The 72,089-nt window shown below is 40.1% G+C and overlaps 3 protein-coding genes and 1 long non-coding RNA gene across 4 annotated transcripts; 2 read left to right on the plus strand and 2 right to left on the minus strand.

Annotated features, from left to right (window-relative positions):
- The first annotated feature begins 9,474 nt into the window (after positions 1-9,474).
- LOC121640191 (type-2 ice-structuring protein-like) lies at positions 9,475-11,866 on the plus strand. The gene is made up of 7 exons (XM_041985908.1): positions 9,475-9,548; positions 9,640-9,726; positions 10,038-10,079; positions 10,416-10,525; positions 10,959-11,093; positions 11,278-11,386; positions 11,538-11,866. The coding sequence occupies exons 2-7, from the start codon at positions 9,666-9,668 to the stop codon at positions 11,606-11,608; spliced, it is 528 nt and encodes a 175-aa protein (XP_041841842.1). The 5' UTR covers positions 9,475-9,548; positions 9,640-9,665; the 3' UTR covers positions 11,609-11,866.
- Positions 11,867-15,729: 3,863 nt separating this feature from the next.
- LOC121640180 (ladderlectin-like) lies at positions 15,730-18,834 on the minus strand. The gene is made up of 5 exons (XM_041985887.1): positions 18,481-18,834; positions 16,767-16,873; positions 16,484-16,618; positions 16,280-16,391; positions 15,730-15,977 (listed from the first exon to the last, which is right to left on the minus strand). The coding sequence occupies exons 1-5, from the start codon at positions 18,761-18,763 to the stop codon at positions 15,910-15,912; spliced, it is 705 nt and encodes a 234-aa protein (XP_041841821.1). The 5' UTR covers positions 18,764-18,834; the 3' UTR covers positions 15,730-15,909.
- Positions 18,835-30,913: 12,079 nt separating this feature from the next.
- LOC121640224 lies at positions 30,914-31,770 on the minus strand. The gene is made up of 3 exons (XR_006010409.1): positions 31,709-31,770; positions 31,274-31,382; positions 30,914-31,113 (listed from the first exon to the last, which is right to left on the minus strand). It is a non-coding gene; the product is annotated as an uncharacterized LOC121640224 (long non-coding RNA).
- A 26,912-nt stretch (positions 31,771-58,682) lies between these two features.
- Positions 58,683-61,841, plus strand: LOC121640196 (type-2 ice-structuring protein-like). The gene is made up of 7 exons (XM_041985915.1): positions 58,683-58,797; positions 58,891-58,954; positions 59,781-59,807; positions 59,918-60,027; positions 60,841-60,975; positions 61,302-61,410; positions 61,589-61,841. The coding sequence occupies exons 2-7, from the start codon at positions 58,903-58,905 to the stop codon at positions 61,666-61,668; spliced, it is 513 nt and encodes a 170-aa protein (XP_041841849.1). The 5' UTR covers positions 58,683-58,797; positions 58,891-58,902; the 3' UTR covers positions 61,669-61,841.
- The last annotated feature ends 10,248 nt before the right edge of the window (positions 61,842-72,089 follow it).

Below are 72,089 nucleotides of genomic sequence, written 5' to 3' on the forward strand. Positions count from 1 at the left end.
AAAAAACCAAAAAAAACCAGTACAAGTTCAAATTTGGAAACGTTTAAATGTCTCCTTTTCTAAAACTAAAGGAGTAAAAATAGCATGAATATGTGTTGCAGGTTCAGCGTAGTTAGTTTTGATCAGGGGGGCCCAAGTTCACAATAATTTCATATATTAAGGCAACACAATCTAAACCAGGGGTGCCCAAGTCCGGTCGTCGAGATCTACCATCCTGCAACTTTTAGATGCAACCCTTTTCCAACATATGGGAATCAAGTGTCATCTGCATGTCATTGAGCTCTGCAGAAGCCTGGTAACGAGCCAGTCATTTGATTCAGCTGGGTTGGAGAAGGGTTCCATAAAAGCAACATGGTAGCTCAGTTTGGGTTTGCAAAGATGCATCTGAACAAACAACAAGACTTCTGGAACATTGACCTTTGCACAGATCAGACCAAAGTGGAGATGTTTGGTCACAACGCACAACAGCATGTTTGCAGAAGGCCAACCGCAGCATCATATAAGCACAAACACTTTATATATAAACTGCAAAGTATGGTGGTGGAGGGCTGATGATTTGGGCTTGTTTTGCAGCCAACCAGGACATCTTACAGTCATTGGGTAGATCATTCAAAAGAAGAATAATCCTAAACCCCGAAGCAAATCTGCAACAGAATTGTTGAGAAAAGAAAAAAGAATCAAGGTGTTAAAATATTTTAGTCTGGAGAACTTTAGTAAAGTCATATCATATAAAGAATTACTTTAAAGGTTTACAGCTTTTAAATAATAAAATTGAATATTTTCATTAGGATTTAGTGAAAAAAAGTGTTTTTGCTCCCTTTACATGCATAAATTGCCACATAGGTTTCAAACATTGTCAAATGTTTGTGTTTGCCTTGTTGTTAGGCAATGAATCCTCTAGATGGCAGTAAAGAGTTCAAAGTTCACCTCCAAATTAAACATTGGGGTGGGGGTGTTAGGGTTTACAGACTAGTAAACAAACTAATCCCATTAACTGCTTACCTGTACACCATTCAGAGGAAATATGTTTGGCATGATGTAGAGTTTCATTTTCTTTAGAACAGGTCCTGCCTCATTCACTGCTTTAAAGAATAAGTCAGCTTCCTTTTTCCCTGGAACAGCAGCTTTTCAAACTTTTGAGTTGTGCTTCTTTATCTAATATTCAGATCATTTTCCACCCCTACCATTAAAGTGTAGGGTAAGCTTACACTCACACTGCAGCATTTAACACATTATTTATTTATTGCATTGTTGTTCACAATGTAATTTAAACATGACTTTCATCAAACTCCAGTGTGAATGGTCTACAGCCCTGAAGTGATCCACATGTGCAGAAGAAGACATGATGTCAAACGCAGCTGTCACGGTGGTGGGAAAGACGTGGACCCAGAAGCAGACTGAAGAGGCAGAAGGCAGGTGAGTACAGTAAGCCAGGGTTTAACGGAGGACTAACTAAGGAGTTTATGTACTGAAGATAACAAACAGGGAACAGGTGAAGTGAATGAGAAAATAAACCAGGTGAGCTAAAGCAGGAAGCAACAAGCTCTGAACATACAAGGGGTGGTTCTATCTAATTAAAAAAAGAAAGCCTGCATTTGGGTCCACACCTACAACGTCATGCAGCCCTGACAAAGGGCTTTGTGAAAAGTGGGATAAAATGTGACATGATTACACAGACTGAGGTTACTGAACACATCATGTGATTTAAGATGAGACAGAAAATGGACTGGGCTGGGTTGGGTTAGGAATAATCAGATTTGTATGGTTCAGACAAAAAAAAAAAAAAAAGTGATCATGCAAAGCTAAGCAGTATGATTATCAAACTTTAATCAGATCCTATTTACAAACAGCCTCACATGCATCTCTTAGAAACCAACCCAACCCACAGGTTCAGGTCATTTGGGGAGCTCTTTTTAGACACTGGGATAATGGTGAACCAGAGTCCAGAAGCTGTTGGAATAGCTTGGTGAGGCTGACTGCTCTGCACAGCTATGTGGGGGAGTCCTTGACCCCCTAGACGTGGGTCTGTCAGGAGGTGTCCAGATCGCCAATCTCGACCCCCAGAACAGCGACTGCTCCAGAGAATCATCTGTCAGTGTGGCACACCACTCCAGCCAGCTCACCAGCTCCGCCGAAATGGTGTAAGGGTGGCCTGCTGGGTCCGTATGTGGCCAGTTCCATTGCTCTGCTGGGTCCATGTCTGGTCAGATTCTTCTGTTCTGTGCAGTGGAGGTAAGGACCCAAATGCAGGCAGGTGCAGCAGGAGGCAGAACGGTGCAGGTAAAAGGTTTATTGCCGGAAACTCAGGAACAGGAAAAAACACACACTACAGGGATAAACCCATGGGCTTTTTTAGCCCATTTAAGTGGGTGCAGAAGACCCCTAAATTGAGCACCCATAAAATTATATATTTTTTTTTATACTTTATTAATCCCAGCTGGGAAATTCTTTCTCTGCATTTAACCCATCCTAGTTGCTAGGAGCAGTGGGCTGTCAGATTCCAGCACCCAGGGAGCAGTCGGGGGTTGAGGGCCTTGCTCAGGGGCCCACAGTGGCTGACCTCAGTTGCCAGCCTGGGGACGCCAACCCAGATTCTCTAGACCCAAGCCCACCTCTGTAACCACTAGGCTACCATTTGCAAGTCATGCATGTCCTTTATGTATTTATTTATTCATTGTTTTTCACAAACTAGAAAAGTTTGCAAACCACACTGTGCTTGATTGAAATATAATATTTTAACAAGAAAATGGTTTGATCCCACCCACCTCTCCTCACCTCGGCCTCCGAGCTCTGCACAGAGCGATACTGCCTTCCTGAGTGGCTGATATGCTGTAGTGTTGTAAGAACCTGGCTTAAACCAGGACATGTGGCACAATTCTTAACTTCCACCACTCAATACCAACACATTAATATCATCAGCAATCCTCATGTTTGCTGCATTTAAGCTTACGTTACTCTTTATGTAGGTGGGAGTTAGCCAACGTTTTTCCAGCTAAGAAATGTTACAAGTGGTCAGGACCACTGTCCTCTCTGGATTGAGAGAAGCTAGCTGTTATGTCATGTGCATGTGTTAATATTAAAGCCAAGGTGCTGCTTACTAGCTAACTGACTGGATGCCCATACAACTCTTCTTTTGTGTGCATATGTGTACAGACAGACAGACAGACAGTTATAAAATAGTTTATTTTGAGAAAAAAAAAAAAAAGAATCAGGTTCAGGTAAGACTGCAAGATCAAATGGTCTATCAAGAATAAGCATTAAGTTGTAAGTTGGATCAATGTATCAATGCCCATATCTCTTACTAGATATAAAACACATTGTTATGTTATTTGCCTTTTGGTTGACAGTACAAAGAAAGAGACAAGCAGAGTGGACTTTATTTATCCATCCATTTTCTTCCATTCAGGACTTTATTTATTAGTATTCTTGATAACATTTTATTTTTAATTTATGTAATTTTTTTATCTAGTTAAATAAAATCAATTTGTGTATGATTATCAGTCCAAAGAGGGAGAGATTAAAAGGTAAAGGAGAGGAGAGAGTGCAAGGTCAGGAAGAAGCAGGTAAGATTATTAACATTATTAACATTATTATTATTATTATTATTATTATTAAAGTTTTATTGTTATTATTATTTTGTAGATTTCAAGTACTTTTCTTTTTTAAGTGTATTTTTATTTATGTATCATATAATACATAGATTGAAAAAGTCCATTTCTGTTAATGTGTTTTACATGTTGTGCATTGTATTTAAAAGTCCAAAAAAATAAACCCAAGTTCCATTTTTGGTATTTTTGGTACTCATTTAAGGGTCTGGTTTACTCCAGAAACGTGCATACTGTTTATGTCTATGTTGTGGAGCTGCTGTATTACAATGAGTCGTCTTCCTCCAGAAATTAGAGTTACAATATGTTTCTTATATGATTCCATCCATATAAGATCAGCATTTAAAGGAACTTTATCAGAATCGTTGGTTTAGTCACAGACTTTACCAAAAAGTGTTTTTCTTTTCTTTCACAAATGTGGGAATGAAATTGTGTTAAAATATATAAAACAGTGAAATTTCTCTTTCCTGGCCAGGCAGCTGTCTGGATGCTCAGCACCCCTAAACCTCTGATCCTAGAATCGCCCCTGCTTAACACGTTACTAAAAGATTGCAGTTCAGTGTGCAGGAAAAGAAGTGGCGAAAGTGTTAATTTCATGACACATTCAGTCTTCTCTTGTTTAAGGCAGAAGGCCTAAGAGACGATCCAGCTCCTGTTTTTCTCTCGTTTCATTCCTTATTACAGCGTTAAAGACAAATATGGAAAGACAGAATAGATTGATTTCTTTATGTTTTGTGTCATAAACGTCCTGTTGACAACCAGCTTCTGCATTTGGTGCTCTCTTGATAATGTTTTTCTCCTGCAAGAAATACAGGGAGGAGTGTTTAACCTCAGTTTAACCTCAACACGAAGATAGGGAAACTCTTTATCCAACGTTTACACCAACTTTCTCTCTTTATGGATTTTCTGGCTTCTTCTGAAACACGTGCTCAGTTAGAAATTCCCATTGTTTATTCAGTTACTGCATTTATGAGTGGAGTGTGTTTGAGGATGGAAAAAAGAGAGATTGGCTGAGAAAAAAATCATTTGAATTAAATGCACTATTATTCAGTGTCTTTGGAGTATAGGGCTTATTTTTCAGGAAAAAGAACTCTGTTCCACAGAGTTCTGACATTAAGCTTAAATGGTAAATGGGCTGTATTTATAAAGCGCTTTACTGTACCAGGAATGATACCCAAAGCGATTTACACACACACACACTTACCTGCAGCTCTGCTCAGAGCTTCATGGCACATAGAAGTAAAAAGAGAGACAGTCATGTTATTAAAACCTGCTGCAGAATCATAAAACCAGAACAATGAATAAACAACAGAAGTTGGTAGAAAACCTTCAGCAGAATGAACTTCTCTTCTTCAGGTGGATGTTTCCTGTGTGGAGGTGCTGGACACGTCAAGGACCAGCTCTTATATACAGTTTCATCCCGGAACCAGGATCATCTGTTAAAACACAAGCAGTAAAACTAACATAATAAAGGACATGTTAAGCATGCAAAGTGTTGAACTGTGGTTTATTAAATTAGGTGTTGAACACACTCATGTTTGAAATGACCCAGCATGTTGTTTTTAGTTCACAGAGATGTGTTTCATCAGGATGCTGATTCAACATTTGTCTTCCTCTTCTGCTATCAAAGTTTCTAAGTTTACTGTAATGTGTTCAATGTGAATCATCAACATTATAAATCTCCAGTTTTGGACCATCTTAAATTATGTGATGTACAAAATTAAGAGTTTTACTTTTAATTCTCCTTTTCTGAAACCGACTGAATGCAGTTTTTCCACACCAGTACTCATCACTGTATAAACGTGTTCTTGTTCTTGTAAACGTGTACTTAAAAAACAAGCTGTAAATAATATAGGCATAAAAAAATAACCGGGTGGAAAGTTGCTTTATTCACTGTAATGAATCGGCTCTGATGACTAAACACACAAGTTCATGTTCAACAACACGACTCAGCATGTAGTCGTTGAGGCTTTTTTGTGATGAGTAGCATCTGTTTGGCCACTTTACCACTAATGACTGAATATTGACTGATAGCTGAGTCAGTGTTATTCTTCTTTCTTTTTTTTTTTTTTTAAGGAATTCTGGATCTCATTCAAGGTAATCTATATGTGTTATTCCATTACCCCAAGAACTGTTCAAAACCTGGTGATGCAAACACCACAATAATAATAATTACCTGGGCACACCTCAGATTCCCACTTTCAGTCAGATCACGTGTTTAAATAAAAGTTATCAGGTAATGGAATAAAAATGTTTTTCTACTTAGGCCCCGCATGTTCTCGATCTTAATGCAGCATTTATACAGTTTAATTTGGTCAACTGTCTACATGGGATGTATCAAAGCACGTTTTTCTTGTTATTGGTAAAGCACAATTGTTTATGCAGTATATGTAGTTTAGTGATTTTTTACATGATTTATATATATATATATATATATATATATATATAAGGAATATGTTGTAGGAAAATAAAATAGGACACACATATGGAAAAGTGCACCCGCTCTATGTTTAGACTCATTTATAACCTTGAAAACAAAACCTGCTGTACTGCTCCAAACTGATGATAAATATTAGGGGGGTATCTTTGGGCAGATGTCCTGATGTCTTTAATAGCAGAGAAAGAAGAAACAGGCTTGACATGATGTTGTTGGGTGGAAACAAATCTCTTCAGTCAAGCATTAACGTTAATGCTGTGTAGACAGGCTGGTACAGTTTACATGTCAAAGAAGACAATGAACAATTAAGATGGCTGCTTGTGAAGAAAATGCAGAATGTTTTAGTTCTGGTGCTGGAACATATAGACATATAGGAAAGGTAATGAGCTCTTTAGAACAGTACTGTTGTACAACTCCTGTTGACTCTGGCTTGCTTGTGATGTTCACCTTGTCAGGGACTTCCCTGAACTCAGCAAGTCTTCATCTCTTTCTCTTTCTAAAGGCATTGCTTCAATCAAACAGAAATTAGAATTTTGACTTGTGTTCTTGATAATTGCTGGACAATAAAGTAAAGCTTGTTTTCATTCTGCACATACTGTGAAGTATTTTTTTAAACTTTATATGGCAGGTTTTGTCTTCAAGATTATAAACATAAATATTTTTTTATTGGAAATATTTTTTCCATTACAACCTGTCATTTTAATCTAAAGAAAAACACAAAGTCCCAATTAATGAAAATAAAAAAAAAAAAAGCAAAGAGGATAACTTTGTTCTTTTGCTAATGCTTTTGCAAGCTACTTTAGGAAACCATTAATATATTTTGCATATCTTTGTTGTTCAGCAGGTTGCTCAGCTGTGGCTGGTGTTAAAGCATTTCATAATTAAAGTGATGATGATAATGATGAATACCAAATCTTCCACTTCTACATTTTAATCTGACATCTGTTCAGATTAAATTTGTAGATTTAAGACTTTTGACTATTTGACTAAGATTGAAACACAAGTCAAGAGAATTGAAATGAAATAGTAAAACACTGATCCTCGTAAAGTTGTGTACAATACAAAACACATGTCTTTTACCACCTATAAGGAGGGAAAAAGAACTGGGCTGAAAATGAGTTAAAATTTAGCTAATGTCTGAAGAAAAACCCTGGAGGTCCTTCAGAGAGAATTATTGATCTTTTGAAGCAAAAAAGAAGGAATATATTAAAGGTATTTTGGACTAAATAACTATTTAACATAATCCTTTTTGAAGTTTGAAAGTTTTGATTTTGTGTGTTAAAAATGTACTTTTTTATTTTTTGTTTTACTTAAAAATATTCAGATATATTTATATATAGGAAATACTGTTTCACAATATTGCAATTCAGTTTACCAAATGGATTAAATGTAAACAAAACAGTAGCTCACAGTTTCCAGGTTTGTTCCTACTATGTAAATAAAGATGTTAGTCACGTGATGAATGTAAACAACGAGACATGGAAGTAAATATTGACTGGGCAATGAGCCAAAGTTTAATAAATTGTGATGTTTTTTTAGGGATGAGGTGCATGTTGGAGTCAGAATACTTTTCTAGTTCAGTTCAGCTTTATTTATATTGTGTTATTTTATAATAAAAGTCATCTTAAGGTACAAAGTCTGTTTTCACTGATGTAATTAGCCCTCAGCTGTTAAAGTGACTTTGTTAAACATTATAGTTTTTTTGCTTCCTTAGAAAAAAGTTTATTAATCAAAAGTGCCGTTCACACTGCAGCTCATTTCAGATTTTTTTCCCCATATGTGACTCATATCACATTTTTTTAATGATAGTTTTCTCGTACAATTTGACCCAGGCTACTTTATATGTGGTCCTAGATCAGACACACATCCAATCTGTGTGGCCGTGACCTCAGACTGAACAGTCATGCCACCTTTCATCCGACTTTGATGTAACAGAAGTTAGACAAAAGGCACAATTCTACAACAATATCGAATCATTTCATTCATCAATTAATTTAGTTGTTTCTGACTGTGCAAGTACTGCTAAATTGATCCACACACACGTGAAGAATCCATATTTCCATAAACATTACACACAACTTGACGTATTTTCCTCTGAGCATGTGTGTGACTTCAGGGCTGCGTATCGTTCACAATTAAATGTGATGAAGCTTGCATTGAAATGATCATGTGAACAGCCACACACAGAAAAAAAAACTGATTTAACAAGAAAAAAAAAATGAGTATTAAAACTTGCAGTGTGAACATAAACGTCATAATACCATGGAGAAAGTGCTTGAACCTATTTTCTTTCGTGGATTTCATGACAAAATATGACGAATCCAACAATCTCTGTCCCAACGGAAGTTATGAACCCAAACGGAGAGTCTGTTGGAATAAAAGCGAACAGATTTAGTAGAGTTTCAGGAAATGGCGAAGGAGCCAGAGAATGGGCAGGTATACATCGATTCATCTTTATCTATACCGCTTTGTTCATTAAGGGTCGCAGGGAAGCCTAACATAAGATTTAGCAGGTGAGAAGCAGGGTATTGGGACAAAAACAGATTTTTGACCCGATTTTGCTTCTTCCTGACCAAGGACAGCAAACACCAGATTATCAGAAGTATTGAACATGTTAAAAAATCTCATAAGATTAAAAAAAAAAAAAATGATGTGTGTACCTAGCCTTAGTGGAAAGGAGGCTCTATCAACCCTATAGACCTACCAGCCAAGCTATGTCATGTTAGAGGAAGGGACTTGGACTGGTTGTCATCTGGCAATAATTACATTGAATAAGATCCAGAATTTCTTGAGGTCTGTCATCACTTAATATTCAGTGATTAGTGGTAAAGTCGCCAAACAGATGCTACTCATCACAAAATATCCAATGACAGCTCAACGACTACATGCTGAGTCGTGTTGTTGAACATGAACTTGTGTGTTTAGTCATCAGAGCCGATTCATTACAGTGAAATAAAGCAACTTTCCACCCGGTTATTTTTTTATGCCTATATTATTTACAGCTTGTTTTTTAAGTGCACGTTTACAAGAGCAAGAACACGTTTATACAGTGATGAGTACTGGTGTAGGAAAAACTGCATTTAGTCGGTTTCAGGAAAGGAGAATTAAAAGTAAAACTCCTAATTTTGTACATCACATAATTTAAAACTGGAGATTTATAATGCTGATGATTCACATTGAACACATTACAGTAAACTTAGAAACTTTGATAGTAGAAGAGGAAGACAAATGTTGAATCAGCATCCTGATGAAACACATCTCTGTGAACTAAAAACAACATGCTGGGTCATTTCAAACATGAGTGTGTTCAACACCTATTTTAATGAACCACAGTTCAACACTTTGCATGTTTAACATGTCCTTTATTATGTTAGTTTTACTGCTTGTGTTTTAACAGATGATCCTGGTTCCGGGATGAAACTGTATATAAGAGCTGGTCCTTGACGTGTCCAGCACCTCCACACAGGAAACATCCACCTGAAGAAGAGAAGTTCATTCTGCTGAAGGTTTTCTACCAACTTCTGTTGTTTATTCATTGTTCTGGTTTTATGATTCTGCAGCAGGTTTTACTAACATGACTGTCTCTCTTTTCTGAAGGTGATCGTCTTTAATCTACATCCACCATGAAGCTGCTGACTCTCCCTTTACTTCTCTGTGCCATGATAGCGCTGAGCACAGCTGCAGGTACGTGTGTGTGTGTGTGTGTGTGCATATATCATCCATTCTTATCATGATTGATGTATGATGTATGATCGGAATATGTAAAGTTGAACTTTTTAAACTTAAAAAAACTTAACAAACTGCCAACGCTAAACCTAAGAAAGAAACCATGAGGTGAGTCCTGGTTTCTACAGCATGTGGATATATTTATACACAGATTATATTTCAGACATGAGTATAACCATGAAGGTCAGAGAGAAAAGCTTATGCATATATTGATGATACACACAAGGTGGATAAACAAATGCAATGATAAAAACTGGTATTTTCTGTAGATGCTGATGAAGGGCATGACGTCAACAAACGAGAGGCAGAAGGTGAGTTCCAGTTTCCTCATTTTTGTTTCTAGTTTGAAACACTACAACCACAAATACAGACTACACAAAGTTAAGCTTAATGAAAAGTAAGCAAAAAACTACACAGACACTGAAGGCCTTGCATTTTTATTAAATCATTTATCTCAGCCAAGCTCCCTTTTTTCCATCCTCAAAAACACTCCACTCATAAATGCAGTGACTGAATGACAGTGTTCTTAGTTAGAAAACCCGTCGTTCGAACTGTGCAGATGCTTCAGAAGAAATAAAGTTTGTGTCAATTCCTGTAAACAAACAGATCAAGAGTTTTCCACTCTTTCCTCCCTGTATTTCTTTCAGAAGAGAAACAGCTCAACAAGAGATCACCTTATTGCCCCGGAGGCTGGGCGAGACACGGACGTCGCTGTTTCTTCTATTTTTCACATGCTTTAACATGGGCGCAAGCTGAGGTAAGAAGAGGGATTTCACACGCAGCCAGGAGTGTTTCTACAATACATCACAGGCATTATGTATATCATATATATATATGTAAAGTTCACATTGAAAGTTACAGAATCTAATACAGCTGCCAAACACTGAGTTGGGGACAGTGGGTTTAAAAGATGGTGCTCAGATTTTGCAAATTTCCAAATTTAGTTGCCACATGGTGAAAATAAAAATGATCACTGAACAATGGACCCAAGTTAAAATAAAAGACAGCCATTTATCCTTTATGGACTATAGCTGGATGGACATTGTTTCATTTTTTTCAGTCTATATTGACTTCATATGACTTGAGATAATTAAACTACATTGAATTTAAAACTTGGTGACATTGCCACTGTCATTTCTTTATTTTTCTGTGCATTTCAACTCATCATTGTCTGTTTATGTCCACTGTAGAGAACCTGCCAGGTCTACGGAGGAAACCTCGCTTCTGTGCACAACGTCAAACATTTTAAATGGCTTCATAGATACGTTCATAGCAAGACTCATAGCAGAACAGTGGTATGGATTGGAGGCTATAACATTCCACAGGTATTTAAATTTAGAAATGCATCACAGTTTCAATGGTTAATTTTTGGCTTTAGAAAGATCAGTTATAAAACATTTGTACCATATTTTGTATTATAAAACTGCTAAAGCTTGGAAAAGTTTTTAATGTATTTAAATAAATGTTATATCTGTTTCATCTGTGTTAATGATTTGTTGTGTCCTGTAGTATGGCTACTGGTTCTGGAGTGATGGTAAACCTTTCCGTTATGCATCGTGGTGCGCAGGACATCCCGTAAACAACGGCATCCAGAACTGCATTCGGCTCAGTGATACTGGTAATCTAATGAAGTCATTTAGAAATGCGGCAGGATCTGCAGTCATGTGCAGTACATCTGTTTATCTAAAAATATAAAATGTTTAGAAAGTTATCTCCATTTGATGTGCTGAAAATAATGCTGCTTTCTTCTCTTGCTGATTAACTTTCAGGGTGTAGCAGATGCATGGATACTGCTAACTGCTTCTATCAGCACCCCTTTGTCTGCGTCAGGAGAAAGTAAAGAATACTGGAGCTCCAAAAGCAAAATATAAAGAAATCAATCTATTCTATCTTTCCATATTTGTCTTTTAATGCTGTAACGCTACATAAGGAATGAAACGACAAGAGAAAAGCGGGAGCTGGATCGTCTCTCAGGGCTTCTGCCTTAAACAAGAGAAGACTGAATGTGTCATGAAATGAACGCTTTCGCCACTTCTTTTTCTGCACACTGAACTGTAATCTTTTTTCCTCTTGCAAATTAAAACTATGAAGCATTGAAGTTGGTGGTTTGTTTATGTTATATCTTGAGGTTCTATTAGATTCCTGATTCCCTGCAGATTTTATACCAAGTCATATTCCTGAAAATATTGTACAAAAACAGATGGACAAAACACAAAAACACACCAAATTTAATGTAGACATATTCATTTTGTAAACATTATTTCATTCTGATGAAAAGCTAACATTAAAGACCCACTCCACTCCAAAATCATGTTTTTTGTTAACATGTCCACATGGGTCAGCATAGCTCCTATGATACACACCATTTTTTTACACCACTAATGATCAGTCGGTGAGCTAGCATGCAGAGCCAGCCCATAGTGACAGGAGGAAGGGGAGGATTGGGTGCCAACAAGCAGCGCTGACTCCGCCCAAAACGGTGGTCCTTTGCAGAAGCAGAGTCCTGGAAAAGGGCACAGGTTTAGTGATTTCTATGCCAAAAACGTCATAATCACAATTTAAAGACCACTGACAACATTTTAAATAGTTCCAAATAAGCATTGGGGTGGGTCTTTAAGGTGCTACTCCAGAGTAGCATGCATTCAATTTAAAGTAGGTTGCATTAGAGGCCTTCCATCTGATTGGCTGTGTTTTGCATAAAGAAAAAAAGAAGAAGGAGTTTTCAGATGCATTTGATCTGCAGGTCTCTCGATCACACAAGGATTGCAGCATCAATAGGCATTTAAAAAGAAAAATAAACCAACAAAAGGTTATTTGGCAAACCAACTCTCTCTCTCTCTCTATATATATATATCTATATATATATAGATATATATATATATATATACTTTATGAAAGCAATATTACAACTCGGCTGTTATAAGTAAACACATATTCTTGGTTCTGTGCGTTTTTAAATCTAATCTACCATTGTGGTTCTTGCCTTTGTCCAGAAGATGGAGCTATTTCTCAGCCAGTTTGTCTGACGACAAAGTGGTTCCCAAACTGGGTGGCCAGAGTAATGCCAGAGGGGATGCAGCTAGGCTAAATAAAAGGTAAAGTTTTTGCACTGCTACCAAAATATGGACAAATTTGTGAAAGTACTGATGGGCAAATGATGATGAACTAACAACAGACATTTCAACTACCAACAACAACAATAACAACAAAAAAGACAAGAAAATATGATGAGGCATATCTGGTCTGGACTTGATCAGGTAATGGTCAAGTAATGGTCAATAGTGGGTAAAGAAGAGAGACCACGTTGTGTTGTATATTTCAAAATATCAGAATCTGACAGTATGAAGCCAAAAACCACTTGGAGACGTTTCATCCTGAACACAAAGAAAAACCTGTTGGTAATTTTAGAAATAAATGATTTAACTGTTTTAAATAGCAGAGTTTAAACAGCAGCATCTGTCTTATCAAATGCTCAACTCCCCTGAAGTAGTTTGCAGTTTCCTGGTTCACACTGTGGCTCACACTGTGGCAGAGGAAATGATTAGACTAATCGTACATCTGACTCCACCCTCTAATCGTCCCTGTTTTAGGTTCTGCTGCCAGGGCTTATTGTTTTGATTAGCAGTTATCTGTTTTTGCTTGATATCTGATGAGTGACTCCCACCTTTTTCACATCATTCTCTTCAAAAAGTCTTGTTCTGTATTGTTGGGTGCTAGAGTGACTACTAGTTTAACTAAACACTCACCAATAATTATTCTCTTTGGTTAAATAAATGAGCATAATTTTACATTAGTCAAGCAAATTACTTTAGTTTATTTATTTATTTAATTTCATACTTAACTTTTATTGGCACAGAGTCTAAGAGTACTGACGTCACCATATCAATGCCATTTATTTATTTTTTTATTTTTATTTTTTACTTGTTCTGTCTAGCATTGTAGCAAACAGAATGATGTTCTGGCTGCTGTGTTGTGCCGGACAAATTTGTTTTGCCAAGAGGAGCTTTATGGGTATGTGCTGATAGTCATTAGGAGTTCCTAAGAAAAAATAACCAAGACAATAACAAGATGTTTCACGACAACAACTGAAGTACCAAAGACACACACATGAAAAAAATAAAATTAAAAAAAAAATAAACTAAAGTAGCGCTGCGTGTATAAACCCACTGGACAACTCAGTGACAGTGTCAGCATGCAGTATGAGGAATGAGGAGTGATCACAGATGAGGTGCAAGTGCACATGTCTATGGAGACTAGAGGAAAACTAGGGTGGCCCAGATAAACTGATAAACAGTCTGTATTTGGTAACATGGCAACCTATAATAAACCTATAATAAATCTATAATAAACATTTTTTTTTAAAAAAACATAAAAGAAAAGGAAAAAAATATAAATAAATAAACAATCACACTGGAGCTTCTTTGGCTTCACCAGATATGTGAAGCAGAGTCCTGGAAAAGGGCACAGGTTTTGTGATTTTTTTGCCAAAAACGTCATAATCACAATTTAAAGACCACTGACAACATTTTAAATAGTTCCAAATAAGCATTGGGATGGGTCTTTAAGGTGCTACTCCAGAGTAGCATGCATTCAATTTAAAGTAGGTTGCATTACCTTGCTTGACTGAAATAAAACAACTAAAAACACACAATATATAACTAATCTGTGAAGCAAATAACAGCAGTGCTCACACGCCCCTCTCATGATCATTACTCAAATATTAAGGAATTTAAATTTGTAACAATAAAGTGTTTCTGTTTCTGTTTCTGACAGAATCAGTTTCCATTAAAAAAATTACAGTTACACATTTTCCATTGAAAGTTGCTCATCTCTCTTTCTAAGCAATTCATTGGCTGCATACGTCTGTTAGAGGCCTTCCATCTGATTGGCTGTGTTTTGCATAAAGAAAAAAAGAAGAAGGAGTTTTCAGCTGCATTTGATCTGCAGGTCTCTCGATCACACAAGGATTGCAGCATCAATAGAAATTTAAAAAGAAAAATAAACCAACAAAAGGTTATTTGGCAAACCAACTCTCTCTCTCTCTCTCGCTCTCTCTCTCTCTCTCTCTCTCTATATATATATACTTTATGAAAGCAATATTACAACTCGGCTGTTATAAGTAAACACATATTTTTGGTTCTGTGTGTTTTTAAATCTAATCTACCATTGTGGTTCTTGCCTTTGTCCAGAAGATGGAGCTATTTCTCAGCCAGTTTGTCTGACGACAAAGTGGTTCCCAAACTGGGTGGCCAGAGTAATGCCAGAGGGGATGCAGCTAGGCTAAATAAAAGGTAAAGTTTTTGCAGTGCTACCAAAATATGGACAAATTTGTGAAAGTACTGATGGGCAAATGATGATGAACTAACAACAGACATTTCAACTACCAACAACAACAATAACAACAAAAAAGACAAGAAAATATGATGAGGCATATCTGGTCTGGACTTGATCAGGTAATGGTCAAGTAATGGTCAATAGTGGGTAAAGAAGAGAGACCACGTTGTGTTGTATATTTCAAAATATCAGAATCTGACAGTATGAAGCCAAAAACCACTTGGAGACGTTTCATCCTGAACACAAAGAAAAACCTGTTGGTAATTTTAGAAATAAATGATTTAACTGTTTTAAATAGCAGAGTTTAAACAGCAGCATCTGTCTTGTCAAATGCTCAACTCCCCTGAAGTAGTTTGCAGTTTCCTGGTTAAAAACGCTTCACACTATGGCAGAGGAAATGATCAGATTAATCGTACATCTGACTCCACCCTCTAATCGTCCCTGTTTCAGGTTCTGCTGCCAGGGCTTATTGTTTTGATTAGCAGTTATCTGTTTTTGCTTGATATCTGATGAGTGAGACCCGCCTTTTTCACATCATTCTCTTCAATAAGTCTTGTTCTGTATTGTTGGGTGCTTGATGGGTAATATGTAACAGAAAATACACCAGCTAGTTTCCATGCTTGAGCCATTTATTCTTCACTTAACAGAAAAAAGCTGTGCAAAAAGCATTCCTTAAAACGACCTTCAGTCTTATTAAAGTTACAGACAAACCACCTCTTATTTATGTTACTTGTCGCTTCATCCCTTTAGTTGCCAAACAGCATAGTGCAGCAGAATGAGATATAGAGATTCTGACATAGTTATGCATCACATTTTCTTGACACAGACAAATGGGCGGACGAAGTTGCAGTAAAGGTCATCCCAGCAGCTCTTAGCTGCAAGTAGAAAATCCAAAAATAAGACAGAATCAGAAAACAAAATGAAACAGGATAAAAGTAATACAGTTTTCAGAGTAATTTAAAAGTAAAGTAAACATTTTTTGTTAAATTAAACTTAAGACTCTCTGTCCCTACCAGAAAGGATATTTTGATTCTGAAGAATCACATTTTCCTGAAATCTAAAATCTAAATCTCTGCTCTATTTAAAACATGCATAACATTTTTATTCATTAGTTTTTACATTTAAATGTATGCATACAATAATTTGAATAGCCCGATAATTAATAATCTTATTTTACCTGAATAATTCATGACGACGCAGTGCTGCTTTCCACCAGAGTTATTTGGCTCTCCACAACACCAGTTTGTGTAGACGAAAGGTGTGCCATCACTCCAGAGCCAATGCGTCTCCTGGAAGAGAGAGATGGAATTAATATAACGACTTTAATGGATGTAGTTTGTAAAAATGCTGTAAATGAAGAAGAAAAAAAGGGAATGGAAACCTGTTGAGCATCAGAGCCCCCTATCCATGTTTCTGGGTTTTTAGAAGTTGCAGCCTGTATCACTTTCTGGATCATCTGGTATTCCGCGAAGTCTCGAACTGATGCAAGGTTCGCCCCCATCAAGTGGCAGTTTTTCTAAAGCAGAGACACAACAGATGTGTCACTGAAACAGCTGAGACATAAAGACAGCATGATATGAATGGCAATAAAACAAATTCCAACTTATATTAGCAATTAAATCTCAATTTTGACACATGTTGTGAATCAAAGATTGTGAGATTACCTCAGCCATTACCCAACTCAGGGGTGTACTAATGTAGCGGAAACAGCGACCATTGTACTGAGCCCACCCATGAGAGCAAGACGCCCTCTTCACCAGTTGATTCTCAGCTGAGGACAAACATGTTATATCGTGTAAAGCAGATTTATTTTCAATGCATTCTAGATCAACCCTTCCTCATTCTAGATCAATCACAGTTTCTACTAAATTTACACCTGACTCTGATTCAATTAATCCAACAGCCTTTGAAATTCTGTACAAGAACTCATTCATTTTGAATCAGGTGTAAAGGAGCAGGGATACACTGAAAACCTACAGCCCTGTTCTAGCATCACATATCTGGTGAAGCCAAAGAAGCTCCAGTGTGATTGTTTATTTATTTATATTTTTTCCCTTTTCTTTTCTTTTTTTTCAAAAAAACTTTTATTATAGGTTTTATTATAGGTTTATTATAGGTTGCCATGTTACCAAATACAGACTTCATGAGGCCAATGCTAGCTAACCCTAATCCTAACCCACTGGGCATGGTGGGAGGGTTAAGTGTAATCAACCCCTTGTGGTGGAGTGGCTTAGGTTCGTGCTCCAGGATTGCTGTTTATCAGTTTATCTGGACCACCCTTGATCACTCCTCATGCCTCATACTGCATGCTGACACTGTCACTGAGTTGTCCAGTGGGTTTACACACGCAGAGCTACTTTAGTTTAGTTGTTTTTTTTTGTTTTGTTTTGTTTTTTTCATGTGTGTGTCTTTGGTACTTCAGTTGTTGTCGTGAAACATCTTGTTGTTGTCTTAGTTATTTTTTTTTTAGGAACTCCTAATGACTATCAGCACATACCCATAAAGCTCCTCTTGGCAAAAAACAAATTTTGCCGGCACAACACAGCAGCCAGAACATCATTCTGTTTGCTACAATGCTAGACAGAACAAGTAAAAAATAAAATAAAAAAATAAATAAATGGCATTGATATGGTGACGTCAGTACTCTTAGACTCTGTGCCAATAAAAGTTAAGTATGAAATTAAATAAATAAATAAACTAAAGTAATTTGCTTGACTAATGTAAAATTATGCTCATTTATTTATTTAACCAAAGAGAATAATTATTGGTGCGTGTTTAGTTAAACTAGTAGTCACCCTACAGGGGTTACCGCTCCTCTGTGTAGCCAACCCAGGTTTGAATCCTGGCTGGGGACCATTTATTACATGTCCCCTGCTCCCTTTGAACCATGCTCTTGTCAAGGTACTGTAAAATCCCAAAATCCCTTAATAAATGATTAAAATTCATTTCAAATCCAACACAAATCAGCTTGTCTTTTGTTTTGGTTGAATGCAGCTAAAGAAAATTAAAGTAACAGTTGGAGAATATGAAAAATTATTTTTGTTATTGTTTATCAACTTTTTACACATCTGTAGCAAAATGTTGGTAGTTTAAAATGTGTTTGCAAAATCATCCTGTATTTTAGGACAGAAAGGTAACTAGCAGTTCATGTAGCTCCCTGACATGTCAATTAATGCTATAATTTAACCAGAAACAGTAGATTTCTGTAATTAATCAGGGCTTCTTTTTTTTTATGACAAAAAATCAGAACTGACTTCATATATGCAGTGAGCTTCTGGATACGAAACAGTTTTATATGTTTATAAAACTTTAAAATCACATAAAAATAAGCATTTCAGCTGTTGTAATTTCACAGTAAAAAAAACTTATAAGACTCACCAACAGTGCTGGTCAGAATCATCGTGGCAAGAATGAGGGCAGACACGCTGAACATCGTCATGGTGCAGGTGATGTTGATGGCTAGAGATGCAGATAATCTGATGAAAAGAAATGCTAACTGATACGTCTGTGAGGGTCTGAGCAGACTGAGAAGTCTGAAGATGATCAGAGTAAGAAAAACTCCTCTTCCTCTTTCTGGGTGGTAAGCTAAAAGGACGCCCCACTGAAGTAGAAGCGCTGAGGATGACAAAGATCTTTTATTAATGGCTACTTCTCTTTTCATGTATCAGAAAACAAGAGAAAAAAGTCTAGCCTACAGTAAGTGACAATTTATTGGACTAAAAATGATATGAACCATCATTTTACACTAAATCTATGTAAATTTGAAATTTAGTGTAAAAGCAAAATAATAATAATAATAATAACAACACTAATAATAATAATAATAATAATAATAATAAAAGTTTATTTCCCATAAACTTCATGCCATTTCCCTGCACCAAGCCCTTTATAGCAAAAAGTTGTGGGAATTGGTGAGCTTCTTTGACAATGCAAGTTTATTTGTGTAGCACATTTCAAGTACAACAAGACTATTAAAATGCTTTACATAAAATGTAAAAAGCATTAAAGCGCAGTGCAGGAAGCAATAACAGCTGCATTAAAAACTTAGAAAGAAAGAAAAGCTAAAATAAAACAGATCAAGTGCAAGAAAGCAAAGTTCCACCGTGGAGAATTAACAGTTGTTTTAATATTTGATAAGGAGGTCCAGTAATCAGTTTCTGGTGGAAGAGGAAAACATCTAAAACATGCAGAGCAGTGATACCTGAGGACCTGAATGGTCTAGAATAAATGTTTCTTACTCCATCTCGTATACTGGGCATTTTCCTGGTTGTGAAACAAAGGAGGAGAAAGGTGGTCATCTAACAGTTTGTGTTCTTTCTTCCTGGCGGTGCTTTGTAATGCCATTTCAAACAGAGATTTATTCAACAAAAAGAAAAGCTGTTGCTCTAAGCAAGGAGCCGTTCCTGCTTTATTTTTATGCTAGGTCGGATGGGAAGTGACTTTTTTTTCAGTCAATCAATGGATTGCACTGTGTCAAGCTCCACCCCTTTGGGTTGGATCGGTCAGATTGGTACCCCAATAGAAGGGTCCCAAAGAAGCAGTACGGGTCAGGTTGGATATTAACAAACCCTTCCCAGTTTTCGCATAGGAAATGCAAATAAATGCATCCCGAACTGCACCCATTGGTGGAAACAGGGCTTTAAATTTCTTTTTCTGTTGTTCTTCTTTTTGTTTCTTTTTTTACTTGAACTGTTTCCGGAGCCACGGAAACAGAGTTTTGTTTAATTGCTCACTGTAAGAGTAAAAAATGCTCAATGACATTAAAGTCAAATCTAAGTCTTCATCGTTGTGTAATGCAGTCATTAATCTTTTTTTTTTTTTTTTTTTTTTTAAACTTGTCCTGTCCAGCATCATAGCAAGCAAAATGATATTCTGGTTGCTGTATCTTGCTGAAGAAATTTGCTCTGCCAAGGGGAGGCTCATGGGTAAGGCTCCTCTTGATAATCTGATTAATTTATTAATTAATTTATTTATTTACTTTGAATCACGGAATCTATGTAATTTTGCTGGACCTGACCGGAGGGGACAGAAAAAGATAAAAATAGCAAAAAGAGCAAAAGGGAAAGAAGAAAGGAGACAAAAAGATCACAGACAGAAGGCAATGACCCTTCAATCCACACCATCACCAGACAACAAACTGTTACACCTGTACATGAACACACCAGAAAATTTCCTACAACTTTTAAAAAAATAAAAGCAGAAACATACACACAAAAAAAACAGAGCTGCTAGTCATTAAAAGTTTTTTAAATAATAGCCAAATCAAAAAGACATATCATGAAAGATACAAGATACTAACTCACAGGAAAAATAAAACAAAAAGAATTATCGCTTAGTATAAAAACCCACTGGACAACTCAGTGACTGTGTCAGCATGCGGAGCATGAGGAATAAGGAGTGATCAGTGATGAGTGGTGAGTGAGATTGTGCAAATGTGACCACGCCTCTACAGAAGTCAGAGGCAGACCAGGCCAGCCCAGAGACCCAGGCACTCAGCAGCAGCACCAGAGCACCAACCCAAGCTACCCCACCACGAAAACGACTCCAGCCCCACCCGAAGGGCGGCAGAGGAGAGCCCCAGCAAGAGCCCCCCACGGTCTTGGGGCACAGGTCCCAGTGGACCAAGATCAGCAGCCGCCAGCCCCACCAAGGACCAGCCATCCAGGGCAGCCCAAGTGAAGGGCCCAGGGCCTCAGGGGTGGCCGCCCCACCCCCCAAAGGCAGAGGGCCTGCAACATGCCTAGGAGAACCTGGCCCCCCAAGACAAACACCCGGCGTAGGCCAGCACACACCCCAATGTTCCAGCTGCACACCCGGGGAACCAGGGCGAAATCTACCCCCTCCCCCCACGCCCCACCTACTCCAATCTGCACCTCATATAACCCCACACTCACACCCTCCCCTGTGCCGTACCCACAAGCACTCACCATCACACAATCGCGTCACACATAACCCACCCACCATGCCCCGTGGGGGACACCCCAAGCGGACCAGAGGACAGCGAGCCCCAAGCACCCCCCCTCGATCCAGCACTCACAGAGCCAGCAGCCCACCAGCGCAGCCACCCTGGGACCCGGCCCCGGGCAAACCACCTCCCCCCACTCGCCCCCGGCCACACCCAGGGGGAACGGGGGTGTGAGAGGTCCCCAATACCCTCTCCCTCCCCGTTCCTGACTGTTTATGTAGTGTGTGTTGTGTGCAGTTAAAATTGAGGGGCAGTGACCGCAGTGAGCCGGGAGCTGGGCCACCTAAGTGGCCCCGCCCGACATGCACCCCATGACATGCCCCCCAGGTGTTGTTTGTGTGTTGTGTTTCTTGTGTTTTGGTGTCTCGGTGCAATTAAAACTGAGAGGCGAGTCGCCACAGGGTGCATCCAAGGAGACCACTGAAAGGCCGCCTCCGCTCCACCCCGCATGGCTCCATGCCTCCCAACTCCCTACGTGTGTGTGTGTGTGAGACAGAGAGAGCAGGAAATAAGAGGGGTCAGGGGATATACGTCCAGAGGGAAGCAAACTTCCCTCTGGATGTTGAGTCTCTAGTGGCATTAGGCACCCCCGCTCCCCAGGAGGACCCCCAGGGCAAGACAGGCCAGGAGAGGCCGCCCCCCACGACTGGGCCATTCATGGACCACAGCCAGTGAGCCGGTACCGACCCCAGAAGGTACCCACCCCCCCACATCCCTAACGGGGAATGAGAGGATGGGGACAGCGGCAGACCCACGGCACACTACCCCCAGGCCCTAACTGGTAAATATTCGGAATAAAAATTAAGTAGGTATTCTATTTTATACAATTCTATTTTACACACTACAGTAGCATCTTTATATGAAATTGTTCTAATAGAAGTTTAACCCTTTGGTACCAGGCCTCCTGTAGGCAGGATATGACAAATAAATATGTATTTTACTGAGTCTCAATTTCAAGTACTTACACATGTTATGCACCACTGAAAAGCTACGATTCCTGTAAATGATGTATATCATTCCAGGCTAAAATCATAACTGTAGATTCAGTAAGCAAGTATCTTTGAAACCATACTGTAGTCTAGTAGCAGATGATAGTGCAGCTAAATTACTCCACAAGGGTCCGGTAACAGCAGTCCAGTACAACAGTTGTTCCACAACAAGTCCATAAAACCAGTTTTAGCCCAAAAAGGCTGGATCTTAAGGGCTTAAATGGTAAAAATAATCTTGATTTTTCTGTATCTTAAGTGAAAGTTTAGCTAAAGTTCTTGTTATAACCCTTTGCCATATTCAACACATTAAGACTGTCCTACTGTTTCAAATCCATTTTTCTGTTTCTGTTTGTCATTTACTACTTGTTCTTAAGAAAACTGTAGTGTCTGATCCTCAGCCTTGCATAGGTTTATAATTAGATTTCCTTAGCATTGCATAGATTCTGATGAAATTATTACTAAACAACTTCAGCTGTGCTAGTTTGTTTTCTGTTAAGATTCTGTAAATTCTACACTCCATACATGGATAATGTTATATGTCTCTTAAATTCTCATTATTAGTCCAGAAGTAAACTTAGGAATGTCTTGGTGTGTGTTCTATATAAGGAGAGTTGATACAGACGGTCAGGAGTATCTTTCACAACTGGCTTCACGAGTCCTCAGATTCCTCCTATCTGTTTGAGATGCCAGACTTTTTATAATAAACCTTTTTATTATTCATCAAGTTCGTGTCTTGCAGACCTTTTAACCTCCCAACCATCTATTCCACATCATCTGCCTCACGTAATATTCATCAAAACCTATAAGAAGATCAAGTTTAATTCGCCCACATTAGCTTGAGCATGAAATAAATGTTGAGCAACTCTTCAAAAGTAGGAACATATTTGTACTCTGATGTGTGAAAAACATTTCAGCAAAGTATTGTGAAATATTTTGAGGAAGTTTATTTATGGCTGAATGATTTATTAAGAAGCAGATCCTTCAGTGGTCAAAGCTATATCGCATAGTGCAATGATTTAGCATGCTACAAAAGTCTAGTTGTAAAAGAAAAAGGCAGCATAGAAGGATGACTGAGCACTTCACGCTGTTCATGAAAAGTAAGGTGTTGATGATAAAAGCACAACTCAAAACAAGTTCTCAGTTTCAAAGTTTCCACTTCTATAAAATACTGCCAATTGTTGGCTAATTGTTGCAGTTGGGTCCTTCTGTGTCTTCAGGACGTTAACAGGTGTCGAATGCTGAGCTTGTACACTTAATGCTGCATTGAAATTGAACTGGTATTTGTTGTGTCCCTCAGTTTTCATCACCTATTTCTGGTGGCAGCTTTGACTTGATGTGCGCAGTTAACCACAGTGCCTCTTTGTCATGTTAATGTTATCATTAGCAGGCTGCAACCACACTGCCTACACGAGCGATTATAAGGTGAACCTGGTGCAGTCTTTGCTTGTGTTCTGTAACTGTGCTGTGACAATATGAGGTTCACAGCTTAATGAGTACTTACAACCTTGCAGGCAAGCCCTCATTTTGATACAATCTTATTCTTATAGTCATCTTAAATTATTTCCCCACGATCAGGGCCAATATTAGATCAATTTAAAAAATTTATAGTTTTACTTTTTGCCAGGGTGCTTTCAAACCTAATGGTAGCTAATGCTACACAATGTTGATTTTATTTATTTATTCTTTTGTCATTATTCATTGTAGACTATACTTTACTGACCATGACCTTTGATTATCATGGTAAGTTCCATTTGGTGAGGAAGTAAGGTTGGAGACCGGAGATGTGATGGTTGGAGGAGGTAGGCTGGCTGAGAGGGCAGATGGAGGTGGATGGAGGGGATACTATAGTATGTTTGGATGGGGGGTGGGTAGGGGGCAGGAGGGTGTGGGTATATGTGGGTTGTGGAGAGGGCATACAGTTTTGGGGGTGGTGCAGCTGGAACATTGGGCTGAGTGCTGGCCCATGTCTCATCTGGGGAGTCTGGTCCCCCTGGGCACCTGCCTCTTTTTTTAAAGGGGGTGGGGGGGGACTGAAAAAAAAGAATGGAATTAGAATAATAAGGTAAGGATCAGGTGTGTTGGTGTCTTCTTGAAGTATTAGTAAGAACACTTCTGGAGTCAGATTGAAGTTTGCATACTAATGGATGCAGATTTATTCCGGGATTCGCTCACATCAAACACCCAGAAATATGAAATGAAGGTAGGTGGACATGTATGATGCTGTGTATAAGGCTGTCTGCGTGAGTGGTCTAAAAAGAGGAAAGAAAATAATGCAGTACTTCATAAATGAAGTATAAATCATACAAATGAAGCAAACCCCTTGCAAATGCTTACATGTATTCAAAATAAAGTAAACTAGCATTTAGCCTGAAAAGGTGTGTCCTAAAGGCATTAGCAGAACTCTTGTTGGCTTACACTTGCCAACTAAAGTCAAATTGCTAGGTTAGCAAAGTATTAAGCTAAATTCAAACATGATAAACAACCTCTGCTTGAATGTAAAAGACAGACTACTTTGTGTCTATTGCTAACTATAACTCTGAGCAAACTAAAATAACATGTGGAGTTCCCCAAGGCTCCATCCTGGGGCCACTGCTGTTCAACATCTACATGCTGCCCCTCACTCAAATTATGAAAAACAACTAAATATGGTACCACAGTGATGCTGATGACACACAAATCTGCATAACCATCTCACCAGGAGAATACAGTTCGATCGAAACTCTGATCAACTGCATTGATCAAATTAGAGATTGGCTGTGCCAGAACTTCCTTCAGGTAAATGAAGACAAAACTGAAATAATAGTTTTTTGAGCCAAGGAAGAAATCAGGGTGCAGTCATGGACTCAGACCTGAATTTTAGCAGTTACTATATTAAGAAAACTGTGAAGTCAGCCTATTATCACTTAAAGAACACACTGAGGATTAAAGGACTGATGACTCAGCAGGATTTTAGAAAAACTTGTCCATGCATTAATCTTTGGTAGACTGGACTACTGTAATGCTGTCCTCACAGGTCTCCCTAAAAAGTCCATCAGACAGCTGCAGTTAGTCCAGAACGCTGCTGCTCGAGTCCTCACTAAGACTAAGACCTAGATGGCTGATGCCCATCTGTGCCCCATGACCGTGGGGGGCTCTGGCTAGGACTCTCCTCTACTGCCTTCTTCATGGTGGTGGTGGTGGTGGATTGTGATTTGTCCAGGACTGCTGCTGATCTCTGGGCCACCCTAGTCTCTCTCAGTAAAGGCGTAGTCGCATTTGCACAGTCACACTTATCTCTGATCACTCCTCATTCCTCATATTCTGCATGCTGACACAGTCATGAGTTCCCCAGAGGTTTATACACAGAGAGCTACTTTTTTATAGGTTTTTGAGGGTTTCTGGTTCTTTGGTAATTTCTGTGATAGATTTTTTTTTCTACAGCTTTTCAAGTCTTATGATTGTCTTATGATGATTTGTTTTGCTGTAAAGGCCACAGAAAATGACCTGTTGTGTTTATGTAGCAGTTGGTTGTCTGGTGTTTGTTTGGATTGAAGAGTCATTGCCTTCTATCTGCTATATCTTTGTCTCCTCTTTCTTTCCTCTATTCTCCTTTTCAATGCTGGACAGGACAAGTTAAAAAAGAAAAATAAGAGAAAGATGTAGAACCTTTATTGGTCAAAGCTAGATGTCATAGTGAAATGATTCCACATGTTGAGACACTGGTGCTGCTACAAAAGTCTGGTTGTATAAGAAAAGGGCAGCATAGAGGGATGACTGAACACTTCCCACTGTTGATATGCAGAAAAGCAAGGTGTTGATGATAAAACCACAACTCAAAATAAGTTCTCAGTTTTAAAGTTTCCACTTCTTCAAAAAACTGACAAGTGTTGGCTAATTGTTGTAGTTGGGTCCTTATCTGTCCTCGGGGCATTAACAAATGTCAAATTTTGAGCTTGTAGACTCAATGCCACATCGCAATTGAGCTGGTCTTTGTTGTGCTTCCCTCATTTTCATCACCTATTGCTGGTGGCAGCTTTGACTTGGTGTGAGCAGTAAGCCACAGTGCCTCGTTTTTCTTAGGGTGCATTCCCACCTAATGGCAGATATTGCAACATAATATTAATTTTCAAAGTCTTGCATTGGGAAAATGATGAATAACACATAGAAGTGTAGCAAGCCTTTGTTAAACTCCTTTGATCGTCCATCTTGTGTGATTTAACTACTTTATGTAAAGCCAAAATATTTAGGACATCACTTTGTTAGAATCTCTGGCAAAATGAGACCTTGATTAAAACCATGTTTTCTGTCATTGACCTTATTAAATAGGCTCTGGTTTTACTCTGTGCAGTAACTATTCATAAATATGTCAAAAAAATGAGTAAACTGTTATGACTTAAACTGTTGTCCCAGTAATAAATTTATAGAGGTATTAATGTTTAATGCTGCTACAGCTGCAGGTCTTTAGCAGAGTTTTTAATAGACACAAAATAAAACATTCAGACTCAGACCAGCTCATTATAATGATTTTTAATTTTGACAAGAAGAAACAGTTTTGTCTGCAGAGGAAAGTTTAGCTAAAATCATCATTTTCATAACTCAGTCTGCTCTTATTTAAAGGCTAAATAATTTGGATTTTTGTCTGTAAAATTAATTTAAAATGTTCTCATTTGTTACAAGGGATAAAAAGAAGTCATTTTTTTTTACTTTACCCTGTCCTGTCCAGCATCTTAACATACAGAACGGTGGTCTGTGTACCATATTTTGCTTGACAGATTTTGCTCTACCAAAGGAGACATGTTATATACATGGCTGTCCTTAATATTTTTTATTATTTTTATTGTAATCTTATTTTATTTAGTTTTTATATGTCAGTACCGAACCTGATAGAGGAAGAGTAAAGAAAGAAAAAGAAAGGAGGGGGGGGCAGGATTAAAATGTGTAAATGACAGTTGTCTAGGCTGCCTAAAACACACCACAAAAACTATATAAACTATATAAATATATAATTTAAAAAGCAGAGAAACGTATCAACACACAAACGTCAGCAACATTTGACCGTGCGTGTGTGGCCCTGCAATCACGTCGCATTTCGAAGCATCAGCGGGGGGACAGGGGGAGGCCGAGGTCCCAAAGACCCAGCAGGTCAACAGAGCACCAAGCCCAGGACAACCAAAGCAGACAGAGCAGCGGCCCACTCAGACCAGAGCAGAGGGGCTCTCAGACTGGAGCCCCCTGGCACAAAGGGGCAGGGGCACCGGGCCCGACGGGGGCCAACCACCCCAGGCAAAACCACCGCCAGCCACACCAACCCAACACCAAGGCTAGGCATCCCAGGGGCAAGAACATGTCCAGGAAGCAGGACCCCCTCAGGGCTACCTCAGTGTGTGTGAGTGTATGTGTTATGTGTGTAGTGCAATTCTGTTAAATGTGGTAGTGCCTAACGTGTAAATAAAATTAGGGGGAGAGAAGTCTCAAAGGGAGGGGATGGAGGAAGGGCCACCTCGGTGGCTCCTGTCCGATCACCCACAGCCCATGTGCCCATCCCCCCGAGGCCCTAAATGTATATTGGTGTCTAGGTTGTGATTAAAATCTAGTGCGGCAGGCAGTCGCAGGGGTCCACCAGGGGATCCCACAATAGAGACCCCTCAGCCAAACCCACCGACTCCATCCAACCCACAGAGCCCTATGTGTGGTGTGTATGATGTGGGGTGGGGGGGGGAGGAGAGGGGCTCGGGGAGGGACACAACCGGGAGAGAGCTCTCTCTCCCACGCAGCCAACTCCTCAGCTGCCAATCTTGGTCCACTGGGACTTGTGCCTGTGCCCCAAGACCTTGGGGGACTCTTGCTGGGGCTCTACTCAGCCGCCCTTCGGGTGGGGCTGGAGTCGTCTTCGTGGTGGGGTAGCTTGGGTTAGTGCTCCGGGGCTGCTGCTGAGGGCCCGGGTCTCTGGGCTGCCCTGGTCTGCCTCTGACCTCCGTAGGGGCGTGGTCGCATTTGCACAATCTCACTCACCACTCTTCATCACTGATCACTGCTTATTCCTCATGCTCTGTTGCTCATGCTGAGGGTTTTTATACTAAGAGATAATTCTTCTTTTTATTTTTCCTGTGAGTTAGTATCTGGTCATTGTTATTCTATTTTCATGATATACCATGCATACCAATCAGATCGATCAAAATATTTCCAAAACCAAATTCTGCCAGTGTTTCTGAAATGCAAGAGTGTTCAATGGAATCGGAAGCTTTATAAAAGTCCAAAAATAGGAGTTAGCCTTTTTTCTGCAAACATGTCACTGTAATCAGTCAAGTCTAAAACCAATCTGATGTTATTATGAATTGATCTACCTCCAAGGAAGCTAGATTATGTTTAATCTATTATTTGATCTGAACCAAATTTTAGTCTTATAGCATGCATCATGATAAGAGTTTATAATCTGTATTCAATAATGTGATGGGTCTTAGATAATTCATAAGTCTTTTGTCTTTACCATGTTTTGGGATTAGAGTTTTAAGCCCCTGTTTCATCCTTGGTAATATTTCTTTGTTTTCTATGCATTCCTGTATTGTATGAAATATGAGGAGTCTAATATCATAACCTCTCCAGGGGATTTATTGGATGCCAATTTCATCACAACTGCATCTATCGCGTCGATTTTTAATTTAGATTTGCAGTTTTCTTTGAATATACCATCATTTTTTGGTATATAATCCTTGATGTGGCTGATAAATTACTTAACATCGGCGGGAGATAAAGATGACGTAAAGAGCGAACTGTAAAATCTATACACCTCCCTTCCTATTTTACAACTATCTTTACATTCCACATCATCAACCAATAGACTTATCGCTTTATTTATTTGTCTTCTTTTCTTTAAGTTACTTAAGCACATTGTATTTTTCTCTCTCTCTTCCATCCATTTTGCTGTTGACATTTAGCTCCCGTAGCTTTATGGACGTACATATCATCCAATTTAGATTGTAATGACATTAACTTCTCATTATCATATGCACTCCTGTTGATTTGATTACAGCAATGATTTAATTCTGCAAACAGCTCATTTTCCTCCTGACGTTTCTATTTTAAATAGTTCTTACTAAATTCTATTGAAAACAATTTGATTCTATATTTTAGAAACTCCCGTTTGGTGGAGACATTTCTAAGTGAGTCTGTATTTTGTGTTTCTTCAATTGTTTCTTTTATACCTTTACAGTATTCATCAATTTTTAATAGGCTGGAGTTGAATTTCCAATAGTTTTTATAATTTTACCTATTATTGTTGGAGCTTAGCACCATTTCTACAATGCAGTGATCTGTTAGAAGAGCTTTGGAAGTGATTATTTCAGAAACTGAATTAACCATTATTCTGGAACAATAGTCGAAATTTGGAGGTCCCATTTGGTTTGTGCCACATGAATTGTTTCTTACTTGGGTTTTGAATTCTCCATATGTCTACCAGCAAATTTCTGATAGAAAAATCTTTAATTCTAGTTGAAAGTTTGTGTCATGCCCTCACCTGGTCTGGCTAAACCTGTCCTGCCATTCTCTTGCAATCACCCCCCTGATCAGCCACACCTCTCCCTGATCCTCTCAGTGCCCCAGTCACTCCAGTTCTGTACTACAGCCAATCTCCCCAGATCAGTCACACCTGTCTCCCATTCCCGTTCGCTAGCATATGCTTCACTGCCTGCCATAGTATTTGCCTCCATTTTTCCACTGTTTCCAGCACCTACTTTCGATTTTGTTGTTTTGTTCAACTCTGTATTCAATCCAGCTTGCAGAGTGTTGTAAATCATGTTGGTTTTACATCAGGGACTAAATTAAGCGCTACTATTGCCCAGAGCAACCACTCAACATGCCATCTCCTCAAGAGGTAAGCACCGGAATTTTGTTTAGATTAACCACAAAGTTTATCTTGATATACAAAAATTTTAGTCTAATTTATTTCTTCTCAAATTGCTCAAATCATCCCAATGATGAGGAGAAAACAAGGACCGAGGTTTCCGTTGCCCGGGGCCCCCCTTTGGAGCCAGGCCTGGAGATGGGGCACGGAGGCGAGGGCTTGGTGGCCGGGCCTTTGCCCATGGGGTCCAGTTGGGCTCAGCTCGAAAGGGTGACATGAGCCTTCCCTCCCGTGGGCTCACCATCTGCAGGAATAGAATAGAATAGAATAGAATATCTGTTATAAAACCAGCAGATATGACAATGGAAGTTAAACAGCCAACATTGATGAAGAAACTCTGACAAAACGGATGGTCTGGATAAAAACATGTTTGTGTGTTTGTACAGCACCAATATAATTCCTATCACCCAAAGTAAACACCTGTTGATAAACTAAAAATAAATAAATAAATAAATAAATAAATAAAAGGTCTTCCATAGCAGGAATAAAACCAAGAAGACCTGTTTCATGCACAATGGTGCCAAAAATGGTTTTGTGAGGATAGCAGGTGAATAGTACCTTAAATGACTGTAAATAGATAAAAACAGCTGAAGGAAAAAGTGTAAATGTGTAAAAAGTATCTGTTTAAGTATTTATATTTCAATGTAAATATTTTTTTCTCCTGAAAGTCAAGACTTGAGAGAATGATGTGCAGATTAAAGAAGACTTTATCACTGTTGATCTGTGTGTTATTTGTACAAGTTTTGTTAGTAATAAACTCTGTTTAGTTTCATACGGTTGGCCTTTACATTAATTTTATATAATTTTAGCCTCGTTATCTGACAACTGAGAATGTCCTGAAAACATCATGTCTTGATGTTGACTGGGACTAAAATGATTCAGCTTCTACAGGCAGTTTTACACCAAGAAACAAGGCTGACCGAAAATAGCAAAAAACAGATCTAAATTTTAAGAGTCAAAGGTGCGGGACCTAAGAGATATTTAACTATGTCAATTCTTGATTCACATTTCATGCAGCATTACAGCAATAACAGAGAGATAAAGACAGAATAAATTTGCAATACGCTGCTTTTTGCGTAGATGCTTGATGTTTTTGTATCAGCAGAATAATGACCAGCTCGTGACGCAGACAGATGGTTTCTTCTTATTGCACTGCTGATCATCCCAGCATTTCTTTTCTGTAAATGTCAGAAAAAAAGAACAAAGAAAAAAACATGGACTTAGGATTAATTTTTGCATTGTGCATCAAGTATTAATACACTTTAGCTGATGTAATTTTTAAACACCAGCTACAATGCTGCCATTGTTTTAGTGTCATTTATCATTTTATCAGGTTACCTAAGTCATTCATTACAAGGCAATCCTGGTTGCCATGGTTGTTCGGTTCTCCTTTGCACCAGTATGAAAACAAGAAACGTGAGCCATCAGCCCAAAGCCATTCCCCCTCCTTGATAAGAGAAAATAAGAATAAGGAACAGTCGACTGAAGCAAAGTAGATTTAAAGTCAACAAAAGCTCTGTTGAACAAAATAAAGAAAAGCAAAAAGAAGGCTCAGTATTTCTATAAAACAACATGTGGTCAACATACAGTTTATAAGGAGAAGAATAAATCTGTTATTTGTTACTAAATATGGAAAATAGTTTGATATAATTACTGTTTCTGGAAAATTTTGTCACATCTCAAACCTTTGAAGAAAATGGATCTCTGACTGCTCCAACCAAGATCAAAGCATGAAAAATCAGATTCTTGTATTTATTAATTAATTTTACATACCTGTTTACTGTCAGTGCCTCCGAGCCATGTTGTAGGATAAACTGGGGTCTGATCTGCTATCATCTTCTGGATGTGATGGTACTCCTCACTAACTAACTAAATAAATTAAACACAAAATAAATACAATAAGAAATAAACATATATATATATATATATATATATATATATATATAAGAATAAAAGTTAAATTAAAAAAACTTAAAACGCATAAAATACCACAAAATATAGAACACTAATTAAGTAGCTTAAGAGTGAAGGTAAAAATGTGGGTTTTTAGTTAGGTTTAAATAACATTAATATTTCCTTCTGTCCTCAGGTGTTCCAGGAAGGTTGTTCCAGAAAAGTTGAACACATGGGCTGTCTCCACATGGACTTTAGTTCTAACCTTCGGAATCATCAAGTAACCCTAGACCTGAGGGTTCTAACAGGCTCTTAATGTAAACCACTAGTGGGCCGAAAGTGGGGCAAATGGCCGGGCCCTTTAAACCCAAAAAATAAAGCTCTTGATAACATCATTTTACAACATGCACATGTCCACAACAGCGAGGCTTCCAAGCTTCAGCACCACGGAGAGCGACTTTGTCATTTTGAAGTCCATCAAACGGACATGAAGTTTAACAAACCAAGAAAGCAAAAACATTAGGCTACATGGTCACTAATAATAAAACAACACAAATTCAAAGCAGTTCAGCACCACGGATAGCTACCACATCATTTTGACACCTACTTTAACTTTTTCAATCAGGCACGGCGCCAGGATTTTTTTTCTCCTGGTGCTAATGAGGGACTTGACCAATACGTGGGGGTGCTAAGAAAATAACAGATTTCCATGACTTAGGTAACTTTATACATAGGTTATCGATTTTTTCAATAAAAGTGGCTAAGATACACAGCAATTTAACTGAATTAGCCAAAGAACATTCAGCAAAATAACCAGGCCTACAACGAGCCACAAAGCAACGGCAAAAATGTTTTCACGTGGAAAGGTGCAAGATTCAGCACCAGACAGCGACCATGTGATAAACAAGCAACACATACAGAATGCAACAAACGCATTTATTCTACATGCATAATTAATGAAATCAACTATGCATTGCTTTTATTGCCTCGGATCACAACATAACTTAAGAAATTAAACTGATTGCGAGATAAATTTAACATAGTGCAGGCGCAACGAGAAGTGCAAACAATTTGTATCTAATGATTCGGACCACAACATGGTAAAAAATGGAGATAATAATACCAAAGCCACAGCGAGAAGTGCAACACTCCGTACCTGTTAATTAGGCACACACGAAGAAGAGCGTAAAATGAACTGGCTCATCACAGTATGGATGATTATAGAACAATACTGCAAACAAAAATACATGCCACGTTCTGCGCATTCGTTACAATGTAACAATGTCACGTCATCACATCAAATCTGTCACAATCAGTCTATGATCGCAACGTCAGGAAAAAAACTCACCAGAGTTGTTTTACAGGAGGACGATGCGTCTATTGTTATGGTTAAGTGCAAACGAGTCTATAATCTTCTGGACATCAAGGGCCTTGGTTCTTTCTGCGTGTATGGACAGGCAGGCAAGATTGCTGAGTCGGGGGTTTGCCATTCTGTTTCTCAGGTAGGTTTTTATGCGCCGCATGCAGGAAAAACTGCGCTCACATGAAGCAGAGGTTACAGGCAGTGTAACGGATATGCGCAACAGTTTGTAGATGTCCTCAAATGAGTCTTTGTAAGGTTTAAGCATGGACACAAATTCCAGTGTGCTGCAGACTGTTTCACCTTGTTCTTTTTTTCTTTCCAATAAGCGGCGCATTTGGTGCACCTCGGCCAGTAGGTCATCCTTTTTTATCCCATACAACTGCGCCATGGGCTCAAGGCTCTCCTTTTCAAGGAATGTGGCATTTTTGGGGTTGAGGGCTGACGTGCCCATGAGAACTGTAGCTGCGTCTGTTGAAAACCGTCGCGTCATTTCATTCACTAGTCGATCAATGACGGGGTAGAATGAGGATGTTCGGAGTTCATCCTGAGATGAATTCGATCGATGTTCTGTTTGAGTTGGAGCTTCAACTACGTAATCCTGCAGATGATGAGGATGTTGGGATTGTCTCCTCTCTTGTTGGAGCTGAGGTTTTGCGACACCGACTTTGGCGCACAGGGCCTCCGCCCTGCTCCATATGGCTCTCCAAGAGTCCTCTGTGCGCTTTTCTTTTAGGCCCATGATGACCGAGTGCGCGAGGTCGGTGGCAGTCTCCAGCAAAAGATCGGGAGACTGTAGTGTGTCAGACAGGAACTTTGCTGTACGAAAAAGATCCTCAAACAGAATAAGATGAAGGATGAATTCGGCATCAATGAATGAGAGCAATGACAGTGCATCAGTGGATCTGCGTGGATTTGGTTGCGCCTTAATGTCATTTAAGGTTGCAATGATGGCGGGAAGGGTTTTTTGCACTGCCCACAGCGAGTGGTACTGGCAGGACCAGCGTGTATCCGACAGTTTCTTCAGTTCAATGGGCTGCTGGGAAGGCTCAAGTTCCCTTTGCTTCTTGATGAAATGGGCATGGACAAATGAGCCAGAGAAAAACTTGTACATGTCCTGAACAATCACAAAAAAATTCCCAGCAGGCTTCACATTTCTGACACAGTCCACCAAAACAAGATTGAGGCGGTGTGCATGGCAGTGAATGTAGACTGCCTGAGGGACCTCTTCTCTGAATTTCTCTTGGACCCCGTTGTGAACACCGGACATTACAGCAGCGCCATCATAACACTGAGCAATACAGGCAGTGTGGTCAATATTACATTTACTGAGAGTGCTTTTGATCGTAGTGAAAAGTGACTCTGCATCCAATCCGTCAGCTGGTGTGAAATGGAGAAATTCTTCCACAGCGTTGTCATTTTTCACGTAGCGCACCACCACAGACACTTGTTCCGTTTTACTCAGGTCCTTGCTCTCATCTACCATCAAAGAAAATATTTCTGCATCTTGTATTTCACCACTTATCTGATCCCTAATCATGTTTGCCATAATGTCCAGTATTTCATTCTGAATATCATGATGCGTGTACTTCGCATTTCTTGGATTATCTGATATTTTCTGTGCAACTGTTTTGTCAAATTTTCCTATGATTTGTAAAAGTTCAAGGAAGTTTCCCTGGTTGACAGCTGTGTCATTCTCTGTGTCTGCTCTCTGCGAAAGTCCCTGGTATGCAGTGAAGCGCAATGACTCCACAACTGCTCTCATATACTCTCTGTTCTCTCGGACTATTTTTGCATGTCCATCACTCAGAGCATTACATATTGTTGAGCCAGACTCTTTCTGAATAGTCCACTCATTCCACGCTGCCATAGCATATTTATGCTCCACACTAGCATTGTGTGTCTTTAGTGAACTTGTCGCCTTCTTCCAATTCTGGAAGCCATGGAGGGTAAATGCCGCCTTGTCTCCATGGTTTCCAGGACGCTGAAAGTGGCGGCATGCAAAGCAGAAAACACGGTCCTTTAAAATAGAATATTCCAGCCATTTGTAATCCTCATACCATCTACGATTGAAATAGCGGTCCTGCTGTCCAACTTTCGTGGCGGGATAACGCCGAAGAAGAGGCCGCCTTGGTTCATCAACAGGTGACTGGCTTAAATCAGAGGGAGCGGTGTCGGTGTCAGCAGTGCTGCTAACCGTAGGTGTAAGGCTGCTAGCAGTGATGGACTGCCCCAGTGCTCCTTCAGGTCCTGCCTCGTGGCTTTCTCTCTCAGATTCATTTATTGAATCTCCTTCTTCTTTGTCCCTCTGGGAGACTGGATCTCGTTCTTCATTTTCGACCAGCACTCTTTTTTTCTTTATGACGAAACGATCCATTACACTGTATGCTAGCTAACCTCAGCCTAGCGTGAGTTTCAACAAAAAGTTTCCGCCCGCCCTCTGTCCCCTCTTAATCAGTGCACAGAAGAAACATGCAAGCGGAGAATCTCCGCAAACTGTTTTTAAACTAATACATTCCTTTATTATAATATTATATATAAATTCATAATTATATTTTTTATAATCTAATTTCTTGGGGGGGCTTAATGGGGCTACACAGATTTATCACGGGGCTGTAGCACCCCCTAGCCCCGGTGTGGCGCCGTGGATGCCTACTGGCCGAGGTGCACCAAATGCGCCGCTTATTGGAAAGAAAAAAAGAACAAGGTGAAACAGTCTGCAGCACACTGGAATTTGTGTCCATGCTTAAACCTTACAAAGACTCATTTGAGGACATCTACAAACTGTTGCGCATATCCGTTACACTGCCTGTAACCTCTGCTTCATGTGAGCGCAGTTTTTCCTGCATGCGGCGCATAAAAACCTACCTGAGAAACAGAATGGCAAACCCCCGACTCAGCAATCTTGCCTGCCTGTCCATACACGCAGAAAGAACCAAGGCCCTTGATGTCCAGAAGATTATAGACTCGTTTGCACTTAACCATAACAATAGACGCATCGTCCTCCTGTAAAACAACTCTGGTGAGTTTTTTTCCTGACGTTGCGATCATAGACTGATTGTGATAGATTTGATGTGATGACGTGACATTGTTACATTGTAACGAATGCGCAGAACGTGGCATGTATTTTTGTTTGCAGTATTGTTCTATAATCATCCATACTGTGATGAGCCAGTTCATTTTACGCTCTTCTTCGTGTGTGCCTAATTAACAGGTACGGAGTGTTGCACTTCTCGCTGTGGCTTTGGTATTATTATCTCCATTTTTTACCATGTTGTGGTCCGAATCATTAGATACAAATTGTTTGCACTTCTCGTTGCGCCTGCACTATGTTAAATTTATCTCGCAATCAGTTTAATTTCTTAAGTTATGTTGTGATCCGAGGCAATAAAAGCAATGCATAGTTGATTTCATTAATTATGCATGTAGAATAAATGCGTTTGTTGCATTCTGTATGTGTTGCTTGTTTATCACATGGTCGCTGTCTGGTGCTGAATCTTGCACCTTTCCACGTGAAAACATTTTTGCCGTTGCTTTGTGGCTCGTTGTAGGCCTGGTTATTTTGCTGAATGTTCTTTGGCTAATTCAGTTAAATTGCTGTGTATCTTAGCCACTTTTATTGAAAAAATCGATAACCTATGTATAAAGTTACCTAAGTCATGGAAATCTGTTATTTTCTTAGCACCCCCACGTATTGGTCAAGTCCCTCGTTAGCACCAGGAGAAAAAAAATCCTGGCGCCGTGCCTGAGGGGGAAAAGGAACAGATGTAAAATTATGCAATTCAACATAAATAAAAATCTAATTAAAATCCAATCAATATACAAAAAAATTTAAAAATTCAATCAAAAATCATCTTAATCAAATATAAAAGAAATAAAATCACTGATCTGATTAATTTTTTCGTTGTAGTCCAGAATGCTACTGCTCGAGTCCTCACTATAACCAAGAAAGTGGAACATATAACTCCAATGAATGGACTTCAAAATGCTGTTGTTCCTGGGTTGGGTCGCAGGGGCTGCCTAAGCAGGGAAGCCCAGACTTCCCTCTCCCCAGCCACATTCACTGAAAATACTAGTAAAGTACATAAGTATAGTTGCTACAAGCTGATCTGATCTGTGGGGGATCCTGAAGTGTTCCCAGGACAGCCAAAAGACAGTCTAGTAGACTAGTCCTTCTAGTGTATCCCGGGCCATCCCCGGAGCACCCCGCCAAAGTGAGTCCCCAGGTAACATGGTTGAATGCCAGTTACATATGCCACAAGTCCACAAAGCACATGTAAACTGGTTGAGCAAACTCCCCTCTAAGATCCTGTAGAGGGTACAGAGCTGGTCCACAGTTCCACAACCAGGACGAAAACCACACTGCTCCTCCTCAATCCGAGGTTTGACTATTCGATGGACTCTCTTCTCCAGGACACCCGAATGGACTTTACCAAGGAGACTGAGGAGTGTGATCCCCCTGTAGTTGGAGCACACTCTCCAATCCCCCTTTTTGAAAAGGGGGACACCACCCCAGTCTCCCATTCCATTGGGAACAGTCCCCAATGTCCATGATTGTGGTGTCGTAGAGGCAAGACATCTCTACAGCATCCTGAGCCTTAAGGAACTCCGTACAGATCTCATCCACTCCTGGGGCCCTGCTATAGAGGAATTTTTAACCAACTCAGCCACCTCAGCCCCAGACATAGGAAAGCCCACAACTCTGCTTCCTCATCAGAAAACATGTCGGTGGGATTGAGGAGGTCTTCAAAGTATTCCCTCCCTCCACCAACTGACAATGTCCTGAATCAAGGTCAGCAGCCCCCCATCCCTAATGCTTACAGTGTTGATGGAGCACTGCTTCCCTGAGCCACCAGATGGTGGACCAGGGATGGTGGTTCTCCATGGCCTCTCTGAACACCTCCCATGCCTGTGTTGTGGCTCTAGTGACCGCCAAAGCCACGTCTCGCATAGCCTGCTGATACCCACCATCTGGCACCAGCGCCTACAGACTAAGAAAAGGTTCGACAAGAATCTTTCTTCAGCTTGATGGCTGTGTGTACAGAATTAGTTTTTGTTTGCTCAGATAACTTATAATTTGCATAAAAATATTTTCTGCACAGAATATAACTGATGTGCAAAAATCATTTGTCTGCACTCAGAATTCCCCTGTGAATGAAGCACAGTAATATCACCATAGAGATATTTTATTAAAAATTAAGCAGGACAAAACTACATGCAACAATCTTGACTCTCTAACATATTCTACAGAGTAATTACATCAGTGGAGACTCTAAAACCAGCTGCCTCCTGTCTGCTCCTTATGTGTTAATACAGTAAATCTCCTGTGCAGGAAGCATATTTGCGAACAGGGTTTCATTTACATTCACTGGCTTGTAGCTTGAGCGGGAGAGACATCATGTTCATTTCTTCATCTGGCAGGATGTGGCTGGTTTTACATGCAAAGCTTCAAAAACAGGAATCCTCCAAATGCTAAATAGTCTTTAAATATTCTTCAAACAAATCATCTTGGATCAAGCAAAAAAAAAAAGTAAAAGAAAAATCATTACTCAATAAAAATCTGCCACTGGGCCAATCCCTAAAATCTACATAAATTTATGCCCATTAAAAGACTGAAATTTGCTTTAACATCAAATAAAAAATGTAACCCTTAAAACTCTGCTTATTTATCTATTTGCTGTCTTTGGTATGCCTTTTTTCTTTTTTTGCTTAGTGTTGTTGGTTAAACTGAGCAGAAACTGGAATGAAATGAGCCTAAATACTAAGTTAACAAGTTATAAACTCTGTAAGGAAAGTTTTTATTTTAAAAATTAAACACATGCAGAAAAGAGAGCTGCTCTAAAAGAAACATTTGAATGATACTACTACTGAAACTCTGTTAGTCCTTTACAAGTTGTGCCATCAGAGCAGGTACACGGAGTGAGAAGTGATGGTAAATAAAGTCCAGACACAGAGTTGGAAGTTCACTGTGATCAAGTGCTCCTACCGGGAACTCAGCATGAAGTTATCAGGAGTAAAGTGTAGAAAAGAAGCTGTTAACATTCAACCCCAAGATGGCAGTCGCTCACAGTAAAGCCAACAGATTAGGTAGGTCTTTGGTTAGCGGTGCTCTGTGCACTGTGCACGTGACTTAGTTCTTCCTTTCGGGTTGTTGGCAGCTTATCAAACTTAAGCACCACTCAGCTTATTTCCTCATTGCTGAAGGACACTGCAGTGAAGTTGACAGTTAAATGACTTCCGCCTTCAGCCTATCACAATAAATCATTTCAGGTTCTAGAAACCGACAGAAACGTGACTTTGTGAGGACTAACTGCTTGATGTCCTACACGGTCTTCACTAACAAACTATCTACAGCCATTCAACATAAAATATCCACAGGCTTTTAACAAAACAGCAGCTACACTTTTGGTCTGAGTCCTTCAAAAATGAAACTTTAAAGCCCTCAAAGGTTGGAACAGCAGCTGGAAAGAAGTGATGTATCATTCCCAAACGTCCCGGCTCTAAGAGAAGATTATTTGTAGTGAACTAGAAGGGGCCTGCTGGGGAGAGACAGTTTTAAAGGGGGCTGGACTATATTTTGACCAGCCACCATGCAGCCAGTCACATGCAAGGAAAGACTAGGATTATACCATTATGTGAAAGGGGGGGGGCAGAATTTCAAGGTGCAGGTGTAGTTTTACAGCCTATGCCCACAGAGAAACAGAGACCAACAGAGAGCTGGATTTAATTGTGAAGGGAAAACAGATAAATTAGTTAATCTAAAATGCCATAATGTTTAACAGGGTTAAGAACCTTGTATGGAAAACAGGTAATTAAGAAAGCGAGATGGCGGGGTAAGTGGCTGTTGATCTTGGCCTGCCAGGGGCCTGTGCCCTTTGACCACCAGGGGGCTCTGGCTGGGACTCTCCTCTGCCAGCCTCTGGGTGGGTTGGGGGTCGTCTTCGATGTGGGTTGGCATGGGTCCGTTCTCCGGGACTGCTGCTGATAGCGGTGGGCTCTGTGCTGTCCTAGTCTGCTTCTAGCCTCTGTAAAGCTCATCCTCTACATGCTGACACAGTCTCTGAGTTATCCAGTGGGTTTGTACACTAAGAGATTTTTTTTTTGTTTGTTTGTTTGTTTGATTGATTTTGTTTTGTTTTTTTTTTTTTGTTTTGTTTTTCTCTTTCTGTGAGTGAGTTTCTGGTACTTTGGTTGTTGTGAAACGTTTGTAATATGATTTTTGATTTGGTTATTATTTAGGAACTCTTGATTACTGTCAGCTCTTTTTTTGTAAAAGCTGTAGGAAAGTCTCTGGTGTCGTAGTTTGTCATCTGGTGATAGTTTGGATTGAAGGTTCGTTGCCTAATAAATAAAAAAAAAAAAAGAATCAGATTAACAAGAGGAGCCTTATACCCATAAACCTCCCCATGGTAAAGCAAATTTTCTCAGCAAAGCACAGCAACTAGAATATCATTTGACTTGCTACAATGCTGGACAGGACAGGAAAGAAAACAAATTTAAAAAAAAGAAAGAAAAAGCAATCTCTGATAATCCTGGACATCCTGTATTACTGATTTTTCGCCTTATGCCTAACTTATGCCTGGAAGATCCTCTCTTGCCCCACGATAGAGCTATATATATATAGATAATATGTATCTCTCTCTCTCTCTCTCTCTCTCTCTCTGCGGTCCCGGATGAAGGAGGCAGGCTGTGTCAAACTGGGCCACCTCCTGAAGTCCTCGGTTTCTAGTCTGGCCGGTCTGCTGCGGATACACTCGGGCAGATTGCTTAGCAGGCTGGTACAAGAGGTCTGTGCTTCTTTACCAGAACCACTGAGAGCAATTGCTGAGAACCGCACTCTGTCTGACCAGTGGGATGATGAGTATGAGTATGTTTCCCCTCTCTGGTAGGTTCTCCTGCCATAGAGCAGTGGCAGGAGAACCAAGACCTTTCACTGACTTTTCAGACACCAGAGCTGGGTGAGTTTGAAGGGCTGGGAAAAAGGGCCCTCTACCTTATTAGCATGAAGGTTTCAAACCTACGCTCTCTGGCGGCTGTCAGGGGGTCGACGTGGACTGAGTTTTTTGGCTCTGGGGTGTCCCCTAAAGCCTGCTGGCTGTCCATGTACAAACACCCAATTGATATACGGTCTGGTGACCTTCAGTGGAGGGTTGTGCACGGGGCCATAGCCACCAACAGCTACCTGGCACACCTTGATCCTAACACAGGGCCTGGGTGTCCCTTTTGTTTCCAATTAGAAACGGTTCACCATCTTTTTGTTCAGTGTTCACGGCTGATGGGTTTGTTTGAGCTTTTGAGGAGTTTGGTTCAAAGGTTTGGAGAACAGTTCTCTTTCAGTTATTTTGTTTTTGGTCCTCCGTACTCGGCAGTCAAAAAATCTGTCCACTTACTGTTAAATTTAATTTTTGGTGAGGCTAGGTTAGCCATTTGGAAGACTAGAAGGAATAGGATCAAAGGTCAAGGGTCAGAGAAGGTTCTCCTGGTTTTCACCAGGTTACTGGCAGCTCGGCTCAGGGTGGAATTTGATTTCTTTAAACTTAAAAACAGGTTGGAGGAATTTGTGGAATTCTGGGGTCTGCAGAATGTTCTGGTTTCAGTTATGGAAAAAGGTTTGGTTTTCAATTTTTGATCTTTTCCCCCTCTTTTTTTGTTGTTGTTTTTGTTGTTTGTTTTTTTTTTATTATTGTATATGTGATTCTTTTTTTCCTTTGCCTTTTAAAACTCAAAAACTCTATCTATCTATCTATCTATCTATCTATCTATCTATCTAGCTAGCTAGCTAATTTATAATAATGGACACCACGAAGGGCATTATCCCGCTTATACCATGGTCGCTCACTAGAAAAATAAATATTAAATAAATTTTTATTGTGTTAATATTGTTTTTATTGTGGAGGGAAGGGAGATTATTGCTTAACGTTATGTTACATGTAAATGGCTTGCTGTTCTGAATCATTTGACCAGATGAAAGAGCTCTAGCAAGTTTATGTTGCACCATTCGGATTATTGGAATGACTTTTGATGCCGACACCGGTCTTCTCTGAAGATAGTTCTGTTGTTGCCAAGTTGAATGATCCAAGAACCTTTAGGCGCCCACCAATGGTGTCATATTCAGTACATGAGAGGGGGGTGACATCAGCGGCCAGAGACTTGAACGCGGCTCCAACTGGTTTACGCTCCTCATGAAGGCGCTGCAGCATGGAAAAGGTGGCGTTCCACCAGGTGTCAACCTCTAGAACAGGGTGGTAAACTCTGGTTCTCGAGGGCCGGATCCTGCAGGTTTTCATTGTTTCCCTGGTCTAACACACCTGAATAAAATCAAGTGGATCCAACAGCTTCTTTTCAAGTTCTTCACAATAGCCCATTAATTTAAGTCAGCTTTTGCCTCAATCTCCATGCAGTCAACTGTGCGTGCAAGGCATCTGTCAAATTCTTGGCCGTATGCGACTGCTTGAAGTGGCTGACACCCAATGGAAAGCTTGTTATCTCTGTATCCTCATTTACGTAGTGGCAGGTGACCCCAATGTAGCCATCCATGGCAATAGGTGACACATGTCCACTGTTAGGCTGACCCCTTCTGCCTTCTCCACAACTTTGATGGCATGTTCTTTACCCTCATTATATTTCTTCACCACCAATACCTTCAAAGCTTGAGTAGGCAGGGTGTATGTGGGGTCAAGCTTCTGAAACCTTTGTCCTCCACCAATGGCTGTGCATCCATAACGATCATGCCCACCAGTGCCTCATCCAATTCAGCTTGCCACCCTATAAAATAAAATAATTTACATAATGTCACCATCCTACAGCAATGGCGTCAGTAATTTATTGATAATATCACCAATATTGTCAGAAGAAAAGGTCAGACAATGAACTGTTTATCTGAGGATGTTGGTGACAATATGAAAGGTGGCTCGTATCACAAAATGATGATTTAGGCAAAAAGATATTTAAATAACAAATGACTTAGGCCATTATTTTAGGAAGGTGAGGATATTGAACTGTTGTTAACCATATTTGACCAGTACTCATTTCATAATGTCTAGCATATAGTGTAGGAATTTAGAATCCTACCTTGACGGTTTGCTGCACCACCAGGACTAGGAGCAGGAACAGCAACAGGTGTAGGCCTTATCTCTGGGTGTTTGGCACACAAAGCCGCAGTATTGCCAACATGTTCCCACTGTACATTATCTCCTGAGCACAAATGAAACACTTGCCTTTTTTTCGGTTAAATCAAGTCAGTGTTCCCATGCATCGGAGTGGGACCGTGCTTGGGTGAGTATTTCTCAGTATGTATGTATGTCGTTTTTCTCAGAGATGCTCAGAGACAATGCTTGCAACACTTGCGTGTCACATGATCGACACATGATCCCTACACATAACACATACTATGATGAAATTATAACCAACTGATAAGATATTAATAATACAGCATTTTATCAACTGGTTGCCTTCAAAACATGTAGAAAAGTTAACACCCTTGAGTGCTACTGTATAATTCATATGTTGGCACTGATGCTATTGTAGTCCTTATGGTAACCCTTTAAGAAGTAATTATTTTGGACTGGGATGAAAGATGAAAAGAAAGTGCCTTACCACAAGACAATAAAATTTAAAAGTACTGAAGAGAATGGACACTTTCAAGCTTGCCTGAACAAGATTGGTGTAACCAGTTTGTGAATTATTAAAATGATTCAGCATTACACAAGATGGGGATGTTAATTTAGAGTCTAAAACATGTTGCATAATCTTAACTGTTTTCACAACATGTCATCTGAATATACTTCCTAATAAAGTAGAAACTCACTACGATAAAAGGTCAAGATCAGTGGAGCGTTGACGTTTCAGAAAGATGGCAACTAAAACTAAAATTATGTTACAGTTCATTTACATTTATTGGAAATTGAAAATAATATGATTGAACAAAACTGTTCTTTTTTAACTAAAGTAGGTTTATTGAATAAGAGATACTCCATAAATTAATCAGAGTAACTAATTAAGGCAAACATTGCATAAACAGTCCTTATACTTTAGAAGTTGCTTTGTCACAGTGGTGACCGAATCCACTGAAAACCACTTTATCTTAGTAATTTATGAAGTTTCTGACAGTTTCCAAGCCTTAAATTTAGAATTTTTGTCATCAGGTTTCCAAAAACAAATTAATAACTAAAAAAACAAATTTGGCCCTAAATCTGTGAGAGGAGCTGATTTTTAACACAACACAATATGTAGAATATAACAGTATATCATACTTATGACAGTTACCCTGACTTTTAGTCTTAAATTTATTTGTTTATTTCAAGTGTATTTAATGTTTTCTTTAGCCTACTTAATTTCCTGTATTTTTCTACTTTTGGTAAAGTTTTATGTTTTTAAATCATATTTATTCTGTGTAAATATGTTATTCTTATCTTATTGACCTAATCTGTGGTTTGTCCACACTTATAACTGCTCTTCAGTTCAGTTTAATACTGTGGGTTCACTACAGATTTTATCTTCTTCTGCTTTTTCTAGTTCTGGTTTTTGTGGTGTTTAGTTTACTGTTTAGTTTGGTTGTGACATGTTTTAGTTTTTGTCCTGCTTTTTGGTTTATTCTGGGTTTTTGTCAGGTTTAGCTCAGTTTTCTTCTTTTCCCTCTTACGCTCTTGTGGGTTCTGTTTCTGGCTCGTTAGTTCACCTGGTCTAATTACTCATTCACTTCACCCGTTCCTTTTTACTCCCTCTGTGTATACATACCCCATGGTTTTCAGTTTGTCTTTTTCAGATTTTTGTGGTTTATCCCTGTTTTGTGTGGTTCCCTGTTCCTGAGTTTTTCAAAATAAACTTTTTCTCAAGCACCATTCTGCATCCAGCCTCATTCTGCTTGCTCTTGGGTCCTCACCTCCACCAACACATAACTAGAGATGGTGAAAGCGAGGCCTCATGAATCATTGAGCCAACTTTGACCTAAATGCATGAAAATGGCTTGCTGTTCTGAATCATTTGACCAGGTGAAAGAGCTCTATCTGCTGCCTGTGGGTGTCTGATGAATCAGATGAACGGCGTTGACACTTTACATCTGTTGTCCCTATCTCATCTTGGAATACATGTTCAAAAAACGATACGTAATCTACCATCTGAGTGAATATTTATTTTCTGTTTTTCAAATAAATAAGGAGGGGTATTAGGTAACATTTGTTAAGGTAACAGAATTATGGTGCAATTTAAAGTATACCAATCTGTAATGACAGTAGTGGTCTGCTCACAGAGGGAATGGGGACGTATGAGGGAAAGGGTGCTTGTGCAACATGGATGGTGATTGTGTTACTGAGTTTGTAAAGTTGTATCAGAATATATGATGGGACAGGGTGTTAAACTCTGGTTCTCGAGGGCCGGATCCTGCAGGTTTTCATTGTTTCCCTGGTCTAACACACCTGAATAAAATCAAGTGGATCCAACAGCTTCTTTTCAACTTCTTCACAATAGCCCATTAATTTAAGTCAGCTTTTGCCTCAATCTCCATGCAGTCAACTGTGCGTGCAAGGCATCTCTCAAATTCTTGGCCGTATGTGACTGCTTGAAGTGGCTGACACCCAATGGAATACTTGCTAGCTCCGTATCCTCATTTACGTAGTGGCAGGTGACCCCAATGTAGCCATCCATGGCAATAGGTGACACATGTCCACTGTTAGGCTAACCCCTTCTGCCTTCTCCACAGCTTTGATGGCATGTTCTTTACCCTCATTATATTTCTTCTCCACCAATACCTTCAAAGCCTGAGTAGGCAGGGTGTATGTGGGGTCAAGCTTCTGAAACCTTTGTCCTCCACCAATGGCTGTGCATCCATAACGATCATGCCCACCAGTGCCTCATCCAATTCAGCTTGCCACCCTATAAAACAAAATAATTTACATAACGTCACCATCCTACAGCAATGGTGTAAGTAATTTATTATACAAAAATTATTTGTTTTATTAATAATTTTGTTATGCTGATAATATCACCAACATTGTCAGAAGAAAAGATCAGACAATGAACTGTTTATCTTTTGTTACGACCCCACCTTGAAGTCCAGGGGATAAAGGGGTCGGCAACAAAAACACACCGGATCAAACTTAAAGATTTACACAAAGTTTTATTATAAACCCCAGGTTCTAACAAAAAACAAAACAACCAAAGGTGTCCACGGTTCAGAATATCTTGTCCGGTCACAAAACAAAGAAATCTAATTAACTAAAGGTGTCCTCAATTGAGGTAACAATTAACAATAATTAACAATCACCATCCCCCCACCACCATCCTCCCGCCACCCCACGCCACGGGGGGACAGCCCCAGCCAGGAGGCGAGGAGACACGAGCCAGGCCCCCAACCCCCCACCCCGCCCCCGCCCCCCCACTCCCCACCCCCAAAACAGCACCTTCCCCCCAGGGCCAGCAGCCAAAACCCCCCGGGACAGCCCGCCTACGCCCCGGGCCAACGCGACAGGCCACCCGGCCCGCCCCGCCCCCGGGCCATCCATGGAGACAGGGGCGCTTGAAGACCCCATCCCCCCTCCCTCCCCCACTAGTGATGGAATATATTATGTGCTGTTTGCAATTAAAAAAAAGAGGGTTAAAATTGGGGGGCAGTAACTGCATTGAGGAGGGGGTGGGGCCACCTGAGCAGTCCCACCCACCTGACCTCGCATGTTCCACCCCCCAAAACGTGTTTGTATGTTGCAAATGTTATTTGTGCTCAGTGACTAAGTGGAATTAAAAGCTGGGAGGCATGCTGCTGCTCGGCGAAGCAACAGGGCCACTATGATGACCCCCCTGCCCCGCCCAGCGCAACAAGCACACCTCCCACAGCCCTACCTGTGTATGTAGTGAAGAGTGGGGGAGGGGAGGGGTCAGGAGATGTAGGTCCAGAGGGGAGTAAGCCTCCCCCCTGGAAGACGACCCGCCAGTGGCTTAGGGCGCCCCCGTCCCCCGCCGGCCCCGAAGGGCGTCACAGGCACGCCACGAACCCCCCCAGGGGCCAGCCACCAGCCCAAGGGGCCACTTTCCTCTTTCTGAGTGGGAGGAGGGCGAGGCAAAGGAAGGGAACCCCAGGCCCACGCCCCCAACACCCGGCCAGGGCGCCCCCCAGAGGACACGTCCTAACCCCCTGCAAACGCACACACTTTTTTTTTTTTTTTTTTTTACCCCAGCCACTCACACACCCTCTCACACACCTCTATACACCAACACCTCAATACGTGCACATACCTCCACACACACACTTCACGCACATACCTATAGACACACACACTCTCATACCCCTCCATACACATACACCACTACACACGCACTCACATACATACCTGCATATACACACAAGCACCTCCATACATACTCACGCCTCCACCCACTCCTTCACTCCTCCACACACACCTCGACCTCCACGTGCACACACTCATATATACACACCTTCACACACACCCACACACACATCCCACATAGACCTCCACACACACACCCGCACACCACTCACACACACATACACGCACACACCTAGACCTTCATACACACCCACACATACATACAGCACACACATCCCTCTACACCCACCCACACACCCGCATACCTACAGACACACACACACACACACACCCACCTATATACAAACACACCCCCACCCAGGTTCCGGGGCTGCGACCAAGCACCAGGGCACGGACCAACCCCCGGCACGGCACATCCGGACGGGCCCAGCCCCCCCCAGCAGCGGCAGACCCCCCACCCCCAGGAGAGGGGGGAGACCCGACACCCCAGAGCCCGGGGCCCCCACCCGGCCCACCCCGGGCCCGACCGGCCACCCGGCCAGGGGCCGACAGACACCGACCCAGGCACCCCGGCAGCCACCCCCCACCGCCACGAGGCAGTCCCACCCTGGGGCCCACCCAATGCCGCCCGCCCAGACCGGAACCCCCAGCCGACCCAGCAGCGGAGCAGCCGAGATCCCCACCCAGGAGACAACCGGAGACCCGAAGCCACCAGGGACCCCCCACCCATATCCACCCCCATCCCAGCAAAGCCGCAATCCTCCACCTACATTAGGTGATGTAGCCAGTCACAGGGGACCAGAGGGAATGAAAGTCATCTGATTGGTTCCTGGAGGAGGCAGACATTGTCTCAATGCTGATGTGATCTAACAGGAGATTTCTAAACTGCTGGATAGACAAATTATTCTTATCTTTCCAGTTCACAAGGATAGTTTTCTTTGCGATGCATAAGACTGCGAGGACCAAGTTTATGGAGTGTATTCCTATGTTAGTGTCACCCAGGTCGCCCAGTAGGCAAAGTGTGGGGTTTGCAGAAAAACTGGTTTTAAACCATTTTGAGAGATCTTCACACACCTTAATCCAGAACCTTTGGACAGGTGTGCAGGACCACAGCGCATGGATGTAGCTATCAGAAGTGTTCTCAGAGCAGTGTGGGCAGATATCTGATGGTGAAAGGCCCATCCTGAACATCCTGTGTCCTGTATAATGAGTTCTATGGAGAATTTTGAATTGTATTAGTTGTATATTTGAATTCTGAGTCATTTTAAACGTGTTTAAACATATTTGTGACCATCTTTTCTGATCAAAGTTATTAGATAAATCATCTTCCCATTTTGAAGTTGGGAGAGATATCCTGTCTTCTAGCTTTGCAAGTAATCTATATATTTTTGATAATAATTTTGGAGTATTAAGATTCAAGAATTCTGCTATTCTGACAGGAAGCTGCAAGTCTAACTGTACAGGGGTATACTTCTTACATATAATTGATTTTAGTTGGTGGTACTCTAAGAATTTATTGCTGTTGATTCCATACTGTGAGACAATTGTGTTGAAAGATACAAAGTTTCCATTTTCTATTATCTGTCCTTCCTGTTGTATTCCTTTAGTCTTCCATTGAGTGAAGTTTATCATCTTTTTGTTCTGCAGGATGTCAGGGTTGTTCCAGATGGGTGTAAGTCTACATGGAAAGAGGGAAGATCTGGTTATCTTACAGAATTCCCACCAAGCCATTAAGGAAAAACGGATGTTAAGGCTTTTAAAGCACTTATATGGTTTAATGGTTGAGCTGATGAACGGCAGGTCAGAGATGACTAAGTCCTCACACAAAGCCTGCTCCCCATCTAGCCACGGCTCATCCAGATAACTGGGTTTGAGCCACATTGAGATGTACTGCAGCCTGTTAGCTATAAAGTAGTGATTAAAGTTTGGTAGATCCAGTCCTCCTCTATCTTTAGTCTGCTGTAAGGTTTTAAGACTGATACGTGACGGCTTGTTTTTCCAAAGAAACTTGGATATGAAAGAGTCCAGAGATTTAAACCAACTGGTGGAGGGTTTAGTGGGTATCATTGAAAATAAATAATTAACTTTAGGTAGAATCATCATCTTAATGGTGGCAACTCTCCCCATTAGTGAGATGGGTAAGCGCCTCCACCGTAAGAGATCATCTTCTATTGTTTTTAGTAGCTGAACATAGTTTAATTTTGTTAAATCTGATAATCTGGGGGAAATATTTATACCTAAATATCTAATGTTTCCTGTCTGTATTTTGATATTAGGGATGTTTTGTAGGTCACAGTTGATGGACATGGCTGTAGTCTTAGACCAGTTAATAGAATAATCAGATATTGATGAGAACTTATTAATAACTGTGATTGTCTCAGAGAGTGATGTTTGTGAGTTCTGAAGGAAAAGTAATATATCATCTGCATAAAGACTTATTTTATGTTCTATGTTTTTGCCCTGGATTCCTTTAATTTCTATATTTTGTCTAATAGCAGCTGCTAACGGCTCTATGAAAATGGCAAAAAGTGAGGGGGAGAGTGGACAGCCCTGTCTGGTGCCTCTCTGTAAGCGAAAGCTTGGAGAAGTTTGATCGTTGGTTTTCACACATGCATTTGGGTTATTATATAATATTTTAATCCACTCTATGAAAGCAGGTCCAAACCCAAATTTGTCTAGTGTTGCAAATAGAAACTTCCAGTTTACCCTGTCGAAGGCTTTTTCTGCATCTAGAGAAATGATTGTGGATTCTAGATTATGTAAAGTAGAGTAATCTATGAGGTTAATTAGTCTACGCGTGTTAGTAGATGAATGTCGACCTTTTATAAAACCTGTCTGGTCCGGATGTATTATAAGAGGGGTTATTTTTTCTATCCTTCTGGCAAGAGCTTTACTAATTATTTTCAGGTCTACATTTATTAAAGATATGGGACGGTAACTGGATGGAAGTGTGGGGTCTTTGCCTGGTTTTAGCAATAGTGTTATATTAGCTAAGTTCATATTTTGCGGTGTTTTTTGTTTTTCCTGTATTTCTAACAACATATTATAAAATGTAGGAGCTAGCGTTGTCCAGAATTCCTTGTAAAATTCTGCTTTTTTGTTGGGGGGGGGGGGGGGGGGGGGGGGGGGGGGGGGGGGGGGTGGGGGGGGATGGGTGGTGGAGGGATGGTGTGTGGGAGGGTGGGGTGTGTGGAGGTGGATGCGTGGTGTGTGGGAGGGGGGGTGGTGTGGGTGTGGGAGGATGAATGGTGGAGGGATGATGTATGTGTGGGAGGATGGGGTATGTGTGGGAGAATGTATGGTGCAGGGATGGGGGAGTGTGTGGGAGGATGGATGGTGGAAGGATGGTGTGTGTGCGGGAGGATGGATGGTGTATGGGAGGGAGGATGGTGTGTGTGTGGGGGAGTGGTGTATGTTTGGGAGAGTGGGTGATGGAGGGGTGGTGTGTGTGTGTGGGAGGATGGGGTACGTGAAGGTGGATGTTTGGTGTAGGAGAATGATGTATGTGTGGGAGGATGGGTAGTGGAAGGAAGGTGTGTGTGTGTGTGTGTATGGGAGGTGTGAAGGTGGATGAATGGTGTGTGAGAGGGAGGATGGTGTATGTGTGGGAGGATGAGTGGTGGAGGGATGATGTGTGTGTGGGAGGATGGGATAGGTGTGGGAGAGTGTATGGTGGAAGGATGGTGAGTGTGTGGGAGGAAGGATGGTGTGTGTGTGGAAGGATGGATGGTGGAAGGATGGTGTGTGTGTGTGGGAGGACAGAGTATGTGAGGGTTGAATGGTGTATGCGTGGGAGGATAAATGGAGGAGTGGAAGGAGAGTGTGTGTGTTTGTGTGTGTGTGTGTTGGTCTGGGGGGGGGCAGGACTGGTTCTCGGGGTGTGCGGCTGGGCGCTGGGGTGTGGGGCTGGCCTCTGGTGGTGGCCGTCTGGGCAGGCCGGGTCCCCCCGGGTGGCGTGCTGGCCCTCGGCCTGTGGGGGAGGGGGGTGTCCCTGCGCTCCTGGGCCCAGGCCCTCTGCCCCGTCTGTCCCGGGCGGCCGGTGCCCGGGGGGGTCGGGGACTGCTGGCCTCGGCCCGCCGGGGCCGGTGCCCTGGGTCCGCGGGGCGGCTCCTGCTGGGGTCTCCTGCTGCTGCCTTCCTGGGCGGGCGAGTGGTCGTCTCTGTGGACCGGTCGGGGTCTGTTGCCTGCGGGGGGGCTGGTGGCCTGGGTCTCGGGACCGCTGGCCTGACTCTGGCCTCTGTTCAAGTGAGGTGGCATCTGCATGATCACTCTGCATGGTCACTCCTTCCTGAACGTCTCCACACAGTCTTTGCGTCGCCGTGTGGTCGAGTTCTCCAACACATCCACACAGGTTTCTCTGCGCGTGTTCTTGAATACAGCAGTTTCACTTATATCTATTATCATATTTTGTTTCTTTTTTTAATTATTTCTGTTCTTATTATTATTATTACTCTTACTCTTATTATTATTATTGTTACTATTATCAACTAGTTGTGCAATGGCCTACTGGCTAGGATGATCGTAGCTATATATGTTGTAAGTAGTATGGATTACATGGTCTTCTGTATGATGTTTCAAGTCCCCACCCGCACTCCCCACACCCTTTCTGTCCCTCTCTCTCCCCTCCCTCTTCTCTCTACTTTCTTTTCTCTCTCTCTCTCTCTGTCCCCTCCGGTCGAGTCCAGCATTAAGAGTCTGATTTAATAAAGTTTTTCATCAAGAGGGACTTTATACATGTAGTATAAATCCCTGCTTGATAGAGTAAAATTGCCCAGCACCAGACAGCAGCCAGACAATCATTCTGTTTGCAACGATGCTGGACAAGACAGGTTAAAAAAAAAAAAAAAAAAAAAAAACAATAATTAACAATTACAAAAATAAACAGTTCTCTTTACTTATTATCTTTAACAATCTTTACCATTACATAAACCAAAATCTTACTAAACAAACTTCAAGCTTCTTTTGAAAACAAACCAAAAATCAATACCACAAAATAAATCAGAAAGCTATTTAAACCACAAACCAAAATACAGCTATAAAAGGTACCAAAAATCCAAAAGCTACTTACAAACGATGAGAGCGAACAATCTCAATTTCACTTAATTTAAACACAAAGGAGTACTATAGGGAAACTAAATGCTCTTACAAACAATCAATCAATCAATCAAATCCAATCCAACCAACCAACCAACCAACCAACCAACGCTAGCTCCACTATCAATCCCAGATGGCAAGCTGAGGGTCTAATGACCAGCTGCCCCCAATGTTGGTGCTTCCTTCCTTATAAGGGGCAGGTGTTCCACGGGTTGGCTTGTCTGGAGGGCAGTCGTCCAATCAGGGCATCAGAAGAGCGGGGAGGCCTCTCAGAACCACAGCCAACCGCAGAGTTGCAACCACAGGTGGCTTTGTATTAACACCGAATCCGGCCACAAGCCGGGGGATGTGACACTGAAGATGTTGGTGACAATATCAAAAGTGGCCCGTATCACAAAATGACGATTTAGGCAAAAAATATTTAAATAACAAATGACTCAGGCCATTATTTTAGGAAGGTGATGATATTGAACAGTTGTTAACCATATTTGACCAGTACTCATTTCATAATGTCTAGCATATAGTGTAGGAATTTAAAATCCTACCTGGACAGTTTGCTGCACCACCAGGAGCAGGAACAGCAGCAGGTGTAGGCGTTGTCTCCGAGTGTTTGGCACACAAAGCCGCAGTATTGCCGACATGTTCCCGCTTTACATTATCTCCTGAAAACACAAATGAAACACTTGACTTTTTTTCTGTGAAATCAAGTCAGTGTTCCCATGCATCGGAACGTACACACTTGGGTGGCACTGGCTCTCCCTCCATCGCCCTTACTCTCTGTCTCACTCAAACACACCACACCTTTCACTCAGACACAGTCTACACACAATCTCTTACAGCCTCTCAAACACTCTCTAAACTTATCAATATTTATGTGTATATATAATAACCTAACTATATTTATATGTATATCTATATTTCTAATGGAAGACGTGTGTGCTGTCTGTATGTATTTGAGTGTATGTATGTAGTATTTCTCTTCTGTGTTTGTAACTACAGTAAGTGTGTCTATATAAATGTTTGTCAGCTAAATGTAATCTACATGAGCTAATGCTAATGTCATGCTTTCCCTAAATCTGTTCACCAAATGTAATGTTGCACAATCACTAGCAAAATCTCCTCCTCTCAAAAACCCACAATCTGCTAAGCGTTTGGAACCCCTTTTAAATCATTGACAGATTGAAAAGCCCGGCCCCTTCAAATTTCCCATGGGCTGCTTGATGATGGCGTAATGAGGCCTTGTTTGGTTTATCACGTGACTTTTGGCATGCTGAATCAATGCTCAGAGACAATGCTCGCAACACTTCCGTGTCACATGCTCGACATATGATTGATCATAACATCCCTACATATAACACATACTATGATGAAATTATAACCAACTGATAAGATATTAATAATACAACATTTTATCAACTGGTTGCCTTCAACACATGTAGAAAAGTTAACACCCTTGAGTGCTACTGTATAATTCATTTGTTGGCACTGATGCTTGTAGTCCTCATGGTAACCCTTTAAGAAGTAGTTATTTTTGACTGGGATGAAAGATGAAAAGAAAGTGCCTTACAATAAAATAAAATAAAATTTAAAAGTACTGAAGAGAATGGACACTTTCAAGTTTGCATGAACAAGACTGGTGTAACCAGTTTGTGAAATATTAAAATGATTCAGCATTACACAAGATGGGGATGATCATTTAGAGTCTAAAACATGTTGCATAATCTTAACTGTTTTCACAACATGTCATCTGAATATACTTCCTAATAAAGTAGAAACTCACTACGATAAAAGGTCAAGATCGGTGGAGCGTTGACGTTTCAGAAAGATGGCAACTAAAACTAAAATTATGTTACAGTTCATTTACATTTATTGGAAATTGAAAATAATATGACTAAACAAAACTGTTCTTTTTTAACTAAAGTAGGTTTATTGAATAAGAGATACTCCATAAATTAATCAGAGTAACTAATTAAGGCAAACATTGCATTAACAGTCCTTATATTTTAGAAGTTGCTTTGTCAAAGTGGTGACCGAATCCACTGAAAACCACTTTATCTTAGTAATTTAGGAAGTTTCTGACAGTTTCCAAGCCTTAAATTTAGAAATTTGGTCATCAGGTTTCTAAAAACAAATTAGTAACTTAAAAAAACAAATTTGGCCCTAAATCTGTAAGCGGAGCTGATTTTGAGCACAACACAATATGTGGAATATAACAGTATATAATACTCATGACAGTTACCCTGACTTTTAGTCTTAAATTTATTTGTTTATTTCAAGTGTATTTAATGTTTTCTTTAGCCTACTTAATTCCCTGTATTTTTCTACTTTTGGTAAAGTTTTATGTTTTTAAATCATATTTATTCTGTTTAAATATGTTATTCTTATCTTATTGACCTAATCTTTGGTTTGTCCACACTTATAACTGCTCTTCAGATCAGTTTAATACTGTGGGTTCACTACAGATTTTATCTTCTTCTGCTTTTTCTAGTTCTGGTTTTTGTGGTGTTTAGTTTACTGTTTAGATCAGCATGTGTGTCATGTTTTAGTTTTTGTCCTGCTTTTTGGTTTATTCTGGGTTTTTGTCACGTTTAGCTCAGTTTTCTTGTTTTCCCTTTTGTGCTCCTGTGGGTTCTGTTTCTGGCTCGTTAGTTCACCTGGTCTAATTACTCATTCACTTCACCTGTTCCTTATTACTCCCTCTGTGTATACATACCCCATAGTTTTCAGTTTGGGATGAACTTTGTGGATCATCCCTGTATTGAGTGGTTCCCTGTTCCTGAGTTTTTCAATATAAACTTTTTCTCCAGCACCATTCTGCATCTGGCCTCATTCTGCTTGCTCTTGGGTCCTCACCTCCACCAACACATAACTAGAGATGGTGAAAGCGAGGCCTCATGAATCATTGAGCCAACTTTGACCTAAATGCATGAAAATGGCTTGCTGTTGTGAATCATTTGACCAGGTGAAAGAGCTCTATCTGCTGCCTGTGGGTGTCTGATGAATCAGATGAACGGCGTTGACACTTCACATCTGTCATCCCTAACTCATCTTGGAATACATGTTCAATAAATGATATGTAATCTACCATCTGAGTGAATATTTATTTTCTGTTGTTCAAATAAATAAGGAGGGGTATTAGATAACATTTGTTTAGGTAACAGAATTATGGTGCAATTTAAAGTATATCAGTCTGTAATGACAGTAGTGGTCTGCACACAGAGGGAATGGAGACGTATGAGGGAAAGGGTGCTTGTGCAACATGGATGGTGATTGTGTTACTGAGTTTGTAAAGTTGTATCAAAATATATGATGGGACAAATGCTTGTGTAACATTGTGATGTGTCAGAGATTTTTATTTAAAAACAGTATTTTTTCAATGATGTTAGGCTTCAGTCTGCTCCTCCTGTGGCACACTACCTCTCCAGCTTTGGAGAAGAAGCACAGATGTGGCTGGCATGTGCAAATATTGTCTTGCCAGCCTGAATAGGCTGAGGTACACAGACTTGTGTGTCCTCCAGTATTCGAGCAGGTCTTCTCGTCTGGAGAGGTAGGATTCAGCTAGGTAACGGTGGACCTTCACCGTGGCATCTGCCGTTGCACTCTGAGTGCTCTGAGTTGCACCTAAACGAGAAATAAATAAGTGACAAAAAGCCTATTTCAGGAGGAAATAATGCAGACGTAATCAGTGGCTAATACAAACCAACTCAGCTATCCAGGATGTCCGACAAGTTGTCCAGGTCCCCTGCTGCTGCAGATGTGGATGTCGCTTCTGTTGGTAACTGAAATTAGACACAGAATAAAACAGTGTCATGTGTGCTTATTACATAGCTAAGAACTCAAGAAAATCTGGCGTACCTGTGACGTAGATAGTGCCGCTCTCTCCACTCTCATGCTTGCAGCACATTCGGTGGTTACCATGGCAACGGCGTCTTGTGCAGATGTTGTATTACCAAATGCAATTGTTTTAAATCAGGGCTCCAGTAAAGTTGCCGTTGCCAGGACACGGATATTTTCTACATGACATCTTGTGTGTAAGAAGTGTTGCAGGTGTTGTGTTAGTTCGATTGCTGTAGGATTGTGTAGTACACCAGCTTTTGTAGCAAGTTTATGCTGCACCATTCGGATTATTGGAATGACTTTTGATGCTGACAATATCATCTCTGAAGAAAGTTCTGTTGTTGACAAGTTGAATGGTCCGAGAACCTCTAGGCACCCACCAGTGGTGTCATATTCAATGCATGAGAGGGGGGTGACATCAGCGGCCAGAGACGTGAACGCAGCTCCAACCGGTTTATGCTGCTCATGAAGACGCTGCAGCATGGAAAAGGTGGAGTTCCACCGGGTGTCAACCTCTAGAACAGGGTGTTAAACTCTGGTTCTCGAGGGCCGGATCCTGCAGGTTTTCATTGTTTCCATTGGTCTAACACACCTGAAAAAAATCAAGTGGATCCAACAGCTTCCTTTCAACTTCTTCACAAAAGCCCATTAATTTAAGTCAGTTTTTGCCTCAATCTCCATGCAGTCAACTGTGCGTGCAAGGCATCTCTCAAATTCTTGGCCATATGTGACTGCTTGAAGTGGCTGACACCCAACAGAACACTTGCTAGCTCCGTGTCCTCGTTTACGTAGTGGCAGGTGACCCCAATGTAGCCATCCATGGCATTAGGTGACACATGTCCACTGTTAGGCTGACCCCTTCTGCCTTCTCCACAACTTTGATGGCATGTTCTTTACCCTCATTATATTTCTTCTCCACCAATACCTTCAAAGCCTGAGTAGGCAGGGTGTATGTGGGGTCTAGCTTCTGAACAAAGGCCCTGAAAACTTTGTCCTCCACCAATGGTTGTGCATCCATAACGATCATGCCCACCAGTGCCTCATCAAATTCAGCTTGCCGCACAATAAAATAAAATAATTTACATATCGTCACCATCCTACAGCAATGGTGTAAGTAATTTATTAGACAAAAATTATTTGTTTCATTTTATTAATCATTTTGTTGTGCTGATAATATCACCAACATTGTCAGAAGAAAAACCCTTTAAGAAGTAGTTATTTTTGACTGGGATGAAAGATGAAAAGAAAGTGCCTTACCACAAGACAATAAAATTTAAAAGTACTGAAGAGAATGGACACTTTCAATGTTGCCTGAAGCAAGATTGGCACAACCAGTTTGTGAAATATTAAAATGATTCAGCATTACACAAGATGGGGATGTTAATTTAGAGTCTAAAACATGTTGCATAATCTTAACTGTTTTCACAACATGTCATCTGAATATACTTCCTAATAAAGTAGAAACTCGCCACGATAAAAGGTCAAGATCGGTGGAGCGTTGACGTTTCAGAAAGATGGCAAATAAAACTAAAATTATGTTACAGTTCATTTACATTTATTGGAAATTGAAAATAATATGATTGAACAAAACTGTTCTTTTTTGTAATTAAAGTATGTTTATTGAATAAGAGAAACCCCATAAATTTATCTGACTAACTAATTAAGGCAAACATTGCATTAACAGTCCTTATATTTAGAAGTTGCTTTGTCACAGTGGTGAACCGAATCCACTGAAAAACACTTTATCTTAGTAATTTATGAAGTTTCTGACTGTTTTCAAGCCTTAAATTTAGAATTTTTGTCATCAGGTTTCCAAAAACAAATTAATAACTAAAAAAACAAATTTGGCCCTAAATCTGTAAGAGGAGCTGATTTTGAGCACAACACAATATGTGGAAAATAACAGTATATAATACTCATGACAGTTACCCTGACTTTTAGTCTTAATTGTGTTTGTTTATTTCAAGTGTATTTAATGTTTTCTTTAGCCTACTTAATTTCCTGTATCTTTCTACTTTTGGTAAAGTTTTATGTTTTTAAATCATATTTATTCTGTGTAAATATGTTATTCTTATCTTATTGACCTAATCTGTGGTTTGTCCACACTTATAACTGCTCTTCAGTTCAGTTTAATACTGTGGGTTCACTACAGATGATCTTTGTGTGTGTGTGTGTGTGTGTGTGTGTGTGTGTGTGTGTGTGTGTGTGTGTGTGTGTGTGTGTGTGTGTGTGTGTGTGTGTGTGTGTGTGTGTGTGTGTGTGTCAGTTTTAACTTGCATCTTCTAAGTTCCTGATATATTGGAGATGGAAAGATAAAGAACTGGATATAAGAGCCGGTCCTTGGCAGCTCAGAACAAACCTGAAGATTCAGACTGAAACTGAAGATCGTTCTGCTGCAGGTTTGATACAAACTCTCTTACATCCTCCTGTTTTTAGGCTTTTTTATGGTCAAACAGAAGAATAACTAACATGACTGTCTCTCTGTACTGAAGGTGAGAATCATCATGACTCTGACTCTGCTTCTTGTTGCCGTGATGGCTCTGACCAGAGCTGCTGGTGAGTACATCCGTCTAAACTTGTGCTTTCTGACAGTAAAAACTTTAAATGCCCATCTTGGATTTCCTGAAATGAGTGAAGATAGTAACCAGTTTCAGGGGATGAATGTTTTTTGCTTAAATGTTTTAATATCAGCCTAAACGAGTATTTGACCTGAGGATGATTTTGTGGGAAATTATTTCTCAGACTGCAGACATGTTTGGGCCAAATCCGGGCTCCTTATGGCTCAGTTACAACACTGGCAAATGTTATGTGGGCCACAAGTGGACCAGATGTCAGCTGCCAGCCTGGCTTGGATTATGGCAAGTCTCCTGTAGGCCACATGTGATCCAGATGTTAGTTGTTGGTCTGAATGTGGATTATGGCAAGAATTTACAGGGCCAGGACTGGTCCTAAAACCGAAGCCTGCTTGTACATAGACTATGGCAACGGGGGTCACATGAGGTGGTGATGTGGCTGAGTTTTGGCGGCCACATTTAGATGTTCCGTCCCGTTTGTGTCACTGCTGCCATGTTGGCCAGGCTGTGTTCATAAAATAAATAATTTGATCTCAAACATCTGCCTGGTGAAACAAATGAAACAGAAAATGGCCAACGCCATAAGTCAGGACCAAATCTGGGCCAAAAATGTTTCTCTACTGTATCTGAAATGGATATATTCACACTCCATAAAACTTGGTAAAGCATGATTATTGAAGAAAAAAATCAGCTTTTGCCTGAAATGAGACTTGTATAAACTAACATAAAATAATTATACTGTGGTGTAAATACAATGATTAAATAAACTAAATCAAACCAAGTAACAGTTTAAACACCTTCTCCTCCAGATGCTGCAAAACAGACAGAAGCTGAAGGTTCGTAGCTATTTGTCCTTTTATGTGAAATCATTTCCACTTTGTCATGATTTTTTTTCTGATGTAAATCATAAAAAAACAGATTTTTTTTTTTGTTTTTTTCCTTTCAGAAGTGAATGTCGTTGAAAAGAGAGGATGGCTTTGTTCTTCTGGATGGACTTGGTACGATTGGCGCTGTTTTCGTTTTGTTCCAAGACCTTTGACCTGGTCCGACGCTGAGGTAACACATCAACATGTTTTATACATTTACTTACTTCTATGGTTTTATTCACTTCATTCCCTCATAAAAAGACTTTGCAAAACTAAGATAACGTAGAAATCAGGTTTGTTTAAAAGAGAGAGAAAAAAAATGTTATTTAAGGAATGTATTTACATCAGCTAGGCTCATGTCACATTACTCAGGGTTAACATTACATAGAAGAGATTCAGTGTTATAACTGAACCTGTTTTTTTTTTTGTTAAACAGAAGAATAACTAACATGACTGTCTCTCTGTACTGAAGGTGAGAATCATCATCATGACTCTGACTCTGCTTCTTCTTACCATGATGGTTCTGACCAGAGTTTTAACTCTTATAACATTGTGTAGAAACATCAGGCATTTTAAGCTTTTCATTTGTCTTTTTGGGCATGTTAGTTTCAGGGTAAACATAAAGGGTAGACCCAGATAGCAAAACATGTTTGGCCCAAATGTGGCCCACATCAGTTTTGATTTGGTCTGTATTTGGCCTTGACTTGCGGTGTTGATGCCATGTGAGTGTGGGGGCTGAAATTCAGCTGGCTCACAACCAGATGTGGCTCACATTACACTTTCTGTAACCCAAATCCAGGCCAGCTAATGATATCTGAACCACGCAGGACCCACAAGGCACTTGCTAGTTACTTACTAGAAGTGCCAAAAGTAGCTCACATTAGGCCCAAATGTGTCTGCTATGTGACTGGGGAGAGTCATCACTTCACAATAGTACATTCTATACAATATTCTCTGTTTTTGTGGGGACAGTTAATTGCATCTCCATTTATTTCCACTGTAGGAAAACTGTAGGTCCATGAAGGCGCACCTTGCATCTGTAAATAGTGCTGAGGAGTACCATCACATCCAGAAGATGATAGCAGATCAGACCCACAATTATCCTAAAACATGGCTCGGAGGCACTGACAGTAAACAGGTATGTAAAATTAATTAATAAATACAAGAATCTGATTTTTCATGCTTTGATCTTGGTTGGAGCAGTCAGAGATCCATTTTGTTAAAAGCTTTGAGATGTGACAAAATTTTCAGAAACAGTAACTAAATCAAACTATTTTCCATATTTAGTGACAAATAAGAGATTATTTTCTTCTCCTTATAAACTGTATGTTGACCAGATGTTGTTTTATAGAAATACTGAGCCTTCTTTTTGCTTTTCTTTATTTTGTTCAGGTGAGTTTATGTTGACTTTAAATCTGCTTTGCTTCAGTCGACTGTTCCTTATTCTTATTTTCTCTTATCAAGGAGAGGAGATGGCTTTGGGCTGATGGTTCACGTTTCTTGTTTAAATACTGGTGCCACAGACAGCCAAACAACCTTGGCAACCAGGATTGCCTTGTAATGAATTTCTCAGGTAACCTGATAAAATGATGAATGACAATAAAACAATGGCAGCTTTGTAGTTGGTGATGAAAAATTACATCAACTAAAGTGTATTAATACTTGATCCACAATGCAAAAATTAATCCTAAATACATGTTTTGTTTTGTTTTGTTTTTTTGTTTTTTGTTTTGTTTTTCTGACATTCACAGGAAAGAAATGCTGGGATGATCAGAAGTGCGACAATAAGAATCCATCTGTCTGCGTCAAGAGCTGGTCATTATTCGACTGATCCAAAAACATCAAGCATCTACGCAAAAATCAGCGTATTGCAAATTTATTCTGTCTTTATTTCTCTGTTGTTGCTGTAATGCTGCATGAAATGTGAATCAACAATTGACATAGTTGAATGTCACTTAGGTCCTGTACCTTTAACTCTTAAAACTCCAAGCCTTTTTTTTTTTTTTTTTTGGCGTAAAACTGCCTGTAGAAGCTGAACCCTTTTAATCCCAGTCAACATCGAGACATGATGTTTTCAGGACAGCCTCAGTTGTCAGATCATGAGGTTAAAATGAAGCAAAATGAATGTCTTAATAGATATAGCAGCATGAAGAACAGCCATTAAAAACACAACAGAATTTATTACTAACAGAACTTGTAGATACAACACAGAGACCAAGCCTTTACTCATCTGCACATCATTCTCTTAAGTCTTTACTTTGAGGAGAAAAAGTATTAACATTGAAACAAACACAGAGAAACATGGAAATAGAAATATTTAAACTTTTTACATATTTACAGTTTTTCCTTCAGCTGTTTTTATCTATATACAGTCATTTAGGCATGGCAGTTTATTAATATAACATATATTATTTACAGGAAAATTCAAAGTGCTTCACATAAAACATTAAAAACATTACAGATATTCAACGATGTTATTTACTATCATCACAAAACCATTTTTGGCACCACCGTGCATCTTCTTGGTTTTATATCAGCCATAGAAGACCTTTAACATTTACTTGTTTGGACATTAACATCAATTTATTTTTAGCTAATTGGTTGAATATTTAACAGGAAGCAGCTTAGTTAGTGTTTTCAGGTCTCTTTGTATTGTCATACTAAGGCCTCTTAGCAACATGGTAGTGATGGATGGATCATTCATTGTGTATTTACCTTAAGAGCAGGTTTGTCCAAAGTGCTGCTGTCCTGCAGGTTTGGATGACTCCTTCTGAATCAGACTAATGGATCAACATAAATGTGCAGCACTGGACAACAAGCCATTGAGAAGAGTCATTTAATCTAAATCAGGTGTTCTGGAGCTGGAATACATCTAAAGCCTGTAGGAGTGCGACGCTTGAGGACTGAATTTTTATGATGAACATTTAATTTTGCAAACTAATTGTAAACTTTCTGAAGGGGATATAAATGTTTGGAAAATGTCCATAGATCATCTCAAGGGAAAGCTATCCATCACATTTTACCCCACAGAGATACACACAACTGTTCCTGAGAAATTATTGACAAATGACGGGGCGCTGATGATCTAGCAGAGTTTTAAGAGTTAAAATTAGCAGACCATAAGGGATCGTTTTTAAAAATCATGCTTTTAGCTCCACTTTCTTCTGCAGACTGTCCTGTTCTGTTACTGAAAATAAAAGCTTAAATCATTGAAACGATCCTGTCTGTGACTGTTTGCTACACCAACAATTATAGTACCACTGAGTGATGTTTTACTCACATTTGAAAAATAAATACATCCTCTTTTAGTCCTTTAAACACCCCAAAACTTTAGTGAAATAGTAGTAGTAACCCATAATTTTCCCTCTAGAGGAATGGAGAATGTCATAAGTTTTGATAAGTCTAAATTCATACAGTTTAAGAGTAGGGGAGGGGAGAAAAGTCATCTTTTAGATACATTGCAATGTGGATGTGGGCAATTCAGAATGGATGCACAAATGTTTAAAAAAATATTTTTTTTAACTGTTGATTAATAACTCAATGTCAAGGAATGCAAAAGGGGAGAACTCATTATTATGGACGTGTTCATGCCCGACATCATGGCTAAGAACGAAATCTGCCCAACACCTTCTGCATTAAAAGCTAGCATGGTGAAGTACTTTGTCTTCTATGGGTGGCTTTGTTTGCTCGGGAAGTCAGATTTGTTTAGGGAGGTGTGCATGTGCAAATGATCTCTGATCTCACTTCACTTCAAGTGAACCAAATACAGGAAGCAGACAATAATACAAACAGATTGTGTGTTCAACACAGGGCATTGTGGGTAAACACAACCAAAACATCTGTGCATAGATGATGATACGCAGATCTGGAAAGAGTTTTGGATTTTATTGGATGTTTTGAGGGTCCTGATGATGATGTTTTGTTTCTCTGTCATGAAGACAAAATTATCTGATGCATGGCCAAGCTGTCACAAAATTTACAAGGTTTACTCAAACATAAGAAGCCATAGAGACAAACGTCCCTCTTGAAAATGATCTGCTGTTTAACCACAGCATGAGATTTTTTTTTTTCATTCTTTTCATTTCACACCTGAAGGAATATCTCAAACTGTTTAAGTTAGAAATTATGATGTCTTTTAGATAAATATTATATTAACAAATGAATTCACCTGCTGGAATATTGAAAACCTGCTTGCAAATTTAATGACGGTCTCAATAAGAATCACCCCATCATGCAGACATGTACCAGTAATATCACATCACTTTTTCTGTTTGATGAATTAAAAATGCTCATATTCTATCTTATTTTACTGGCTGTTTATCATTCATTCCAACAGTCTTCATTTCTCTGGCTATAATCCAAAGTATAGACCTGTCTTCACCAATATAGTCCAATAATCAGCACAAAACTAACAGAGTACAGGCAGCAGCAGTGGTCATAAACTTGTTTGCTCCTCTGTGCAGCAACACCTGTCACCTGATAGATGTTCCTATCTATATAAATGGGGCTATTTCCCTCTTTAATCAACAGCGTAAATGTTTGATTTGAGAGAAAGATTTCTTGTTTTAATGCTCAAATATTATATTTCTCTCTCTCAAAACTCTGCTCTCACACTCAAAAAGTCCCTTCTTGCTCTCAAATACATCGTTCTTCCTTCCAAAACTCAGCTCCTCTACTCAAGTTTAGTGCTTCAGGTTCAAATCTCCTGCACTCAGACTTGGTCTCTGTCCTCGACATTCAGACACATTTTCTGCTCTCTCAAAATTTGTTATATTAAAGCTTTAAATATGTAATTAGTAGGATTAGTGACCCTGAAGGTTCCAGATTCTCTGTTTATGAATTGAATATGAAATTTGGATTTCAGTTTTGGCTTTCTGTGACAATAATACTAGTTGGATTTTATGTTTTTCAGCAGTAAAAGAATAAAAAGACTGACAAACAGGTGCTGAATGTCCAAGAAGAGGCTGATTACCCATATATGAAGGACAACACTGTCTCCATCCCCCAGCTACCCCAATAGAGGCCAAGGACTTCAAATACATTGGCAGACATGCGTGGAGCTATCTTTGCCCATACCAGTGACAATACAGCACCAACATCAGCAGATGATGCTGCTGCAGCTGAGATAAAGAGGTATAGAGATGAGACTCCTTTGCTGCTCACAGGAAATCCTCTCAGGTAGTGGAGAGACCATGAACACGAATACCCTCACCTATCCAGAGTAGCCAAGTGTTTCCTGTGCATTCCTGGAACAAGCGTCTCTGCAGAGAGTTTTCTCCTCTGCAGGAGACATAGTGAATGCACAGTGTTGTAGAAAAATTACCAAGAGTCTGGAATGAGTAAAAGTATATAAGGTTTATTTACAGGAGAAGTATTGAACGTATCTAGCAGGTGGAAAACCAGTCTCAACTCTGCCATATCAGAGTTCTGGGAAGAAAGTGGTCAGTCTGACCTCACACACGCATACACAATGAAAACTGAGAACACACAACATGAAAATGTAAAAGTGAATGGATTAACAATAAAAAATTAATAAAGAAACTGAATATACATGTGATTATTATATGAGTTTATATGAGTGATTACCATATGCAGCAAAATTTCTTTCACAATTCCCCTCTTTTGATTAAAGGAAAACCTCGTTTTGCTATTAATCACACAAAACGCAAAGAAATTTACCATAACATCTTCACACAACAGAATGCCACTGTTATAATCACATCAAGGGTCAAAATGCACCCAGATAAAAACAAAACAAAACTCATAATCAACACAAGGGGGAAATGAAGGAAGGATAAGAGCTGCTGGTCCCGCATGAGCATAGACACTCCTAGGTTGTAGTAAAAGCAAAAGTTTAGAAAATATACACTGACACACCATAACATTACACTGAGGTTAAGAAATCATCATCATCTCTGTTAAAACCAGTAAACTAATATCATCATAAGTACAAGACATCACCTGTATGAGGTCCGGTAAATAATGTAAAACAGCTGAAATGTAGTTAGAAGCATCAGGAATCCAAATACAACACTCAGCACCTGTTAACTGACAGGCTCCGCCCAGGTCAGCGAGGAGGAATCCAGAGCCATCCCATACTCCAGGGACTCAAAACCAGATAAAACTGTTACAGAGAGATTCTCAAGTTCAATAGCCAACTGATCTATGTGAAAAGCATTACGACCACAACAGTGATCATACCACCTAGAAACTCAGACCATGGAGCCGACCTCTCCCTCTTATGGAGGACAGAGTGACGCCTGCAGGAATAGAGCAATAGTTAAATTAGAGGCCACATGTGCATAAGGAATGAGGAAGGCTAAGTAAGAAATACCACACCAGTTACCTGAAAGGAAGAGACAGACAAGAACGGTGACCACAAACCTACACAACAGCTGTGGGACGGCCAGAACCCCGAGAAGGTGTGTGTGAAACAGCATATTCATACCATGAAGACCCAAAGAAGTAAAATGCACATCATACAAATATAGCAGCAGAAGTACATCAGACATGTGACATGGAAATCTGTTCTCACAGATTTCAGAAAATAATATTACAGCGTGAGGAAGTCCTATGATAAAACGATGATGCTCCATCCAGAAGATAGAACATTCTGGAGCCTGTGGAGTGTGAACTGAGTGCGGAGTAATTATTACTCCACCAGAAACAGTCTTGTCGGTGTGTGAAGTTGGAAGGAACACGAGTTGGAGTGAATGAGAGATCCAGGAGTGTTGGAAAATGTCTCCTTATAACGCTCAGATCCAGGAAGTGTTCACTGTTGTGAGTCACAACAGTGAAGGACACTCAGCACAGCATCTGCTGGCCGAGGTTGCAGCAGGGAGGGGACTCTGGTCGCAGTGGGGGGGAACTCAGGTGTAGCAAATGGGATCAGGGAACAGACAGAACAGCTGGAATTTGGAACAGCCCACCCCAAACAAACATTCTAAAACACATATTTGACATTCACTCAAACCACAGCATAGTGTCATACATGCACATACCAACATAAACATATCAGATATTTATTATAAAATCTGCTTGTTCCTGTAATCTAGAAAAACAAGTTATTATAAAATAACCAAATTGTACGAATGGATCCTGAAGGCCACTGCTCCGGTATCATCCCTGTGAAAGCAGCATCATCAGCAGTATGATAAGATGAATTAAACAGCACAAGCACCCGTATCCATGGTGATAATATCCTTCCTGTAAAAGTTCATCACAGAATGTCACAAGTGTCAAAATCATGTTTGATTTTTCAAAATGCACATACACATATTCAAAAGAGATTTAGACGTCTTTTCCTGTAGAGAGATCCACATCATCAGTCCTGCTTATCAGGAAAATAAAGGTGTTTCTGGTTAATAACATCAGAGTAGCAGCATTATGAAACACAGCAACCATCCCTGTGTGGAAGCAGAGCAGCGTCCTGGAGAAAATCCTGCTGGAAGGAAAAGGTCGAGTAAAGTCCGTCAGTTCGTTCAGGTCAGCCAGAACTTTGTCAGTTACGTCACTCGTTCTGCAGAAAAGCCAAATCAGAGCAGGTAGATTTTCCCTGCATGTAGGAGGATCCATAAAGGCCAATATCACATAGTTTTGGAAAGACATGAAGTCTGCTGGAGTTTTCTTAATCAATTTATTAAACTCCGAGATGATATGGACATTAGGCCAATTTGAATTTCTGTTAATTATGTGTCCATAATCAGCCAAATTTTACTCGAGCAGCTTTTTCTCTTTTGTTCTTTTACAAATCTTTTATTTTTATTTTACAAGAGAATCAGTTTAAAACATCCATGGATATCAGATTATTATGAAATAGTTTGTATTTTCTCCTGGTCCCTCTGTATTAATTCTTACAGTGCACTTTCCCATGTTATTGCAAATAACAACAACAACCAAAAAATAAAAATAAAAGAAAACTATTTTGTTTTTCAAGTTTCCTTTCTTTTACCTTAACTAATTTCCATCTGGCTATTTGCTGACAGTTAAAAGAGGAGCTCCTTTAATTTGCTTTATTTTTTTTACCATTTATTAATCACCATTTTCTCTCAGTGCCAGGGATTTATTTTCCTCTAAGCAAATTGTTTATTAATCCATCCTCTTTTTTTCTTCTTCTTCTTTCTGACAGATTTCAGATCTTTAGTTTGCTTGATTGAAATATAGATCAGGCCTTCAGTGTTGATTATTAAAAGTAAATTAGCATGTATTTTTCTTCTTTTATATATATATGTTTGAGAACTTGATCTCAAAGAGCCATGTTATCCGTTTTAATTTACCAATGAGCCATGACAGATCAGTACCAAAGAAATCATTCCAGTATATTTGGATGTGGCTGCTAATAACCCCTAAATGCAACATGTTATGGTTCACACATGAGACCACGGCTCAAAGTTATTATGCAGCCTTTTTAAGAGCAAAATGGAAGCTGTTTCAGGTTTATTATAAATTCTGGATACCAAGATATTCAAAACCTTAACTTAACCCAACTGTGAGAAAAATAAGATAATCAGGACCCAGAGACACACAAGCAGTTTTTGTGCAAATCACGCACACACAATTAAAACAAAACCATCTGGCTATTTAGTAGTTTTTTTTTTTTTTTGTCTTTTTTTTTTTGTTTTTTTTTTCTTTCTGCCTGCGGTCTGTCTGCTACAGGCTCAGTGCTTCTCTATATTTTTCCCGTCAGAAACCTTTATGGTAATTTTAGATCTCGGTTCAGCTTCCTCTTATTATTATTATTATTATTATTATTATTATTATTATTATTATTATTATTATTATTATTATTACATTTTGTAAGCCGTCTTTTATTCTTTCTTTGTTTTGTTTTTCTTTTTTCCTTCGGACTCAGAGTTCCTTCAGCATGAACACACCTACTGAAATCCATTCAGAACAAAATTCTATTGAATTCTTACCATATTTCTTACTCATGAAACTCATAAAATAAAATTACTTTTAAAATCAAATAATTCTCCTGTGACAGAGGAGCTGTTGCTTAGAGTCTATGTTGCCCATTAGAATAGAAGACTGAGTGGAGCCACTTTCTTCCAGTTTTCAGATAAAGCCCACATACCACAGCAAGCTGATATCCCAAACAACTATTGCTATCTAGCAGGTCGAAAAACCAGTCTCAACTCTGTCATATCAGAGTTCTGGGAAGAAAGTGGAACCTGAAAACTGTAACTTCAGTATTCTGTAAAATGAGAACACACAATATGAAAATGTAATAGTGAATAGATTAACAATATTAAAATAATAACGAAACTGAATATACATGTGATTATTATATGAGTATATATGAGTGATTACCATATGCAGCAAAATTTCTTTCACAATTGTCTTGTACATGACTCTTTCTCAATGAGGCTGAAGCTGTTTGTCCGTTAGAAAATCTTGAGAAGAGGGTATAAGAAAGCAGTTTGATCAGAACAGCATCTCAATATTTTCGTCCCAAAAATAGTCCAAGTCCTTTTGGGTGGTGAAAGGCATTTTAAGGACTTTACACTAATGTAAATATTTGGAAAGAAACTTTATGAAAATTATCTTGCTAGTGAGCTGAGCTGCTGTCTGTCAATCATTTCTGCCTGTGTATCCTGACTCGCCCACTCTCCGCCCCCTGATCACCCCACAACTCTCAGCCCAACCTTTGCATGTGCTGGCAAATTTGACAGTGGGTGGAATTATGCAAAAAGTAGGTGGTGTAGCTACACTTTAATGTTTTTAAATATAGATATATAATATAGATATATACAAATGTATTTTTTTAAATAAGTTTTATATTTTTAAACATTTTTAAATAAAAAATAGAAATAAAATTGTGGTAAATAAAACAAATTTCCTATGTAATATTTGTCGCTGTAAATGAGTTTTTTCTAAATAGTCTGTGGACAACAATGGCTCTTTGCATTGTAAAGGTTGCAGACCCCTGGTAAAGTAAAAGCAAAATGAAAGAAAACTGGACGGTTCAGTGAGTGTGTCAGCATGCATAGTATGAGGAATCAGGATTGAGCAGAGATGAGTGTAACCCCCAATCCCAAACCGAAAACTTGAGCACTCGCCCTGAGCCCCTGATGACTAAATGACATCACCTGCGTGAGGAGTCGAGGGTGACAGGCCACAAGGGCTCGAAATGCTTTAAATAGGATTGGGACAGCACTTTGAGACCTGCACTGCAAGGAGAGAGACGCCAAAACGAGAGGATTACAATTCTTTAAAAAAAAAAAAAAAAATGACAGAAGAGAAGTTGCTGCAGCGACGATTTGTCTGTAAGTATAAAACACTGCAGCCATGATTTATTGTCATGAATGTCTGAAAGAATGTGGCTAATATCAACGTAATATCTCCATCAACAGGGTCTGAAGACCAAACCAAAAAATTAATTTGTCTCAGGATAAAACATGAAGCGCTATTTACGGGCTTCCGCAACGCGTCCTTACAAGGATTTGAGTAAGTGTTGAGTTCTTGTAATCCATATAAAAGTAAATGGGCTGAAAACAAAAGAAAACCAGTGTTGATGAGCAGCATTTGTGTCTGTGTGCGTATGTGTATAGTGTTATCATTGCAGAAATGGGTCTGCAGAAGGTTGTGACCCCCAGCCAGGCTGCAAAGAAATGGGAAAACTTAAAGAAGAAATATAGGGTTAACCTGTTTAATGTTTATGCACATGGGTTGCTGGGTGACATGTTGGATGTTGTTCTGTGGGTTCAATTGACACCAATGGTGACTCTTCCTGAGCTTTCTCCAGTCTTATTAGATATCAGCAATTATGTATCACTACATTGAATGTGTGAATCTGATGTCATGTGCTCTTCTTGTAGGATCTCATCTTGCCACGAACTGGTGCAGGCACAGAGGGTGGGCAGGTCACTGCTGCAACATGGCCCTTTTTTGAGGCCATGCATGATGCCATGGGGGCGAGGGACTCCATCAGGCCCCTCAGCCTCATAGCCACTGCAGTGGATACAGAGGCTGAGGAGGATACTGATGAGAGTCCCAGACACCCCAACAATGGCGCGTCCACCAGCGCAATGCCGTCCACCAGCACTGCCTGGGGGTCCAGTGGAGAGCCACCAGAACCCTCTACCCACTCTCCACTCTCCAACAATCCAGAGGGTGGAGGGAAAGGGAGGAAGAGGAGGAGGAAGAGCAGCAGCAGCGACATCCTGGAGTTCCTCAAAGAAGATGCTGCCAAACGAGAGGCCAGGAACCTCCAAATGGATGCCCGGGAGGAGGCCAGGGAGGCCAGAAACCAGGCCCAAATGGACCGGCTCTTGGGAGTATTTGAGAAACTTGTCGACAGTCAGACGGCCAAAAAATAGACCGCCTATTTGTTTTTTCTGAGGTCTTTATTTTATACACTTTTTTTTTTAACTTTATTTTATTTTTATTCAGTCATTACAGTGCAGGTTTAAGCACTACCCCCTGGGTCTCTGATATTAAAACATTTTGAATTTCAACTTATGCATTGCCATATTCATTAAGGTAAACAGTCCACTTACTAGCAAGTTGGTGTTTGTGCTGCACATATGCATGTTGACAAATTGCACTCTATTGTCTTACACAAGTTACTGGCAGTGTTTTCATTTAATCAGCAGACCAATGTGTGGTAACACAAATGCATGCAAACAGGTCATAGGCAGTACATGTAGTATTTTTATTACCACAGAATGAATTGTCAACCAGCTGAGAAAATCTTCCAAGGATGATTGTGATGGGATCACTCTTCGTCTGGTCTCTACCCTTCAACCAATACGGCATGGGTGTCCCTACCAGGAGTATAAACTCCAGCCGACATAGCTCTCAAGGTCATGGAGACACACAAACTGCCCCACCACGATGAGGTGGTGATCCATTAGGGGCAGAGAAAGTAGTATGCCTGTAAAAACAAAAAGAATGTAAACTGAAATGAGCCATCCTGGCAACCATCAATGTGTCAGTCAAAACTAAAAAGGCACTCATGCATTCTTAAAAACTACAAAATAGGATGCAAAAATGAAACATTCTTGTGCCTTCCTCAGGCATTGATGCAAATGAACAGGCACAAAAAAATATCATAAAGATGAATAATTATGGTCCTGTAATGGTGCCTCAAGATGTGAGGGTGCTGAGAGACAGGCGGAGATCCTATCCCTGATGTGGGACCCACTGCTCCCCTGGAGGTCTTCGGGAGGGGGTGGTGGGGGTGGGAGGTCAGGGCCATGTGGCTGCTGCTCTGGCTCTTCGACAACATCACCTTGGGCCAGACACAAATTG

This window comes from Melanotaenia boesemani, chromosome 5, assembly GCF_017639745.1.
Source record: "Melanotaenia boesemani isolate fMelBoe1 chromosome 5, fMelBoe1.pri, whole genome shotgun sequence".
Lineage (NCBI taxonomy): Eukaryota > Metazoa > Chordata > Actinopteri > Atheriniformes > Melanotaeniidae > Melanotaenia > Melanotaenia boesemani.

Bases quoted from the DNA above. Each gene is read 5' to 3' on its own strand.
- LOC121640191 (XM_041985908.1), top strand. From the start codon at position 9,666: ATGAAGCTGCTGACTCTCCCTTTACTTCTCTGTGCCATGATAGCGCTG. The intron at 10,080-10,415 runs GTGAGTTCCAGT...TATTTCTTTCAG, and splicing joins CAACAAACGAGAGGCAGAAG to AAGAGAAACAGCTCAACAAG. The intron at 11,094-11,277 runs GTATTTAAATTT...TGTGTCCTGTAG, and splicing joins GAGGCTATAACATTCCACAG to TATGGCTACTGGTTCTGGAG.
- LOC121640180 (XM_041985887.1), bottom strand. From the start codon at position 18,763: ATGAAAAGAGAAGTAGCCATTAATAAAAGATCTTTGTCATCCTCAGCG. The intron at 16,874-18,480 runs GTGAGTCTTATA...GTTTGTCCTCAG, and splicing joins GATTCTGACCAGCACTGTTG to CTGAGAATCAACTGGTGAAG. The intron at 16,392-16,483 runs GTTTCCATTCCC...TCTCTCTTCCAG, and splicing joins GGGGCTCTGATGCTCAACAG to GAGACGCATTGGCTCTGGAG.
- LOC121640196 (XM_041985915.1), top strand. From the start codon at position 58,903: ATGACTCTGACTCTGCTTCTTGTTGCCGTGATGGCTCTGACCAGAGCT. The intron at 60,028-60,840 runs GTAACACATCAA...TTTCCACTGTAG, and splicing joins TGACCTGGTCCGACGCTGAG to GAAAACTGTAGGTCCATGAA. The intron at 61,411-61,588 runs GTAACCTGATAA...TGACATTCACAG, and splicing joins CCTTGTAATGAATTTCTCAG to GAAAGAAATGCTGGGATGAT.